The sequence below is a fragment of the Mesocricetus auratus genome, unplaced genomic scaffold (genome assembly GCF_017639785.1).
Source record: "Mesocricetus auratus isolate SY011 unplaced genomic scaffold, BCM_Maur_2.0 Super-Scaffold_100009, whole genome shotgun sequence".
Taxonomy (NCBI): Eukaryota; Metazoa; Chordata; class Mammalia; order Rodentia; family Cricetidae; genus Mesocricetus; species Mesocricetus auratus.
The window spans coordinates 23,705,137-23,777,225 of NW_024429193.1; the positions used below are offsets into that span (position 1 = coordinate 23,705,137).

At 41.6% G+C, this 72,089-nt stretch overlaps 1 protein-coding gene across 1 annotated transcript; it reads right to left on the reverse strand.

The window, feature by feature from the left end:
- Positions 1 to 1,047: 1,047 nt before the first annotated feature.
- Cenpe (centromere protein E) lies at positions 1,048 to 54,517 on the reverse strand. The gene is made up of 47 exons (XM_021233980.2): positions 54,385 to 54,517; positions 52,641 to 52,732; positions 51,386 to 51,475; positions 51,112 to 51,230; positions 50,112 to 50,231; positions 49,200 to 49,281; positions 48,971 to 49,038; positions 48,824 to 48,889; positions 46,731 to 46,782; positions 44,438 to 44,525; positions 43,241 to 43,370; positions 41,726 to 41,845; positions 40,481 to 40,639; positions 38,861 to 39,029; positions 37,846 to 37,934; positions 36,243 to 36,410; positions 35,977 to 36,051; positions 35,652 to 35,771; positions 34,708 to 34,830; positions 34,470 to 34,626; positions 34,025 to 34,179; positions 33,045 to 33,359; positions 30,892 to 31,164; positions 30,630 to 30,785; positions 28,971 to 29,174; positions 27,887 to 28,045; positions 25,273 to 25,545; positions 24,999 to 25,154; positions 23,676 to 23,957; positions 22,613 to 22,771; positions 22,131 to 22,415; positions 21,444 to 21,731; positions 20,869 to 21,027; positions 20,412 to 20,693; positions 19,412 to 19,570; positions 17,961 to 18,221; positions 15,429 to 15,533; positions 14,079 to 14,297; positions 12,367 to 12,564; positions 11,579 to 11,782; positions 10,865 to 11,092; positions 9,487 to 9,672; positions 8,516 to 8,628; positions 6,591 to 6,688; positions 5,208 to 5,388; positions 3,120 to 3,391; positions 1,048 to 1,388 (listed from the first exon to the last, which is right to left on the reverse strand). Exons 1-47 carry the CDS (start codon positions 54,438 to 54,440, stop codon positions 1,294 to 1,296), a joined length of 7,608 nt encoding a protein of 2,535 aa, XP_021089639.1. The 5' UTR covers positions 54,441 to 54,517; the 3' UTR covers positions 1,048 to 1,293.
- Positions 54,518 to 72,089: the final 17,572 nt, after the last annotated feature.

Consider the following 72,089-nt stretch of genomic DNA (forward strand, 5'->3'; position numbering starts at 1 on the left):
AGAACAGGTGACAACACTTTCAGAGTGCTTCACCATTTGTAATTTGTCCTATTTGCTGTGGGATGGTGGTTTGGGGGCGTGGTCTTACCTGGCCCATCTTCTGAAAAGGGTGTGGTTACCTGTGTTTGGAAAGCCATTGGAGAGACAAGACGGTGTGTTTATCTACATTCCAACCCTACTGGGACTGGGAACATTGAAAGGAAAGAAAATCCAAAAGGCTCCTTCCCTAATTGGTGGAAAAGAACACCCCTCGCCATACGGTGACTGAATGAAAACCCCAGTGCCAGGGGTGGGCGACCTCCTTGTGAACTGCTGGCTAGGGAAGCCCTCTAGGCCTCACAAACCATAAAGGCTTATTGCTACTGAGGTATGTCAAAACTGGACAGGAAGAGACACTGCATAAACATGCTGTGACTGGAAGACATGGAGAAACTAAGCTGGGACTGAACTGGAAACGCTTTCACAGGGCCAGAGGGGCAGTGTAGGTTGCTAGTGAACTGTCATCAACATTCTAATGGACCATGTGTGCTAAAACACCAACATACCAGATTTGGTGAACCTGCTTGTGCAACAGTGGCTTGGCTGTCATGGGGGAGATCAGCAGGCTCCTGGTTAAGGTCTGCTCCATGGGAGGGGGTTCATGGAGCAGTGTAAAAACTCGTGGCTGGGGGGAGATCAGCAGGCTCCTGGTTAAGGTCTGCTCCATGGGAGGGAGTTCATGGAGCACTGTAAAAACTCGTGGCTGGGGGGGGAGATCAGCAGGCTCCTGGTTAAGGTCTGCTCCATGGGAGGGGGTTCATGGAGCAGTGTAAAAACTCGTGGCTGGGGGGAGATCAGCAGGCTCGTGGTTAAGGTCTGCTCCATGGGAGGAGTTCATGGAGCACTGTAAAGACTCGCGGCTGGGGAGATCATGGGTGGTATTCGTACTTTGGCCTGTTGTGGGCTATCTATGTGGGGTGAGTCGACAATTGTGTTTTGACATATAACAAAGCCTTATATTAATTTATGTCATATATACACATTATACCCATATGGAAAGACCAAAGATTTCCTTTAAGAACTTTATTCTTTGCAATATATAAAAATAAATAAAAGAGTCCAACTTTTGGGAGTGTCACAAATACAAGAAGAAGGTACTGCTATCATCATCCTAAACTGGAATAAATTAGTTTCTTGTTCCCCCATCTTCTAATTATAATGGCAAAGTGAAATCAGACTGAAATTGAGTTGGACGGCACCATCAGGGTAGAAACACGAAGAAAGTCATTCCAAAGGATGCTGTGGCTGGCACATCTACTGCATTTTGCACTCGGGCCCATCTTTTCTTGAGGGGGGCTGACAAAGGTCTGTCTTAGGATTCACATTCTCCGCTTCTGCAGCTGGTTCCTCTGACAAAGAAAATAAAACCCAGTTAACCCTACTCAAATACGCACAGAAGCAGATACACCAGGAAGCAGGCACATTAGAGAGGAAGGGAGACTGGCTCCTGTGTTGGGTGAAGTAGGTGCACCTTCCCATCAGAGCTCTATGCTTGCTTCTGTCAGAAGGTGAACTGTTAGGAAATAATACTCTGCATAAAACTAAGGAGTGGTAAGGTATATTCACAGTCAATGAACTTGAGATTCAGTGTGAACCAAATATGAACTAAGTTTGCTTTTCCTTCATTCTACTTTTAGGGAAAGAAAGTGTGTTGGCTTCATTCCATAGGAGTGGCTCTCATAGTATTAGAAGCTGCGCTTCAAGCTTTCAAGAGAGAGGCATATTTAATGGTAGTCGTACCTAGCTCGAAGCCTAAGGACCTCAATGACTGCATCTGCAATACGGCCACAGTGACTAAATAACGGCACTTTTATCTTGGGGCTAACAACAGCTTTCTAGTTGGATTTAAGGCCTGCTGAACTGAGGAGAAATCATTCTTGGTATTGTAAACCTAGATTAGCTATTCACAGCTGGAGAGATGAGAGACCGAAGAGGAGAACCCACCACTTTCCTGTATTCTGAATACTTACTCTTCACCCACAGGTAAGGGAAGGTCTCACCCCTCACCAAAGAAACTTGTTTTTTACACTAGAATGAGACCGTTACAGAACGCTATACCTGATCAAAATGCAGAGTGCTGACCATGGGTGCCCAGCCTCAGCTGATACATCTATAACACAACTCCCACACCTAAGGCTCAGGCAGAAGTGGGGCGGAGAGATTCTAAGATCAAAGGACCAGACGGTCTGCTGTGAGGCTAGGCCTTTTAGCTATGACAGGTTAGTTGCACCCATGAAATCTCAACACAGCTCCCTCACCACGGCCTGAACAACTCCAACAATCGTAACATTCCAAAGTAATGTGTGTGTGTGTGTGTGTGTGTGTGTGTGTGTGTGTGTGTCTCACAGGGTCCTATCCCTAGATGAAGAGCTACAAACCAAGTATCATCCCTCAACAACAAAACAAGCAACAACAACAAAATGTTATCCTGTGTGCTGCTTGGAGTAGTGGGAATCTCACTCCGTCCATCCTACCTTTAGTCCACTGTGGACACTACCTGTCCACAAAGTGAGCGGACCACTATTCTATAGCAGACAAGGAACTTCTATTTTACTTAACAGTCCATGATCATAGAACACTAGTGATGCTGGCAGTTCGAACATGCTAATGTAGAGACATAAATTCCTTTAAGTGAAAGGGGAGTTTAACTATAATCTGTGTGCATAACAACACAACACAACAGTACACAGGATCTTATGCTATCCAGGATTTCAGAGTCCCCTGGAGGCCGCAGACTGAGTCTCCCACAGATAACGGTAGAATACAAGAGTATGCATTTCACAGAACATGCAGTTGTCTTTGACTCTGAGCTGAGCAGACCTGAGTGGGTGAGGTCAGATGTGGTGTTTTTGTAATTGTGGCAAAGACAGCAAGTGGCAAGAAAACATAGTGAGCGGTGAGTCTGGGAAGCACCATGCAATTGTGAAGTAACTGAGGCAACAGGACATGAGTCCTGACTGCCAAGTTCTGGAACTGACTCCCAGGCTCAGCAGATGCAGCCGGCGCACGGGCTTGCTGAGCCGAACACACGGGAGCCATCAGTTCTTCCAGTGACACTCAGCACCTGCACATCTACCTACCCGGGCACAGTCCTAAAGCGGAGTTATCAAAATAGCACACTGGGTAAGGCGCTGGTAGAGACTTTGGCCGGTTATCAGAAAACCAAGATTTTGGTGACTCTTGGAAGTTCCGCTCCCTGCACCGAGAAGGTGTGTTCTGTCTCCTTTTAGAATCTGCCCCAGTCACTTTGGGAGACTTTGGAGAGTCCTCACACGCTGCTTCTCTGTAAGTGTCTCTTTTAAGGGTTCTTCCCTTCATCGTTTCAAGCTTCTTGGAGAGCTGAGATTTATCACTTAAATGGAAGCAGAAAGATCAGACAACTCAATTATTAAATGTGAGCATGGGAAAAATTTAAAAAGAACCCCATCCTACTAAAACACGTAACATGAAACTTAATTTCACCCTAACACTTTGTTTGGACTACTTCCATGATTCAGAAATGAGAAGGTGCTATATAAATTGAATAATTAAAGTAAATTTTTTTTTTTGAGACAGGGTTTCTCTGGCTGTCCTGGAACTCACTGTGTAGACCAGGATGGCTTAGAACTCACAGAGATTTATTTGCCTCTGCCTCCCGAATGTTGGAATTAAAGGTGTGTGCCACCACGGCCCAGCATAAAGTAAAAAACGAATTGAATGTGGAGTTTGGCGGTTTTGATGATGAGGTTTTTTGAAGGAGCCCACAACATCCAGAGTGGCTGATGTACTCGGTTATAGAATGCTTATGAACTTTTACAGAAGTACATCTTTTCATCTGTCTTAATGTTCTTTCACTGTCTTGGTCGACACTTCTCCACCTCCTGAATCTATGTATACACGATCAGATTCCTCCTTCAAATGTAATTGTTTGAGTTACTCACAGCCTGCTTTTTGTCTTACTGGGACAGGGTCTCAGTAAGTTCTAATGGCCTTGACCTCATGGCTTTCCCATCTTTGCCTCCTGAGTTACAACCATACACCGCCTGGCCCTTTGTTTTATACTAATGTTATTCTATGTAACAGATTATTGAATTGTTAAGTCATCTGGCACGGGATATTTTCTTCACTTGTTCATTTCTGCAGTGCTGAGAATGGAAGCTAGGGCCTTGTGCATGCCGGGCAAGCATCCTGCCATTGAGCTACACTGTTAGCCCTCTACACTCACATAATGTGCAATTCCTCCCCCTGTACCACTAGGAGTGCGAGGCACAAAGGTTCTACTATTCTATGTTAGGAGAAGCCGATAACCCAATGTCGTAAGTCTGCAAATGGGGCACTAATGGACTCTGCGTCCTCTGTGCAATACAGCGTCACTGACTGTGGTAGCTGTCTTCTCAATGCCTTTCATTTCCTGGTCCCTGACCTAGTTACAAATAGTTCAGAACAGCTGGGAGGATGGTTTAGTACTCAGGCTTCATTCCTAGACTCTGAGTTTAAAAAGGCTGGGTGCACTGTACAGGCCTGTATCCAGTGCTGGGGAGTGGAGGCACGAAGCTCTCTGGGGTTTGCTGAATCAGTGAGAGACCTGGTCTCAAAACACACTGGAGAAGTGCCCGAGGAAGACACTCACCCTGACCTCTAACCCCCCCACACCAGCGTGTGCAGTTAATGAACAGCAAATGTGAAGCGGAGACAGTGTATGCCATTATTCGTCTCTTGACGGGTTCTCTGCATAACCCTGGCTGTCCTGGAACTCCTTCTGTACACCAGGCTGACCTCAAACTCAGAGACCTGCTGTCTCTGCCTCCCGAGTGCTGGGATTGAAGGTGTATGCCACCACCGCTCGGCTATTCACATTTAAAAAAATCAACATTTGTTACACAATCTCTAAAAATTGCCTTCTCCTAAGTTAGCAAAAGGTTACAACTGCAGAAAATATATGCAAATAATTCCAACATATGCAGTCATAAATAGGATATGTCACGGCAACAAAACTTGCCCTTTTTGTTTGGCTTCCTTTTTGTTTGTTTTTGTGTTTTTTGAGACAGGTTCTCTCTCTTGCATGGCCCTGGCTGTCCAGGAACTCACTATGTAGACTGGGCTGGCCTTGAACTCGATGATCTGCTTGCCTCTGCCTTCAGAGAGCTGGAATTAAATGTATCGCCACCACGCCTGGGCTTAGAACTTACCTTACTAGTTGATTATTTCGCTTTACTAGCTGTTCGTTTTGCTGCTTTAATTTAGAAATTTCATTTTCCATCCTTATATATTCACTTTTCAGGATAAGGGCTTTTGTGCTTTGCACAATGCCACTGCCGCCTCCACAGGTTAAAGGTTTACTCAAAGTCTGACAGTCAGGCTCTGATATCACTGCAAGAGGCAAACATACACATAGGTTAGCAAAACAAAACAACAGCAGGATGTTTCTGGGTTGCCCAGGCTGGCTCTGAACTGGTATTGATCTTCCTGTGTCAACTTCCTGAGTGAGTGCTGGAATTATATAGGCACTGTGCCACCATGTCCAGCAAGGCAGATAATCTCAATTAGCTCTGGTGTTCAAAAAGAAATATTAAAAACTGCAACAGGCTGCTATAGAAACCATTTCCTGGAAGTCATCTTTGATTTTGTTTCTCCCTCATCTCCCCCGTCTACTTGACTATCAGACTTCACTTCCCTCCAGTCTGCCTCCACTAGGTACATTACCGCATCTTCCGCCCCAAGAGTAGCAACAGCAATCTTTTGTAAGCAGAGCCATTCTGAGCCGGCCCATGCTCTAATCACCTGTGGGGCCTGTCACCTGCTACCTTGCTGCAGGCCACGCAGAGACTCAGCACATTGCATGGACTCAACATATATTTCTTAGCAAAATACACTCTGATGAGAGTAAAATTGTCAGCATTGTGAACAAAACTGTATAAAAATGGAGATGCTATTTATCTGAATAACCCATTAGGTCACCAGCAGTTCATTATAGAGACAAAGAGGACGGAGAGGACATGTGAGGAGATCAGTGACATACATTCTTATTATTCAGGTATAACACAGGCAGCCATCTCTGAACTCACTGCTCTAACATCCCAGTAGATTAATGACGAGCATCTCATTAGATGCACAACAGCCCTTGACAAAATCCAACTTCCCTTCACGCTAAAAGTTCTGGAGAGACTAGGATAGGAGGGACACATCTCAAAATAATGAAGAAAACCTACAATATCCCCACAGAGAGAAAAACTCCAGGGATTGTTACTGAAATCAGGAACAAGACAAGGATGTCCATTCTCCCCCCTCCTGTTCCATACAAGACGTTTTCCTGCTCTCGGGAAAACTCTTTTTCTCCTATTGGATTGCCTCACCCAGCTCTGATATGAGGGGTTGTACCTAGCCAGTATTATTGTATACTGTTATGTCATATTTGGTTGATAACCCTTAGAGGCTTTCTATCTTCTGAATGGAAATGGAGGAAGAATGGATCTGGGGGAGAGGGTGGTGGTGAAGAACTCAGAGGGGTGGCGGGAGGGCAAACTGCAGTTGGATGCATTGTATGAGGAAAAAGTCTGTGTTCTTTAACTTACTTGAGGTATCCTGGGCCTGTTGATTTCTTCTAAGATTTTCTCTCAGCATCCTTATCACTTCTTTTTGATGTGTAACAGTGGCTTTTGTAGAAAGAATTCTAACAAGAATAAAATAACAAAAACATGTAAATGTCCAAGTGATTTTATAGGGAAGAGTAGACAGGACTGTCTCAGAGGGCTTTCTAATTGGATATGCCACATTGACACGACACCCCTAAGCCATAGATCAGCCTCTGGAATATAGCTCAGCTCTCATGGCTACACCCATATACAACTATTCTGTTCAGCTGTAGGAACAGTCTAGCTTTATTACTGAGAAACTAACTTATTTAAAACTTCTAGAAACATAATAGGCATTAGGAATATACTGAACAAAATTATTTTTGGAGATACTATGAATTATGTATGATATAAATAGAAAATCGCCAGAGAATGAAAAGGAACAGAACAACAGATCCAAACCTAAACCCTAACTTTTATCCTGTCAGGTAAGCAAACCCTTTCGCTGCTCTGATTAAGGGCAGGAGTCAAAGGTCAAGTTCTGCACTGCTCCCAGAGGAAAGAGATACTTTACCAACTGTCCATCAGCAATTCAAGAATTAATTAGAAATGATGAGTTATAAGCCTGGTCTTAAAAATTATACAGTTCTTGGGCCGGAGAGAAGGCTCAGTAGTTAAGAACACTGGCTGTTCTTCCAGAAGTCCTGAGTTCAATTCCCAGCAACCCCAAGGTGGTTCATAACTATCTATGAGACCTGGTGCCCTCTTCTGGCATGCAGCTACCATACATGCAGGTAGAACACTGTATGTATAATAAATAAATACATCTTAAAAAATTATACTGTTAACTATTTTTTTTAAGTTATGGCATAGGCCTTCAGTCATACTACAAAGGTGACCTCTGAGTTTGAGGTCAGTCTGGTCTACAAAGTGAGTTCTAGGACAGAGGAACCCTGTCTCAAAAAAACAAAAAACAAATATATGCTAACTACATTTTATAGGTAAAGCTGCCCTTTCTAATTAAGAACATGATACTGGCTTCACCGAAACCATAGGCTCTTATGAATGGAAAGCTGGTTCCACAGCTTGAAGACTCATGGGGAGCTACTTTCCAGGCGGAGCTAAATGTCATTCATGACGAGGAAGAAAACCTTTATAAAGAGCTAGATTACCTCTTGGGACATTATAAAATAATGCCATTTTATATGAGTATATATAATCTCTCATATAAGCCTTCCTTTTATTCAAATGCAAGGGCCAGATGAGCTCAACAGTTTGTTTAAGGTGATGGGTAGACTTTGAATTCAGTTGCTCTGACTGTTCAATGTTCTTTCCATTGTGCTCTATGCAGAAGTAACTTTTGGTATGTCAGTATGCGTAACAGAACACACAGGTAAGTTGGTAAGAAGAGGATATGCTGCTGGGTTCCAAGTACCAACAGAAAACAATCTTTACACAAAAATACACTAGGGAGAAGAAAGGGAACTCAGAGGACCAAGAGGAACCCGAGTCAAACACCCAAGCACACACAGAAAGGTCCTCAGTGCTCAGCCTGAAGGGTGACCACTTCAAGTTTTTCTTCAGACACCACTGCCATCAAAGCCACCTGCTGACTGATGAGACCCATGCGCACCTTTTTCAGTACTGGGGGGGTTTCAAACCAGGGCCTTGTGCATGTTAGGTAAACACCTTACCACGAGCTCTACACAGCAGCCACAACCGAGCCTAATTTTTAATCATTTGTATATGCAATCACAATCTAATAAGCTTAAAAGCTATGGGTGCGTACAGAGTTTTTCAAAAGTAAAGACATATTTTTACAAATTACTTTCCAAAAAGTAAACAAATGCAAAGATATCTGTGAAGTTTATAAAGAAATGTTATGTGACTAAAGACATCTTCAATAAAGGCAAAGACAGACATACTCCTTTTCAAATTCTTTGGCATTTTCCTTCTTTTCTAGGTCAATTTTCACCAGCTGCATTTTGAGATCCTCAATTTCTTCTTTATAGGGCACAGCTCCTAAGGCAACTTTGTCCTGTCAAGAACAGAAAAACAAAAGAAGGTCCATGGGCGTATTCCGCTGTGTCTATACAATGCTACTGCACTATTAAGAAGTAATGGGAGGTCTAAGGGTGAAGAGCAGTGTGCAGTGTGCGTTCCTGGCTTGCTGGGAGCCCGGGTCCCATCCCAGCATCTCATGAGGTACGCTCAGTGACACAAGTCTACTTCTCTGTGGGCTTGCACACATGTGCCATGGCTTGCAGGTGAAGGACAGGCAACACCTGGCAAAGTCAGCTCTCTCCCTCCCATGTGGGTTCTGGGGACGAGCCTCAGGCTTGGAGGCAAGTATCCTCAGCACTGAGCCATTTTGCAGGCTCTAAATCAGTTAATAAATGCTGTTTTATGCTAGACGGCTTTATGCACAGGATAAAATTAATACCTTTGGGGGTAAATTTTGAAGTAGGCACTTTTGTAATCTACAGATTTAAAAATAGGATACATAGAACCAATTTAAAAAAGTCAAACTACGAAAGAGTTTATGGATCTCTCTTCAGGATGGAACAAAGCCATACATCCTAGTACATCATCCAGGGTAATTGTGCTGGCCTAAAGTATCCCTGATGCTTGAGGCAGTCTACACTGAGTTTTGACAAAATGTTTGCTTATCCTATTTTGAAATTCCTTTTTCCAGCATAATAAAAATAACCATATTATTTTTATATGCCACAAATATACCACAGCATTTCATCTAGTCACTTCTGTGGGATGAACCTGAGCCCTTACACAGGGGCTGTGGTAAGGCTGTAGTTAAGAGGGAAGAACAGAGCATCCAATTATTTGTGAAATCTAGCATGTTACCCATGTTTTTATTTGTGAGACTGGCCTAACATACCTGAAGCATTTGTACTGTCGCTTTTGTGTTTTCAAGGCATTTGTTTGATTCGTGGACTTCACTCTGGAGCTTTGCTACCAAGGCCTTAGACATTGCTAGTTCTTTCTGCATCTTTGCAATCTGGCCTTCCTTATGCATGGCACTTTCTTTTGCTTCTTGTAAGGAGGTTTCCAGTTCCTGAATTTTCTGTTAGAAGCACAAATACATGGCAAATCCACAGTATGTTCAATAGGACAAAAATGATCATCTGTAGTTAGTTATTAAGTTTTCACAGACTGAATCAACAAATACAAATCCTTTTACTTAGAAAAACAACATTTTACATGTTAAAAGAATGCCAAAATTTCACATTATAACCTGCCAGCAAATTCTCTAAGTCACGCAAAATGAGAACACAGAAGTTACATGACATACCAGTTTGCAAAGCTCTAAGTACATTTAATAGTCACCTTTTAAATTAGCACTATTCATAAAAGGGCACTTGGACTTTCTAAAGCAATTTAAAGGTGAGAATATATGGAAAAAACCTTAAAACCATAAGATGAAAATAAAGTCTCCCCAGATCCTAACAAGGACTATGGAACCTTTTTGGGTATCTCCCCACCTCCAGGAAATTTCTGAGCAAGAATAAACAAGTATAAAATTTATAAAAGTGGCCAACCATATGCAATAAACATACAGTTATACTTGAGGGAATCTTCCCCCCCCCAAAAAAATTTGTGATCTTCTAGTTCCTAATGGCAATTTTTAAGCTAATGGTTGATGTTTTATATTAAGTATTTATTTTTGTAAAAATGATAAATTATAATTGGCTTTTTGGTTTCCCACTAAGACATTTTGCATACTAGCTACATACAGTAGCATACTTATTGTTGTTATAAATTCCCATGCAAAGGCTTCAAATAGTCTAGCTGGTTATTCAAATGATATTGATTCTTATACTTTTTTTTTAAATAGGGGAGAACGCAAACACACATTTCAATTTGCCTAACAATTATGCTATTTATTGAGCCTCTTAGCTTTTTACGATTAATCAGTATTCAAGAGAATAGCTAAAGATAAGCTAAATTGCTATTATTTTCTAAATTAACTACTTTTCCATGAACGTCACAGTTTAGATGAAATTCATACCTTTTAAGAAAGGTATGGCATAGTGTAAAAGTACCAAATATGGCAATGATCTACCCTGTAAATAGTATTTAAACTATCACTTACTTCTGTTTCTTAACTCATAAGAAATGATAACAGGTTTCAGAATTAGTTGGATGGTAACTACAGTACAACCATATATAAAAATCCAACTCATCACACACATGTACAATAGTATGTTCATATTTAGTGACTATATTAAAGCTCTAAACTCCAGGAAGTTTCATACCTCTGGCGTTAGTTGTTCACCCACTGGTGCAATGTGAGGGTTTTTACTGCCCTGTGTAGAAGGATGTGCGGCGGGATGAACACAGGCAGCAGATGGGGAGACAGTCAAAGTCTGGTAGTCTTTAGATAGTTGTTTAGTTTTTTCCTTCAGTGATTTCAGGTAATGTTCCAACTCTTTGCATCTGGCAGCATTTCCTTCCTCAAACTCTGATGATTCATTTATCATGGCCTGTGAACAGTAAGAGACCGCTACAGCTTTAAAATAATTGATGCAGTAAAGTTATAGTAGGAAAACCTAGAATTCTAGGATAGTGTGCATGCTGAAATTCATTATTTAGGATGTCTAAGAACAGTACTCAAGACAATGAATGCACACTTCTCTTTCAACATGCTGGATGTTAATAATTATGTGTCTAAAAAGAGGCCACTGGGGCAAAGGCTCAGCCCTCACAAGCACTGAGAGGAGAATGGGAAGAGAACAGTTCCAACTGGGAACTCAGTATCACATGCAAACAGCCTGCTCCCTTCCCAAGCACAAACTGGTCTAAGTATCGTGAAGCAGCATATACAAGAAAAAAATTTATATAATCAAAATTTTCATAGAGCTCCTATGTATAAATTAAAGAAAATATATAGCAGTCTAATCCTTTTATGAATGAGTAGAACAATAAAAGCAAAGAATAAAAGAGCCTGAGTGATGAATAATTATACTCACAATTATTTTGCTATTATAGAAGTTATTCACTTGGCAAATGCTATTATTTTCTTTTTGGATGCCACTTTTAAGTTTTTCTGTATCAAAAGGAGTATTCAGCCATTTTCTCAAAAACTGAGTCATTTCTTTCCTATTGCTTAGTACTTGTTGGAATTCAGTTTTTATGGTGGGGAATCCATTTTCTGAAAAATCTTTGGCAATTTCCTGTGTGAAAAATAGGTATCAAACTACATGAACATCAGCAAAGATTTCACCCAAATAACATATAAGCTATAAAAATATCATAAGGGGGAGAAATACCTACTGTACTCTACTTATTAGGACATTAAAGTAAATGAATTCTAATTTAAATCTTTATTCCAATTACTTGCATAGGAGAACGTTGGTACTATATTCTACACGACAGAGGTAGTCTACCTATAGGTTCTGGTGGCTGCTTCTCTATGTACATGGCAGGCCTCATATGTGTGCTGGGAACTGCAGCCAGCTTTACATTGTTGGGAGAACAAGAAAGTCTTTGTGGAGTTGATACAGGGAAAGAATCCCGACTTTCAGTCACGGGTGCAAGAAGGCACCGGGAAACCCGAAATTCTCTGAATTCTCACTGATGTCCAATCTGTTTTCTGTGTCTATGCAGGTCTGATAGAATCCAAACGGTCCTTCAGTCAGCTCTCATTCTGTGAATTACTAGTAATTTCTGGTAAATGAAAACGACTTCAAACACATACAAAGGTATCTATTTATAAAAGGCCTAAAATTGTATTAAAGGCATGAGACACACAGTATACCTCCAGATGGAGATCCATATCCCGGCTCAGCTGGAGGTTCCCTAAGTCTCTGGATGGAGCATCACAAGCCTGTTGAAAGCTCTGTATCTTAACCTGCAGTTCAGCCTGCTTTTCCACTTCCTGGATAAAAGCCATTTCGAATTTGTTGATGACCTCATGTTGCTCTTCCTTTAGCCTGGCAATGTGGCTCAACACATACTTAAGGAGAGGATAAATTGAAAAAAATGAGACATTGTATTTAGAGGACATTTTCAGTGTCTGAGATGGGGAGGCCTCTCTTTGTTATCTATACCATGGTAGAGGATGGAGGAAGCAGCTACTGTTTACCCCACATTTCCCCTCTCAGCCCTGGAAAGCAGCCCTCCAGACTGCTGCTTCATGTTTGCTCCCTGAGGGACGTCTCCATTGAGTGGTTCTATCAGCTCCTTTTCTTATTATCACATTAGATTTTAATTATTTTATGTGTATGAATAAACACGACGTATGGCATATACCACAGATCCCCTAGAACTGGAGTTCCAGATGTCTGAGTCACAGGGTGGTGCTGAGAGCCAACTCCGAGCCCCCTGGAAGGGCAGCTAGGGCCTTCTGAGACTTCTCTCCAGCCTCATCACACAATTTTTGGTTAAACTACCAAATCCCCTACTGTCAGAATTTGAGATTAAAAGAAATATTTCATTTTATATAAGATAAGATGCACATGTGTGGGTATGTGCACGTGAGTTTAGGTGTCCACGGGGCCCAGAAGAGCTTCAGAACCCCTGGAGCCAGAGTTACAGGTAGTGTGAGGGGCTTTGGCCTAGTATTATAAAGGGGTGAGTGTGGGTTCTATGTAGAAACAGTACATGCTCTTAACTGCAGAGCTATCTCTCCAGCCCCGTTTTTGGATTTTCAAAATACTCTAACAATCTTGTCTGATTACCCCCACTACCAGTCACATGCTTCAAGATTTCTTTGTCAGGCATACTTAGACGTCTGACTTTAAGGCAAAGGTAATTATAATGCTATAATGTTCCCAACCTCATACGTTTTGGGTATCCGACTGTCGAATCTATTAGAGGATTATCAAATAAAGAAACTATATGCCCTGCACAATTTCAAGATTCCTAAGGAGCTTCCCCAGGGTTCTAGAAGCAGTAAGTTACTGCTGGAGGAGGAGACTCTGGCCAGCCAAATTGCTGAGGGAGACCTGCCCCCATGTTGAGTATGGGGCCCCTGAGATACAGCTTTCCCAAGGCATCACCCCATGGGCGTGGGCTTTTAGCCAATGCAGCTGTTTCGAGTCATCCCCCCCACCCAGGAGCCCCTTATAAACTCATTGGTTCACTAAGTTGGACTTGGGTACAATTGTTATTTTGGTCTGTCATGGATTCCCTTTTTGGGGTGAATAGACATGTGCTACATACCCCCAGGAAAAATCTGTCCCATAAGAAGCCTGTCCATACCTCTAGAATTGCACTCATAATGGTCACAAGCCTGCCTCAGCAGGTCTTTGGGATCTGACTCTGAGTACACTCACATGGTGTCTAGGCTTACAGCAGAGCTCAGGTTTTGTTGGATAAATTCTATCTTCAGACCCATACAATCTTTAATTTGGTGGTTAATATATAAACAGTATATATGGTAACTCCCAAAAGACTTAAATACATTGAAACGTACATTTGAAATTATAATTACATCAGTACAAGGCCGATACTAAAAAAAGTTGATACCTTAAGTTTCTTCAGAATTCTGTGGAATTCCATGGAACATCTGTGGTTTGTAGTAAGCAGCTTTTCAAGCTCTTTGATTTGTGGGTGTGGAAGTGAGAGCTTTGCTTTTACAGCAATTGCCAGCTCTTTTTGGGTTTTAGTTTCCTTCTCTAAGTCAACAGAGAACCGATTCAAGCACTCATACTCATTATCCATTTCTGAGTATCTTCTCAGGAGCTCCTAAAGGAAATCAGGATTCGTTAGATCAAATACCACAATTGTAACAAAACAACACCACAACACCTTCTATTGGAAAAAAGAAATTAAGACCTTTGTGTTTAAAAGACATAATTAGTTATTTCTAGATTATAGAAGCAATGTATAATATTGTGAAATTAACCAGAGGAAACACAGTAAGAAAACCAACTTTTCCTCTGGTCTTTTGAATTAATTAATTTAGTGTACACCACACACAAGACTGGGAGCTGGCTCATTTATAAAAGCAGTGAGTGGATGGAGACGAATCAATGAGCATGACTCAAGCTGGCCCTCCCCACCGCGGTGTCACACTCCACCCATTTCTATCATCGGCTCACACTGCTTGACTTCTGCCTCTCTGTGAGCTTGTCTACACTACTAAACTTCTCTCTCACTGGGAGGTGGTGGCACATGCCTTTAATTCCAGCGTTTAGGAGGCAGAGGCAGAGGCAGGTGGATCTCTGTGAGTTTGAGGGCAGCCTGGTCTACAGAGCGAGTTCCAGGACGGCCAGGGCTGTACAGAGAAACCCTGTGTTGAGGACTAAAAGAAAGGCAGTCTGCTTATACCCAACTCTCAATGCTCAGGTCTCCCTCTCCAACGGTAGCTCACACTGTGTCTCCCTCTCCAACTGTAGCTCACACTGTGTCTGTCTCCCATGGCAGAACTCGCCCGTGGACCTCCTCCTCCTCCTCAGAGCAAACCCCCAAGTCCTTTCGTGACTGCACAGCCCACTCCTCCATTAGCTCCGACTTTACTTACTTCTCACTAGCTTTGTCTCCTGAAACTCCTTGAACATGGGGCAGCCTTCTGCACCAGGAGCTATGCTCTGACAGTTCCCCATCTCCAGTACTCTTCCCCCAGAGTACATCGAGCCCTTACTGCTTTTAGAGATTTGCTCAGGATCACTTCCCACCGGCCTTAAAAACAAGTCACAAACTCCCACTATGTTAATTGTGCATATATGTGCACGTGTATATGCGTGCATAACTGTACTAGACTATAAGGCTTAGGGAAACATGGGCACGACCTATTCACTATTCAGTTTCCTTTAATTCCACCTTAGGCTGGAACAGTAGTAACAATGCTGTTACTACTCCTACAGGGGCTCTTACTTTTATCCTGAGGCACTTTTCTCGAAGGCTTTCTGTACTGTGTTGTTCTCCATCACATACTGACCCCTTTGCAGGTTTTACGATTTCTTCATGGTTTTGATGGTCCTGGTACCAAGAAATACATAGCAATAGCCACATTTACATAGCATGTCTAATCATACACACTTACACCTTACATCATGTTTCAATAATGGAATTAAATATTTCATTATAATATAACAGCAGTATTAAAATAGACAAAAAAAGGAAGTAATAATTACTGTCAAGCTACATAGTGAATTTGAATGACTTCAACTCACTTGAGGGATACGTGTGAGAAGCACATGATATCTAGAAAAGGATTTGTTCCTCATTAGGTCTTAGATTCCTAGTTTGTAACCTCTCAAATGGCTACATTAGAATTACTGCCACCAACTAAATACACCCAAGCCTTGTATAGTTGTTCACCTGGGGGTGAGAAGTCTTAATTTCATTCATGTTCTTTCTGCATCTGATTAAAAAGCACAGAGCAGACCTGCCCTCCCTCATTAAACCACGTCAGTGTAACCTGGCCACTGCAATGCCTAGGAGAATATCTGCTCGATACAGACTTGTCAAACAAATTAGGTTTGTTTGTAAATTTAGACAGGCCCCACATATCACACATTGGTGTGACAATATCGTACACGAGGCTTTCTATACCCTCCAAACATCAACATAGCAAGTTATAGATTTACCTTACATACTCATTTGCCTACATTTTCTGCTACTTTTTAGAGGAATGAATTAAACTTTGAAAGATTATTTTGAAACAAAGTCAAGACATTTCCCTTTTAATCTTTCCTTCTAACTTCAGTAATGACAATCCCTTCATTTCTAGAGGTCTATTAGTAGAGGAAATGAAGACATTTAATCTTCTGAAAATGTAATCTTTGAAATACTTTTCCATTTATAATAATGCTAGTTTCTTTTTGTGGCTGTTGTTTCAGAATTTAGAATGAAAATACTGTGCCTAATACATCTTTTCTTAGAGATGAAGAATTCAATTTTCTGAAAAGCATCGAGGCTTTTATGCTTCCTTCTTGTATTATAATTATGGTACATTTCCCACCACATTTTACTATCTACAGAAGTTTAAAAAAATCAGGAGGGAAAAAAAACAAAAACCACAACACCCAAATCCAGACAACACATGCACACTGGTAATTGCCCTAAAGCTTTGGTCTTAGAACTACTCAGAGGAAGGTTCTGAACTCACGCTCATTCTCACGTGTCTTACGGTTTCTTGGAATTGTTCTCTTTCCACTTTGAGAGACTCTTTTATCTTGGTTAGCTCACTGTTTTCCTTGGCTATAATTCTTATTGCGTCAAGGTTTTGGTTAACTTTCTCAATCAAGCGCAAGTTATTTTTACCCACACTTTGCACATAGGAATTCTGGGCCTCAAACTCCATTTTTTTATAAACTTTACTGACATCTTCCTCTTTAAGAAGCTGAAACTCCTTTTCTTGAATCTTCAGATAATTATAAAATAGAACAGAATAAAGAATTTCTTCACGGAAGGGCAATGTCAATTGCTGTGCATGTACATATACATAAATGGAGTGCCCCTATCAGAAAACTGGAAATCGATTTCAGATTTTACAGCGTTTGCAGTCTGAAATCTTCCCAAATTCAAGTTTTTGAGCTTCACACTGGCACTCAAAATCTTTCTAAAACCCAGCACTTCTGATACTAGACCAGGAATCCTTAGCCCATATTTATATATTTTATTACTGTGTCTAAGTGACTAATTACTTTTGATACACTCAAAGAAAAATTTATGCTCAGTTAGAAACAAGCTCTACAGCATCTCTCTACAAGAGGGCCAGAGGAGCTGGGGCTTTAATCCTAGTACTCAGGAGGCAGAGGCAAGAGATCTCTGTGAGTTTGAGGCCAGCCTGGTCTACAGAGTGAGTTTCAGGACACCCAGGGCTATAAAGAGAGACCCTGTCTCAAAAACACCCCTCCCCCCCACCCCAGGACAAGCTCTGACTCTACCTTCCCCTTGGCAGTGCTCCCCACTGAATTCCTTGACTTGTTTTTCTCTTTCACTATCTTTTAAGGTCAGACTCACATAAATAATAAGCGGTTTAGAATTCTATCATACAGATGAGTCCCATGTAGCCAGTGCCCTGCTTATGTCTAGATTTTTGCCAACACAAATCACTCTACACAGAACAATGGAGTTTTGTGAAATCAGTGAATATATTGGCTGGGCAAATTCCTAGACGTGACAATGCTAAACCAAATGTACTATATGCACTGGTAAGTTTTCAAAGAGGCATTGTCTGGAAAGACACTGCTTAGCAGTTAAGAGCACTTGGCTGTCTTTTCAGTTCCAGGAGCTCCAACATTCTCTTCCAGGCATTGCAGGTACCAGACACACAGGCTTCCAGGCAACACACATGCACGCGCACACACACGGGGTGGGAGAGTGTTCATCGTTCATCTATGGATCCTGCACTTTCAAGCAGAGTGGCGTTTCTAGACGGGAAGAAGGCACACAACTCACCTTCCTCCTGGTGTCCCTTAGGTTTTCCCTGAGTTGGTCTCTCTCCATCTTGAGCATTTCCTCCGCTCTCTTTAGATTATCTCTTTCTTTTATTACACACTGCATTTCTTCAAGGTTTTCGTGAAGCTTCTGAACCAGATTTAAATTCTCCATCTCTATCTTATTCAGAGTTAACCCTTGCTCCTTGAGTTGCTTTTGTGTCTCAATGGCAGCTCCTTTTAACTTAAGAAGTTGAAGTTCGTTTGCCTTAAGTTCTTGAATCTGTCAAGACATGAAATCACATTAGGATACAGACTCTGGAGAGAAAGCTTTAGACTTAATTTTTTAGACTTTGTTTTATTTTATGGTTATGGGTGTTTCGCCAACGTGTATGTCTATGCACCATAATGTATGCTTGGTGCCCAGGGAAGTCAGAAGAGGGTGCTGGATCTCCTGGAACTGGGAATAAAAGACGGTTGTGACCCACCAGGTATGCTGTGGGAATCAAACCTACGTCCTCTAGGAGAGGACTGCTTAGCCATGTCTCCAGCTCTAGAAAGCTGAATTCACTTTGCATCGTGTGAGTGAGGTGCTTGTGAAGGTCAGAGGTACTACAGCCTCTGGAGCTGGAGGACCAGGCTTTGAGCCACCTGACATGGATGCTGGAAACTGAACTCAGGTCCTCTTAACTGCTGAGCCATCTCTGTTTTAAAAGACTGTTTTAAAAGAAGAATGAAGACTAGTTTTTTCTGGGAGTAGCCATGCTTACCTTTAATCTTGTACTCTGCGGGGAGGGTAAACAGAGCTGCTTTTAAATTGACTAAAATAGTAGTAATCTTTTCATGTTATTTCTACAAATGTTTGATAAAGGCACCAGTTTTCTCTTGAGGCATAACACATATAAACTATACTAATCTTAAATGCAGAGTTTGGTGATTTTTTTTTTTTTTGGAGCGGGGAGGCATGATCTCTCTGTGTATCCTTGGCTGTCCTGGACCCCTGGAATTCATAGAGCTCCTCCTGCCTCTGCCTCCCAAGGGCTAGGATTAAAGGCGTGCAAAATCACTGCCTGGCTCAGTTATTCTTGATATATACATGCATCTATAAAACAATAACCCAGACTGAACTATACAGTATTTCCAGCACCCAACATATGTGTCCTCTCCCTGAGGTAAATATTATTCTGACCTATAACATCCTGGATCAGTTTTGTTTCCTTTTGAACTTAAGATGACAATGTAGTCATCTACTCAGTTGCTATTTTCATTTTCCCACACTATTTAGAATAAAACTTCTATGAGTATTCTTGTAGCCTGTATAGAAGAAAGATCCTTGTCTTTTTCAGTACACACCCAAGGAAGAAAATGCTAGGTCTTACAGTGAATACGGCCAACTGTTTCCCAGTATGGCTGAACCTTTATATTCCCAAAGGCTACTATCAAGCATGAACAAATGAAATGCCCAACCAATACCTTTTCTTGTAATTTGATATTTGCGTTTTCTAATTCCATTTCCATTTTTGATACTTCATCTGTCTTCTTTGACACAACCCCTCTGAGTTTGTCAATAGTTTCTTGGTGCTCTTTCAGATCCAGGTGAGCAATTCTTAGTTTCTCTTGCTTTTCCAGATCCTTTTAAAACAGGAATATATCTTACCATTAAGGAGTATTTTTAACACTAAGTGATATATATTCTTAGTAAAAAAAAAAACCAATATCTTTACTTCTCTTTTGTTGTGAACTAGGAGTTGAACTCAAGACTGTGTACAAGCAAGCAGATGTACTGTTTCTAAGTGGGACAGTCTGCTTTATGTCTTTTAAAAACATTCACCTTAAATTACCACTATTATTCTATGTGGGAGCTTCACATGAAGTCAGTGGACGGTTGTGTGGTGTCTGTTTGCCCCGTTCCTTATTACAGGTTCTGGAGAATGAACTCAGATCATCATCAGGCTGGTGTGGCAAATGGTCTACTGGGTAGAGAACCACACTATAGGGTCTGCTTTTACTACTTACTATTCTTTCTTGTTAGAAATCCAGACCTTTTTTTTCCATTTCATCTCCCCATACTCCATTTCAAGAGGCCAACACTGCACATTTCACTTAACAAACTGTCCCCCTCTGAATGTCCCGCTGAGCTGCCGAGCAGGACAGAGACCAGTATGCACACAATTTTGGCATACTGCTTCTATTTACCAAATTCTTCCTAAGACACATGGTTGTTTAGCATTTTATCACAAACTGCTATAACCAAGCAACTTTGGCATCTATTTGAATATATGTTTATGTATATTCATTTGCATATACATTTCTTTAACAAATAAACTAGTGTATATCTATGTTAAAACTCCATAAAGAAATGGTGAATTCAAAAAGTTCAAGAATACCTAACTGCCTTTTCCATTCCTGTTGTCACGAAGGACACTCCCCGCTCAGTGATTCGGAAACCTACTAGGGTAGGATGGGAACTTACGTTCGCTTCCATTTGTTGAAGACTTTTTCTCAGTTGGTCTTGCTCCACTCTGAGGGTTTCCTCCATAACTTTTAGGTCATCGTTTTCCTTATTGACAAGTCTCATTTCTGCAAGGTTTTCATACACTTGTTGAGTCAATTTTAAGTTCTCTATTTCCATATTCTCCAGAGTTGAATTCTGGACTTCTAGCTGCTTCTTCAATCGCTCCATTTCATCCACAGTTTCCTTGAGCTCAGCTTTCACTTGAGAAAGCTGATGTGCTTTTTCCTGGAGTTCTTGGCTCTTAAGACAACCGTATAATAAGTTAGAGCATTGACCATACGAACAAAACCCCAAAACAGTCTTAAAATTGAATCAGCAAATCTTATGATTCAATTTAGACAGGTTTACAGCCTGTTTCCTGTCTCCCTACCAGATAACCTGAGTCCATCTCCCGACTATGCAGACTGAAATATACCTGCTCTTCTAGGGCAGCACGTGTGCCTGCTAAGTCCCCTTGAATACGTGACATCTCATCTGCCTTATCAGACACGCTCTCTCTGAGAGTGATGACAGTCTCCTGGTGCTCTTGCAGATGCTCACGAGCAACTTTCAGCTCCTCCTCTTTTTCCAGACCCTTAATTATCAGGAAAAGAAAGAAGACACCAAAGAAATACATTTCAAACAGAAGCTATACAAAAGGAAGTAGAAGCCCTCTTGTCCTCTCTTGAGCTGCTTTGGGATGTGACCACATATTCTAGATGAACCACTGACAGTTTATCTTTCCCCAGGACAGGACACTATAAACTCAGTGTCAGCTTACTTTGTTAGCTAAGGCACAGAATTTCATGATCCAAAAACACTATTTATTTTACCAGTCCCCTATTATTGGACAGTGTGCATGTGCTACATACATCTTTGCAGGACTGTGCAATGTGTACAGTGTAAAAAGCTACAACTAGACTCTCATGACCAATTTTATACTTGGCCACCCCCAAGTCTAGTGGTCATTAGGACATTAAGCTGCATGATCGCAGAAAGATGGCAACTCACTCTGGTTACTGAGTCTTTAAGGCTCTCCTTCAGCTGATCTATCTCTACTGTGAGGCGTTCTTCCATACTCCTAAGCTCATCTCTTTCTTTTGCTACAGATTCCATTTCTTCAAGGGCTTCATGAAGCCTTTGAGTCAAGTCAGCATTCTGCATTTCCACCCTCTGCAGAGTTGACTTCTGGGCCTCCAACTGCTGAGTCAAGCTTTCCATTTCACACGCATCTCCTTGAGTCTCGTTAGTCATCTTCTCCACAAGACATGCGCGCTCTTTGTCCTGAAGTTCTTGGAGCTGAGAAAGAAATGGGTTTTGTTTGTTTTTAAGAGCAAGGAAGATGTATCCCTAATCCAAAGCAGAAACGTGTACATTTGGTCTGAGGGATGCTGTGCACTCTGTGAGGAGGTGTGAGGGAGAGAAGGAGTAAGCACGTGTCCTTTCCCGCTTAACCAGGAAGGTCTTCTTCCTGTAATTCAGCACTTGTCACCCCGAAGTTCCCCCAGTACCTGCTGCTTGATCTGCCTTTCCTGAAACATTTCATGAATGAGTAATTTCTATGCAGTCATTCAGATGAATATGAAGTTACTAGTTCCCCTTTCCTTACCATTACAGAAAAATCAATAAACTTAATAGGTGGCACCACAATCATCTTAGTCTTATTTTTTAGTCCCAAATTAGCAGACAGAGACTTACCTTAGCACCAATTTCTTTAATGTTTTCTTTCTGCTGTTCATTCTCCACATCAAGAGCCTCTCGGATTCTTTTCAGTTCATCTCTTTCCTCACTTAGAATTCTCATTTCCTCCTGACTTTCTTCTAGCTGTCTAGTCAGCTGGAGTCTGTCACTTTCTACCCTTTGTAGTGTTGACTCCTTGGCTAGGAGAAGTGCCTTAACTTGGTCTAGTTCATTCATTTTCTCTTGAGCCTCGCTAGTTTCCTTTATATTTAGTTGTTCTTGTTTCTCATTGAGTTCTTGAACCTTCAAACAAAGATAAAATAAGTCACCAGCACAATACACAGGGGCCGCTCTCTCTGTTTCTCTCCCTTCCTCCTCCCCTTTCCATTTTAAGGAAAAAATACAAAACAGGTTCCAAAATAATTCAGTATGTAAACAGTAGTCTTCAGGTAGGCAGTCTCCTCCAAGTTTCCACCCACTGCCTCTCACCGTCAATTTACCTTTCTCTCTAGTTCATCAGTGGCCAACTCCAGCTGTACACGAACACTTGACAACTCAGTTTCCTTCTGGGAGAGGCTCACTCTCAGGGCGTCAATTTTTTTCTCTTGCTCTTTCAGGCAACAATGAGCAATGTTAAGTTCCTCTTCAGTTTCTTGATGCTTTAGTATTAGAGAAAAATTCCAAAACATTTATGGAAATATAACCATATACAGTATAACTAACTCCTTTTTGAAAAGATTCAGACATAAGGAAAAGCTTTGCTTATAAGGCTCTCCAGAAATACAGAGCAAAGAGGAAACTATTTGAGTTGTAGCATCTCTTGAGATGCTGCGACTGCTTATACTCTTTCTGGAGAAGCTGCTACAGGCTGTAGTTGACCTTTCTCCTATGACCAGTACAGCACACTGTCCCCACGGGGTAGGGGCATGCATACACTGGTGGTAACCAGCAGCTCTCTAATTAAGACTTAAGACCTGCTCTACCAGAGGGAAATCATACCTGACACTGGAAACCCAGGCAACTATTCAGGGCTAGTGAAGTCATGGATCTTGGAGGAAAATCTATAAACATCTTTTTACTAAGGCAGCACCATCCCTAGCTACCTTCTAATCCCTAGTTATGTTTGTCCTTTTCCTGACTTGAGTGTTTCTATTTCTTCTCAGAGCTTGATGCTGACTCTGCCTTTGCACTGCTCATCATTGGTACACCTCACTCATCACTTTAGATGTTCAGTTTCAATTCGTTTTTTTTTTTTTTTTTTTACATGCAGGAGCAATTTTAAATTATTCTGCTTCTGTCACTACATGATTAAGAAACGCCTGCAAAAAGTTAGTAATAAGATTTTCAAATGTGACACAAGCAACGCTTTCTAAGGACTGAGTTCTGATAAAACCTAGTGAAGAAGGAAGAAAGAGACTCACTTTACCCAAACTGCGTCCTAACTAGGGAAGGGGAGGATGGAGTGCACACGCCTGCGTCCTAACTGGGGAAGTGGAGGCGGAAGTGTGAGTTCAAGGCCACGTCTGGCTACACGAGACTATCTCACAACAAACTAACACTCACTTTAGTCAAAGCTGTCTTCGCATCTTCCTTCAGCTGGGCACATTCGACATGAATCGCTTCTAGTGTCGCTTTCAGGTCATCCCTCTCTTCAGAGAGACGTCTCATCTCTCTCTGACTTTCTTCAAGTTTCTCCGTCAGCCCAAGCCTTTCCACGTCCTCTGGTGGCTCTGAATCCACTGTTGTGGAGTGTTCCTCCAACAGCTCCAGCTCACTCGCTTTTTCTGGAATCTCCCCCATGTCTTTCACGCTAGGAAGTAGCTCTCCTTCTTGTAGCACTGGGATCTTGTGACATTCAGAAAGCACAAGGTTACTATCTAGAGATTACATTTATTTTTTTAATGGAAAAGGTCAGAAAATTTTACCCAGCAATGAACATGACTTTGAACCTTAAGATTCTATTGGACTGATATGCCTCTATTATGCACTCACTGCCAATCCCTTTTGATTCTATGATGTCTATGTTCACTCTGCAATGCTTTCCTTTCTTCTTAGACCCAATCTTTATATATTATCACTATATATTATATATTATCATTAAAAGATTATAACCAATCTTTATATATTATCATCACCCTATTAACTCAGTCAGCTACAGGCTTAATTTCTAGACTGGTTCTCAAATTATAAGAAAAAGAGGAAACTGCCTTAGGTGTTTATGAATATTCCAATAAATGTATATAGTCCCGATCTTTGTTGAATCCAAATGCTATCTCCCAAGTCTTCTGTTTGTGCACACTTATTCCCTGTTCACTCTAGTTCCTAGTGGAATGCTGTAACTGTGTATATCATATTTCTACAGGTACACAATTAGAATCAAGGAATTGTTTAAAGCATGTGTGCACATTTGAGAAGACCTGTTCTATTATACTGTAGTTTCAATGCTTGGCAAAGAGTCGTTTGCCCAGTTATCCCATTGTCATCTTTTCCAAAGCATTTACAATTACCTGATGGTATCTTATCCACTTGACTGCTCATTTATCAGCTATTTCCTTCTACTACATGTCAATGAGGATTTTGTCCCTCTAGTTTTTGGTTTTTTTTGGTAGCAGTCTTACATAGTTCAGCAGGCCATCCTTAAACTCTCTGTGGAATCCAGGAAGGCCTTGAACTCTTGATTATGCCGCTCCACCCCCCAAATTCCGAGGCTATAGGTTTGCACACAAACATACCTGACTTTCCCATTATATCTGTAACCCAGACTATGTATGCCACAGTAGACAGTCAACACATTCTTATTCACTAAATACACCATAACTAATTACTTATTTTCCTTCAAAAGAGGAAGAAAGAAGCAGTCAAGGGCATGAGCTAAAAATGACATACCTTTTCTTGCGACTGGGTACGGGACTTTTCTGTGTCCTTAGTGCTTGCTATTTGAGCTTCTTTCTCAGCAAGGCTGCTTCTTAGCTCCTTGATGATTTCTTGGTGCTCTTCCAGATGTGTGCGAGCAACATTTAGTTCTTTTTCTGTCCGGAGGCCCTTAGTAAGTAAAATTGAAAGAATTAGAATTCTTTGCTCAACCCTGCCTCCCTCTCTCCAGTTGACTAGGTTTCTAAAGAAACATGTAACAGATAGAGAAAAGGCCAGTCATACTTACCATAGCTTCGATTTCTCTCGCAGATTCTTTAAGTTGCCTTCTTTCTATTTCAAATGACTCCTGTAATAACTTTAGATCATTCCTTTCTTTCATTAGAGACTTCATCTCCTCACAATTTTCATGAAGTTTCTGAGCCAGCTCCAGTCTCTCTGCGTCCATGCTTTCCAGTGCCAGTTGCTGGTTCTTCTCCATGTCGGTCATCACTTTCTGCATCTCACTCATATCTTCTTGTGCACTAAGAAGTTGCTGCTGCTTTTCTTGCAGTTTCTGGTTCTTAGGAGGGACAATTTTTTATAACTATCTTGTTGCTGATATTTTGCCAAATTTTTACATAGTACCATTAGCAGAGAATTGTCTATATCAGGCAGCATTAAAAGTAAAAGTAAACTAGCCTTTAGACAGAATGTTTATGGGGAGGTTAAACAATTCAGGACTATCTAGAAACTCAGAATGTGAATTTGATGGGAAATGGGACTTTTACAGATATAACTCTAAGTGTTGAGACTAGATGCTTTTGGATTACAATAGTCTCTCAAGTCAATGACAGAGAAGAATAAGGAGAAATCTGGAAAATTGGGTTATGAGAAAATAGCATCAGAGACTGGAGTGGTGCAGTTCCAGGGCAGCTGGAATGCATTTTTGATTTGGTAAGCCACTAACTTTGTGGTAATTCTGATCTTCCCTTGGAAACTTACACAGGTTAATCAAGAAATCAAAGTGAAATGAGAAAATAACTAAAAAGCCAAGAGACTAAAATATACAAACACAGATTCCAAATAATCACATCCCCTATGATATAAACTAACAATATACATATCATTGTAGTGATGTACTATTTATGATTTAATAAAGCCAATGGAGATCGAGATGCAAAGCTAGCCACAGTCATAGAGCCAGGCACTGGTAACACACACCTTTAACTCCACCAGCCACACTAGCTAGCCATAGAAGCTAGGCAGTGGTGGCACACACCTTTAGTCCCAGGACTCAGGAGACAAAGGTACATGGATCTCTGTGAGTTCAAGGTCACATTAGAGTGAATCAGTCTAAAAGAGAAACAGCTCACACAAAGGAGCTACACCTTTAATCCCAGTTCTAGAGAGCTATATAAGATATGATCGGGGCCACTCAGTATTCAGTCTCAGAGATTTATTTTCCAGTTACACTTAGGACAGTACAGTGTTTTCAGCTTGAGGTAGAGGTAAGAGCTAGTGGCCAGCTTCTTTGCTTTTCTGATTTTCAGCTTGAACCCCAATGTCTGCCTCTGGGTTTGTATTATTTGTGTTACTTATCATTTGTTTATTTAGAGATGGAGTCTCATTGTGTAGCCCAGGCTGACTTAGAACGTACTATGAAGCCAAAGCTGGTGGAAATTTACAGTGATTCCTTTGTCCCACTCAAGACTCCAAACTATAGGGATTACAGGTATCAGTGACCATGCCTAGCTTCCCATCATCTTTCACTTTTTACAAGATGTTTATGGGATGGCCCAAATAAACTCAGAAGTATCAGCTATTATCATGTTGATTTACTTCTTAGAGGAGTATGAAAAATATGCAAGGCTGTAAAGTGAATTCAATTATATAAAAGGCGTCAGGGTTAAAAAAAATAGATATTAAGAATGCTACCCAGGACAATGACACAAACTACAGCATGTCATCTAGCAATGGTGCTGCTCTTATTCTAAACAGAAGGAAGTCTGTGTGTACTTTAGAGTTACTTGGTTGCTGGACAGTCTCATGTTTCACATATCTTACAACAGCACTTCTTTTACCAATGATTCAGAAACCTGTCAGCATCCAAGATGGTGATGGTGAGCAGTCTTACGTTTCAAAGAGACTCCAACACAAGTCCATATGGGAAGAATCTTCACTGGTTGACATATATATATATATATATATACATACATATATGTCTTTATCTTAAGCGCTTAGCAGAGTGTCTAACCCATGGTATATATATATATATATATATATACATACATATATGTCTTTATCTTAAGTGCTTAGCAGAGTGTCTAACCCATGGTGTATATATATATATATATATATATATATATATATATATATATACATACATATATGTCTTTATCTTAAGTGCTTAGCAGAGTGTCTAACCCATGGTATGTATGTATATATATATATATATATATATATATATATGTCTTTATCTTAAGCGCTTAGCAGAGTGTCTAACCCATGGTATATATATATATACATACATATATGTCTTTATCTTAAGTGCTTAGCAGAGTGTCTAACCCATGGTATATATACATACATATATGTATTTATCTTAAGTGCTTAGCAGAGTGTCTAACCCATGGCATGGCAGTACTCAACACATTTTGATGAATGACTGCATTACATGACTAATTTAGACCACATAAGACTGCTTGCCTCTCACCTAAAGATGTTGTAATTATATAATCTTAAGTAATGTTAACTAAGAACTCAGTGCAAATTGAAACTTTAAGCTGTTAGCATTGATACTTCTCCATTCTGTAGATATTCACTATTCCTTGATTTAAGACTAGAGAAAAAGAATTTATTAGCAAAACGTGTGTGTGGTTGGGACAAACAGTCAAGAAGACAGCCTGGGACGTTCACCTTACCTTTTCCTTTAACTCTTCTTCTACTTCTGCCAATCTCTCACTCGCTCTGGAGAGCTCTTCGCTCTTCTTCGTGGCTATGTCTTTTTCCTGGACAGCTATCTCTTGCTGTTTTTTGAGTTCATCTCTAAGAATTCTTAATTCCTCCTGGTTTTCAATCGTCTAAAGTTACAAAAAAGGTAGCAGGTCTCAGAAATTACTTTAGATTCAAAATGAGGAAATCAAAGTGAGGCGACACAGAAACAGGCAACTGGAAAGACATGTCAGTCTGCTTTCGATGGCCGAAAAGAGACATTTTTCCTTTATGCTTTTATGGCTTTGGATTCAAGCACTGATCAATGGCTACTCAACTTGAAATGGTTCCCATTTGCTGGCACTATGAAGATCACATAGCAACAGGCTTGTATATGAATGCCACCAAAACATAACAAGTCAGAGAAAAAAAAGACACATTTTGTGTTTGCATGCTAATTTTCATTCATTCAGTTTGTTGATAAACAGAAAAATTAAAACATCACAAAATGTCAGGTTCTACTGCATCCACAGTGATCTTCCTAAATTATTAATTTCAACCCACACAGATTATAGAGACTTATAAGAGACTAAAAGAGAACCATTTAGGAACCAATTTAACAAAAATATGTATAATATACGTAAACTATAATATAACATTAAGAGAATAAATCATTAAGGATATGCAATGGCTAATTACCTTATGAAAAATGTTCAACATCTTTTGTTGTTAGGGAAAGGCAAAGTAAAACATGTACATTAGCAAAAGAATGGCTAAAATCGAAAGCACTAATAGACATAAAGTATTGGTAACAGAAATACGGAGCCACCAGAATCCTATTTATTTGTTGACTGGAATGTAAAATGGTAGAGGTAGTTTGAAAATCAATCTGGCAAATTATCACCAAATTAACACATAATACCCAGTGGCTCTATTTAGGCAGACATTTGTCAAAAGTCATTCACCCTTCCACTTCCATGGCATAGTCACTGCATATAGATTAAACACGAATAAGGTTAATACAATCTAAAATAAAGTTAAAATTGTAGCTAACCGTAGAGAGCTAGGTCTTACCATCTCAATGTTTTCCTGCAGGTCCATCTTTAATTGTTCCTTTTCTGCTACAATACTTTCCAGTGTTTGTTGGAGTTCATTATTCTCCTGCATTAAAGAGTGTATTTTCCTCTTTTCTTCAGGTATCTCATTATCGTTACCACCTGCAATCAATGTTTGGGCATTTCCAGCAAGCAGATTCTGTTCTTCATCTACATCAGCCATCTAAAATATGAATACATTAAGGAAGAATTTAAATAGTTAACAACTACTTTAATATTAGTAAAGTATCCATCACCTATATTCTGTATCAAGCACTAGCCTCATATCAACATACTAACTCTCCTGTATAACCTCAGGAGCTAGGCATTATTTCTGCCTTTATTGCTAAGCAGAGAACTTAAATTCTAGGGAGGCAAATTCATTTTTGCAAGATCATGCAGAGAGCACACAGCTAGCTTTGGACACATGTGGTCTGGCTCCAGTACTGGTATTCCTAGACCTGTTCACTGAGAAGAGCTGCCTTGGTAGCTGGACACATTGCAATTTTCATGTACACTAGGTTGAGCTGACTCTGTGGACATTCATTTATTCAAACTGATTAGATAATCAAGACACATGCCTTTCCTGTCTACACATCTCCCTTAAATCATTTCTAAGTTATACAATGGTAGTAATTTGGTTATTTTCTTTTTTGCTACAAAAAGAAGGTTAAGGGCTGTATTTGCTTCCTTGAGCACTGCTGGTTACAGTTGGAATAAGAGAGTAAGACTTTGTTCTGAAGTGGGAGGTATGTGGGCAGCAGTCCATGGGCTGGGCCTGGCCTGAGCGGCAGCTTTCACCCTCTGCTTCCTGACTGATATAGGATGTGACCAGTGCCTCACACTTCTGCTGCCTCAAGTTCCCTTTCACGGTGGTTCATAACTTTTATAATGTGAGGCAAATAAATATTCCCCTATACGTTTTTGTTAGATATTTGTCACAGTAACAAGAAAGCCATGTAAAATAATTTGGTAAAATAACGATTCCTCAGGTAGATGATGAGCCAATGGTGAGAAACAGCACATTTTGTTATGCTCCGTGACTCAGGGAGGACTGGCCTGGCACCGTCTTGGAGGAGAATCTACTGTAAGAAACAGACTTCTGTAAAAAGTCTAAGCGTCTAGAAGTTTTACCAGACACTTCATGATCTTGTCTCTGTTCAATGCATGTGTCAGTGTCAAATTCTGGGTTCCTAGCCATTAGGAGGTTTCAAAAATACCTTTAAAGCTTGCTGTTACCCTCAGGACTTTCATATCCGTCATACCTTTTCTTTGAATTATTTACTACCCTTCAGTTGTGTAATATCCTAGTTGTGTTTCTGCTGCTGTCCTGGAATGCTGATTAGGGCACTTGGAAAGGAAAGAGTTGGTTTCATCTCACAGGTTAATGTCCATCATTGCAGGAAACCAAGGCAGCGATGTTTTTTTTTGTTTGTTTGTTTGTTTTTGGTTTTCACGAGACAGGGTTTCTCTGTATTGTTTTGGAGGCTATCGGTCCAGCCCGGAACTCACAGAGATCCGCCTGCCTCTGCCTCCCAAGTGCTGGGATTAAAGGCATGCGCCACCACCGCCCAGCGGCAGTGATGTTGTTAAAGACAGCTTGGAGAAGTACAGGGAAAGTCATCCATCATTCTTTTACCTTCTGCTGAACTTCACCTCCAGGTCCCTCGCTGTCCTTTGTATGCAGACTCCTGGATGTTTCCTCAGCAGCTTTCATCTTCAGCAGGTTAATTGTTTCTTGGTGTTGTTTCAAAGATTCGAGAGCATTTAGTAATTGTTCTTGAGTATCAACATTCTTTGTAAGAGAAAAAGAAAACAATTTCCATTAGGATGTGAAGCACTCTGATCTTACTATTGATCATATGACGTGACTTCTGCAGCTCTAACCGGCTGACCCATACCATATTTACAGTGTCCTGAATGTCCCTTCTGAGTTGGTCCCTCTCAGTCTGCAGGCTTGCTTGGAGTTGCTTTAGCTCTTCCTTTTCTTGGGTTAAGATTCTTACTTCCTCCGTGGTTTGCTGAAGCCTCTCAGTGAGCACTGCTCTCTCCTTCTCTGCAGACTGCAGGCTAGACTCCCTGCTTTCTAGCTGCTCTCGGAGCTCCTCCATTTGATTCGACCTCTCTTGACCCTCGCTTGTTTTCTGCTGAAGCTCCTGAGTCTTGTGAGAGAGCTTTAAAGAGAAAGTGCGACTCAGTAAAAGCGGGATGTTGCACTGCGCACAGAGACAGACACTCGAGTGTGCGGTGACACTGAATGCTGCACTGCAGAGACAGACACTCGTGTATGCGGTGACACTGAATGCTGCACTGCAGAGACAGACACTCATGTGTGCGGTGACACTGAATGCGGCACTGCACAGAGACAGACACTCGTGTGTGCGGTGACACTGAATGCTGCACTGCACAGAGACAGACACTCGTGTATGCGGTGACACTGAATGCTGCACTGCAGAGACAGACACTCGTGTATGCAGTGACACTGAATACTGCACTGCACAGAGACAGACACTCGTGTGTGCGGTGACACTGAATGCTGCACTGCACAGAGACAGACACTCGTGTATGCGGTGACACTGAATGCTGCACTGCACAGAGACAGACACTCGTGTATGCGGTGACACTGAATACTGCACTGCACAGACACTCGTGTATGCGGTGACACTGAATGCTGCACTGCACAGAGACAGACACTCGAGTATGCGGTGACACTGAATACTGCACTGCACAGACAGACACTCGTGTATGCGGTGACACTGAATGCTGCACTGCAGAGACAGACACTCGTGTATGCGGTGACACTGAATGCTGCACTGCAGAGACAGACACTTGTGTATGCGGTGACACTGAATGCTGCACTGCACAGAGACAGACACTCGAGTATGCGGTGACACTGAATGCTGCACTGCAGAGACAGACACTCGTGTATGCGGTGACACTGAATGCTGCACTGCACAGAGACAGACACTCGTGTATGCGATGACACTGAATGCTGCACTGCACAGAGACAGACACTCGTGTATGCGGTGACACTGAATGCTGCACTGCACAGAGACAGACACTCGTGTATGCGGTGACACTGAATGCTGCACTGCACAGAGACAGACACTCGTGTATGCGGTGACACTGAATGCTGCACTGCACAGAGACAGACACTCGTGTATGCGGTGACACTGAATGCTGCACTGCACAGAGACAGACACTCGTGTATGCGGTGACACTGAATGCTGCACTGCAGAGACAGACACTCGTGTATGCGGTGACACTGAATGCTGCACTGCACAGAGACAGACACTCGTGTATGCGATGACACTGAATGCTGCACTGCACAGAGACAGACACTCGTGTATGCGGTGACACTGAATGCTGCACTGCACAGAGACAGACACTCGTGTATGCGATGACACTGAATGCTGCACTGCACAGAGACAGACACTCGTGTATGCGGTGACACTGAATGCTGCACTGCACAGAGACAGACACTCGTGTATGCGGTGACACTGAATGCTGCACTGCACAGAGACAGACACTCGTGTATGCGGTGACACTGAATGCTGCACTGCACAGAGACAGACACTCGTGTATGCGGTGACACTGAATGCTGCACACAGAGACAGACACTCATGTATGCGGTGACACTGAATGCTGCACTGCAGAGACAGACACTCGTGTATGCGGTGACACTGAATGCTGCACTGCACAGAGACAGACACTCGTGTATGCGGTGACACTGAATGCTGCACTGCACAGACAGACACTCGTGTATGCGGTGACACTGAATGCTGCACTGCACAGAGACAGACACTCGTGTATGCGGTGACACTGAATGCTGCACTGCACAGAGACAGACACTCGTGTATGCGGTGACACTGAATGCTGCACTGCACAGAGACAGACACTCGTGTATGCGGTGACACTGAATGCTGCACTGCACAGAGACAGACACTCGTGTATGCGGTGACACTGAATGCTGCACTGCACAGACACTCGTGTATGCGGTGACACTCAGGAAAACAGAAGCCGCTCGCTTCTACTGTTGACAGTTTGTACCAACCTCGGCCTTCAAGGAATCTAGACTTAAACTAAGGCTTTCTGCTTCCTTAGAGAGATTTCCTATTTCATGCTTCATCCTCTCACTCTCCTCCAAGACCACTTGGTGTTTTTGCTCAAGTTCCTCGTGAAGGGTTTTCAAGGCTTGGCATGCTTCATCTTGGCTTTTGTAATTCAGCTGGGAAGCTGCAAGGGCATCTCTAGCATTTCCGATTTCTTCAAGCAAACCTTGAATTCTACTGTCTTTATGAGCTACTTCAGAAAATAAGTTTTCTCTTTCTGAGGTTATTAAACAGAGCTCTTCAGATTTCTCATGCAGCTACGGAAAAGAAGAAATTTAGAGATGATGTTAGTGAAGTATGGTAGATACTCTGAAGCAACTTTCTGAAAACTTCTAATGGTTGCACAGATTTGCCTAAGGAATGATGCGGTATTCTCATCTGCAGCTCTGAGGTCGGAACTCAGAGCACAGTGGACAGTAGGCAAGTACGCAGCCAATCAGCTGTCTACAGTAGAGGGCAATGCTCTTGCCATTAACTCTTCACTTAGCCTGTTTAAATCCAGCTTAGATGTTCTCCATGATGTCTTTGGGTTCTAGTTAAAGAATACATGGAGAAAGAGTCAGTAGAAACAGCCAGCTGAGATTTATCTATTTCCTTCGCTACCATTTGAAAGTGTTTTCTAATATGACCGAGTGACAGGCACTCTAGGTCTTCCTCAAAATTTGAAATACCTCCCTAAAGTCATCAACTGCAATTCAAATTTCTAAACATTTAATCTATGGATAAACTATGCCTTTAAGTAAGGACCATTTTAAATAAATAATCCACAATACACTTATGGACAGTTTAATCATTGTGAAAGGGAACGATGAGAGAAACGCGGTTCTCTGTCACATTAGTAAGAGACAGTGAGAGCATGCGTTGGCTCTTCCCGTCGTCCCATTCCCGCTGAGTCAGACATTCACAGACTTCCCTGTCTTACCTCTTTCCTCAGCATTTCTACCTCAGAGGGTAAAGATTTCAACTCCGAGAGCAAGCTAAGCTCTTTTTGCAAAACTTCTTTGTCTTCAACTTCTTTATTCAGTTCTCTTTGGAGATCAGTAATCCTTTTCTCCAATTCCAAATTTGACAGCAAACCTGCAAGATTTTGACAGATTAGTTTATATTGACAAGAAAGTGACCCAATTTTTAATATATTTTAAACCACCTCTCAAGTATTATCTACTACATTTGAAAAATAATTTTAAGCCCCTATTATTGTGCCCACAGAAATATTTATGAACACGGACAACAAAGATATTTCAATTGAATATTAAATTCTTTTTAAAAAATAAGAACTTGGCAGGCACTTAGTTTTGGGGATGTACTCAATCCCTTTAGAAAAGTTCCCAGGAGTCAGTGTGCAGATATCTCAATTTGTATGGTACCTTTGCCTTCTACCAGGGCAGTGAGTTTTGATATTTCTTGAAAAGCAAACTGTAATTCCTTATCTAGATCAACTTGCATTTTCTTTTTTGCCTCCAGTTGGCGTTGATACGCCTGAATGTCATTTTCCATTTGCTTACAAGAATCTGAAAGTTCATTCTGTTGGAAAAACATCGAAAATTGATGACACCATAGTGATCACTACAACTATGACATTATAAATTCTGAAAAATTACTTACAATTTTCTCCTGCAGCCTCAGATTTTCACTTCTAAGAAAGGCTGCCTCTCTCTTGGCATCAAGGGCCACGGTGTCCATATCAGACAGTGTTTGCATCACCTGCTTTAGGTCTTCAGTGGATTCCTAGACAGATGACAAAAGGGATCCAGGAGAGCCAGGTTAGGCAGATTTGGAAAATATACTAAAGAACATATATACATGTACGCTATTCCTAGCTGATCAACAAGCGTGAAGGTAGGATAAAAATTCTGGCCACACTTTTCTACCTCATAACAGCTACTCTGGAAGTACATTTAAGAAATTGGTTAAGTGTTTCACGGGGGAGGGCCTGGGCCCTGCCCGGTATGATATGACAGACTTTGGGGATCCCCCATGGAATGCCTCACCCTCCCTGGGGAGCCAAGGGAAAATGGGATGGAGGGCTGGTGGGAGTTGGGGGAGGAAGGGAGGGAGAGGGAGCTGCAATTGACATATGAAGCAGGCTTGTTTCTAATTGAAAAAAATAAATAAATTGGTTAGTGTTTAATAAAAAACTTAAACCAGGTATGTTGGCACACACCTTTAAATCCCAGAACTGGAGACAGAGGAAGGTGGATCTCTTGAGTTAAGAGGCCAACCTATCCAACCTATAGAATTTCGAGTCAGCCAGAGCTGACAGCAAGACACTGTTTCAAACCAACCAACCAACCCACCCACCCACTAGCACTGAGGAAAAAAAAATCTAAAACTATTGAAGCAGTTACTTCAAATCTCTATTGGTAAAATATTGATAACACTAATAGTTCATTAATCAAAGAGATTTATGTCACATTAAATATATATGTAAATTGATTATAACCAAGCCTGGCACACAGTTGGCTCAGTAAAACCATCTACTAGGATGACTATGATTATATACTAAAAATGCCAAGTCAATCACACAACAAAAGAAAAGCCAACTTTACCGATGAGTACGATAAGTCTATTTTCATCTTTTCTGACTTCTGGGCATCTATGATTTTCTGCAGATCCTTAATTTGATCCTCTTTTTCTTTAAGAAGCTCCACTTTTGAACTGATCTCATTCTAAAAGAATCAAGAAACAATGAAACTGAATTTAATAAGTGATTTGAACTTAAAATGACAAAAGAACACATTTAAAAATTTGAATTGGTTAAAACCACTAATATTTAAAATAAAGCTCCTCTATTTTCTGCAGTCATGTTTAATTACAGGACACACATTTTAAGTTGCAGCTACTTATCAAAGAAATACTAAGGTAAATGCTTACCTCAAGATCTTGATTATATTCTTCTGCATGTTTAACTAAATTCTTTAAGTTGGAAATTTCATGAATCAGTTGCATCTGTAAGAGCATGTGAATAGGAGACAGCAAACTAATTGTTAATAAAGCAAAAAAGAAAGAAAATCATACATTTTCTAAGTGTGTACACATATGAATAACAGCAAAACCTCAATCTTAGAAATAAATGTCTTCATGAGAATGACAATGTTGTCAAAGGTGTTTTCATTTTAAGTTATCTCTATTTCTCTTACCTCTTGATCTTTCTCTGCTTTTCTTTCTAGAGCTTCAAATTCCTCTAAGTCATTTTTTTCTTTTAATTTCACTTTCAGGTCTTCATTTTCTTTTCTTAGCTGCTCATAGTCCAATACGAGATCATCGTATTGAGCATGAAGTGAGCTTAACTCACTTTCTAAGTTTTCCTATTAGAAACAAAACACATTTTCTAATCAGACAAAGTTCAGATCCATTTGTTAATTGCTTAGCTAACTAATATGGAGATTAAATGAATAACCAATTCAACTCTGAGCCACTTGACACAGGCAGTTCTCTTCTTTAGCATTTGCATAATCTTGCTAACTTGAAAGAGGAATAGGTTAGCTGAAGATCATAAGTAATATACCTGCCTGTCCATGACAGGGAAAGACCAACTGTGCAAACAGCAAACACTGAAGCCCGCCTGACCACATCACTGACTCAGTGACAACACTGCTCATTTAGCACCTCCTCCGACTCATTCCTGAGCGGGGTTGGAAAGGAAACAGAAACAGGACAACTGGCTTTTAAGCTGCCAATGGCTTCCATGTTTTACGATACCATACCATCCTGGGAGAAGCAAAGTTCTATTTTCTGTGCTACTTTGAGAAAAACTATGATGGACAGGAAAAAAAAAACGTTATTTTTAGCTACTTATTTTTGTTGTTTTATTATTTTTGAGAGTCATTTAAATTTTTTTAAACTAAAAGCGTCTGAGTGTTTTTCCAGCTGTCTGTGGACGTCAGAAAGGGAGTTGTATCCATTGAAACTGGAATTACAGACAGGTGGGAGCTGCCATGTGGGTGCTGGGACTCGAACCCAGGTTCTCTGAAGAGCAGCCAGTGCTCTTGACTGCCAGCCTCTCTGCACACCTCTCTTTATTTTTAAGTAACAAATTCTAGAATATGTGCAGAACACAAAAACAGTTTGCCTGACAGTCACCAACTAGTAGTGGCCAGAATTATAGGAAGCACTGCAGATGTTTCCAAAATAAAAACAAAAATTTCCTTTCTATACATTTAGATAACTTTACTATATACCCAAGACTTGTCATTTTTAAATCAGTCATTTACCCTCAAGGAATTTCTCAAATGAAAATACAAAATTTAAAACTATCACAAATTCTAAGGTTTGTTATTAAAGCTGGAAGCCAGCTTCTATTATATTAGCATATATGCACTTTCAGAATAGTTAGTCCAGCTCTAGATATCTCACAGCTGTCAGAGATACAAAATGAGAACAGTCTTCCCTATAATCAGGCTTGCGTCTGATTTCAGGCAGGCAGGGTTAACAATGTAGTATAATAGTAAATCCAGCAAGAAATCAAAAAACAGCAGGAGAGATGGCTCAGCACTAAGAATACTTGCTACTTACTCTTCCAGCAACTCTGGGTTCTGTTCCCAACCCCCCCTATGGCAGGGATCTAACTGATGTCCTCTGCTGACTTTGCAGGCACCAGATATGCAGTGGTATACACACGCACGTAAACAGGCACGCACAGGCAAAACATGAACACACGTAAAATAAAAATCTTTAAGAAAAACAAAACAAAATGAAAAGCAAAGCATAAAGACAGATGCCCTAATGAATACTTAAAGTTACCTCGCTTAGTAGCTTTGTTGCTGAACTCCATTCTACCTCAGATAATGGTTCAAGAGTGTTATTGAACATATCAGATTCAAAAGGGAGTGCTATAAGAAAAAAAAAGATGCATGTCATGAACATATTTTGTGTAAGTTTTGCTAAAAATAAAAATGAGGTTAATAAAGAATTCCGAGTAGATGTAAGCTCAAATTAATTTATACTCAGGTATGATGCCCACAGTAGAGAGATTACTGACCATATTACTGTATGAAGTAAGAAAGCTGGCTGGAACTTTTGATAAAATAAAGATCCTTGACATAGTACAGATAAAAATGACAAATCCTGCATCTGAGATTTGACCAGTGTCATAGAGTAAAATGTCCCTAAAGATGATAATAATGCTGGAGACGTATTTTTGAGACACAGTCCTATAGAAATGATACACTCTGAAAACTAGAGTAAGTTTAGCTGGATGTTATGTGAAGATGGTACCATTTTAACTGAACATCAGAGTTCAGTTAGATTAAATTAATTCCAGCAAGCACCTGACTTACACGCTGCAGCTTTACTATATTGTTTGGTTTTGCAGGGTGATACATAATCTAGTGTAGCTTGGAATTCCTGGCAATCCTCCTGCCTTAGTCTCTCAAGTGCTGGTACCATAAACACAAGTCATTACACTTGATTTCTTAAGAGTGCATGTTCACTATTGTAATCATATCTGAACTAAACATACTTTATTTAACCATATTTCTCATATTAGCCAAGTTAGTGTCTATGGAGACACATTTATTTTTATTTTATTTTTTTAAATATTTCATTTATTTATGTATTGTATATACAGTCTTCTGCCTGCATGCCAGCAGAAGGCATCAGATCTCATTCAAGGTGGTTGTGAGCTACCATGTGGTCACTGGGAATTGAACTCAGGACCTCTGGAAAAACAGCCAGTGCTCTTAACCGCTGAGCCATCTCTCCAGCCCCTGGAGACACATTTATAATGCAGTGTAGTTTCACTTGAGAAAGTACTCACATTCATCATTCTCTCCCAATCTCAGAGAATTTTCTTCCAAAAGAGTCAATGAAGTTTTATGTGCTCTTGTTGTTACATTTGTTGGGACTTTAAATTCATTTACATAGTTTGAATCCTTCATTTTGTTAATTTTGCCATAGCACCAAGTAACTCTTCGTTTCTTTTTAACCTTAAAAAACAAGAACAAAAGGAATCAAAATTATTTCACATGACCCAAACTTAGACAAAGGAAAACTACCTATTTATTTATTTAACTACCATGGCAGGATCTTAGGTCTGGTTTGTTTTAGGACTTGAGAAACCACACAGAGCTCTGTGGTAGAGCACATGCTTACTGTGCACAATGCCGTGGGTAATCCTACCAGCCAAAAAGGAAAGTTAAGTGCTGACTAAAAGTACATGTATCTCTTTCCTCCCACCCAAGCAGCCCCTCACTCCCCATTATATCCAACAGTCTACCCTGACTCACTCAACATTGCTCTTGCAAATAAGCCACAGCCAGGGAACAAAACCCAAAATATCAAATGCTGTTCAGTTTAGCCCTCAAACTTTCCCCCTAATTTGTCCAATTTGCTCCCTTTCCAGAGCCATAATTCTCCTAGAGGGGCAACTTAAAGATGCAGACAGTAGCTATACCTTTCTAAACCTCAATGTTGATGTCACACACAAGGTTCAGTCAACTGTTTACTATCTGGGAACCCTCACCAACTAGAGCTACATGCATAGGTCAGTGTAACATTCCTAGCCTGAGAGAAGCTACATGACGTGTGAGAATAGGTTGGGCCCTGAAAATGTAAATTATAATCATCCACAGTTTGGCTGTGGGAGAAGCAGCAGTGATGCAGGGAGAGAGAGAGGCAGCAATGGTGTGGAGAGAGGTGGCTGTGTAGAGCTATGTGAGAGCTGTTGCAGGATGTGAAGTGTGTGTGCGTGCACGCGCATGTGCGCTAAGTGCGAGGAGATGAAGTGTGAAAGAGTGAGTGAATGGTATACAAGAATGGATGAGTGTGAGAATGGATGTGAGCGTGTATGCAAAAAGAAATGTGTAACACATGCAAAGAGATGTTGTAACTGAATACAGAACTGAGTGGGAGAGAGATATATGTACGTAAGAGAGATTGTCAAGAAAGAGCGACTATTTTAAGTTGACAAAGGAGAAGGCTACCATCAGGTAAGCGTGTGCTTGTTCATTTTCTTCTTAGGTTACCAGCAGAAAGCATGTTCCCCTTAGATAGGAAAGTCTAGCAACCCTATGGTAAGAATCCTTTCTAGCCCCCACTGCCTTCGTGGATTTTTACATTCCCTGGTGCTGACTGGGGACTGCCCTCCCCACCAAGTCAGTTACAGAACTTGGTTCCTAATCATCTTATAAATTTCATTAGACTTTACTACAAATCATAGTTCAGACAGTCTTTACCAACTCCCTAGACTTTTTGAATTCGTATCTCTTCACGTGAGAACTGGGGAGAGGTAATTATAACTTGCTTCTTAGGTAGAGATGATGTATGACAAATACAAAGCGCTCTAGGTTTCTTAAAGATGCCTTAGCAACGGGTGAAAGGACTAAGTCTTAAGTACACATAAAGGCTTGCTCTGCTTTCTGCCAGCTTGCTGCTCTACCTTTAGCTCCTGCTGAAATGCAATAGAAGACGACGTCACCAGCATCCTCTTCAGGTTCTGAATTTTCTCATCCTGTACCTTCTGAAGCAAGTCTTTTTCATCCAGAAGCTGGGCCAGTTGATCCTTTTCCATTTCCTGTGCCCGAGTCTTTGTATTTACCTAGGTAATAGTAGGTTATGTTAATCATAAACATAGCAAAATTGAGACCTTGAAAGTAGCTTCAACAATAGAAAGTGACATTTGTATGTAATCTATGAGAACTTTAATTTTATTGAAGTAAGAAACTGTCTTGATGCAGGAACCCAACATGTAGCGATCATAACCAATAGTTACTCAAACTTAAGAGACAAAATATATACATTTCTTCTCATTAGGATACTACATCTCATGTTATGATAATGTTAATTCTATTAATTGCCTATAAAGATATAAATAGGTAGGGAAGTCAAAAAAGCTAAAATTTGAAAACTGTAACAGAGATATTATCATGCCACTTGACATTTTAGCTCACTAAAAAATACTACTAAAATGAAAGTTTTTTATAAGATATGGGAGCATGATTACAAAAAGAAATGAAATAGGATGACAGGCTTATTAGTCTACACTTAGAGGGGTAGCTACTCAGGGAAGAGGAGGCATTTAGGAAAATGTTAAAATACAGAAGGTTGCTTTAGGTCACGATATAATCTATGCAAAGGTACATGGTCTCCCAACAGAGCTCAATAATTTCAAGAAATGCCTCCTCCTTCCATTTTTGTTTTTGAGACAGATGTAGTCTAGGCTGGTCTAGAAATGGTTATACAGCAAAGGATGATTCTGAATTACTGAATGTCCCAGCCTCCAACTCCAAGGTACTAATATTACAGGCATCCACCACCAGGTTTGGTTTTCTGAGGTGCTGGGGACTAAGCTCAGGCCTTTGCACACACCAGACAATCATCCTATTGACTTAATGACAACTCCAACAGTCAAGAAGCAAGATATTTTAGCTTATAGTAAATTTCTTTTGTTGTTGCTGGAGACAGACCCAGGCCCTTGTATATTCCAGGTAACATTCTACCACTGAGTTCCATTCTAATTCCTAAAGTTAAATTTTTATGAATTGAATTATTTTAAGTTAAAATCTGTTTGCTTTAAAATTAAGTTGAAGCAATTCAGATATTAATAAATTTATAGTCTTTCAGGCAGATCTCCATTATTCTCTATTGGCTCTTAGTCCCTTACCCAAATAAAAACCATACATACCTCCTCTAACTGTTTTTTAAGGTCCACTATTTCTCTTCTGTACCTTTTCAAGAGAGCCTCATCATTTGACACCTCATTAACATAAGGAGTATTCTTCATATATTTAGCAGTACTGGCAAACTGGGACAAAACATCAAAGTATAAGACTTTCAATATTAAAAGAATTCCAACAATCAATAATAACACTTGCAATCAACTTCCTTTGGAAAAAACAGTACTTCTGGCTGAATGTATTTTCCTTTTGTTTTATCTCTGCTTTAATCTTCTCTGAGGAGGGTGATGTATGTGGTGTGTTCATGAGTGCAGGAACATATGTGTGCATATGTGTGTGCACACAGAGCACAAGGGTTATCATTAGATATCTTCATCAATTGCCTTCTGTACAGAGGCAGGCTTTCTTACTGAACCGGGAGCTTGCTGATTTGGCTAGTCTAGCCAGTCAGCATGTCCTGAGATCCCTTGTCTTTGTTTCCTGAGCGCAGGGATTGCAGGAGAGGTACTGTGCCTGCCCAGCTTAGATGCTGGGCATCTAAACTCTGGTCCTCACACTAGTGAATGAAGGGTTTTGTCAGATGAGCCATTTCTCCTGCTCCCAGCAGCCATTCCTATTAGCCAGTTTACTAATTCCAGGTAATCATTTTGGAAGCCCAGTCTCATGTACTTCATAAACGCCATGAGGCCAGCAGTACCTTGACCTAGTACTCAACGGCTAAAATTCTTTTCTTTTCTAGTTAGGATCTTGTTACATGGCTCAGATTGGCCTGAGATTGATAGGTGACCAAGCTAACCTCAAACTCAGAGGAACCACCTTGTTCCCGCTTCCAAGAGATGGAATTAAAGGCATATGTCACTACACCTGGCTTAATCTGTTTTCTATTTTAGAGCGTGTTTTATATTACCCAGGCTTCGCAAACACTGGGATTCGGGGCATGTGCCACCACGCTCAGCTTTAATGCGTTAAGGTGCTTTTCCCACAATGGGGAAACCTCAAGGTCTGTGTATGCTCTGCAAGCATCCTGCCAGAGCTACATCCCCACCCGTGCCACAGCTAAGCAATGCTAACCGCTGCTTAAGGTAACCATTAACAACACTGACCCCTCATGGAGAAAGTTGCGATGCAGGCCAGCAACTCTTGTGTGCTATTAGCAGAAATTGACTAAATGTTTGGTCACATACATTATTTGTTTTTATATTACTATTTGTGCCAAGCAACACTAGTTTTTCATTTATGAATCTAACATAAAGCTTTTAGTTACTATGTATCGAGGGGAAAAATGAGTTATTTAAAGAAAATATCAAATCACTTCAGTTAAAAGTATTGGGTGTTTCCAAAACTATAGAGGTGGGATGCAAATACTAAAGTCTAGAAATTAAATTAAATTAAGAATGATTTATTTGCTAGACTGTATTTCAATTTTATAGCAGGTCTTACTTACATCAATGGGAGAAAAATGTCTTGTCATTTTGGTAGGTAAGTCATTCCCTACAGCACAATGAGATAAAAACTAAACTCACCTGGAGAGTGGTAAGGGTCTCATCGAATGACACCGGAGTAATTGTGCAGATGATACGAGTTTTTGCATTTCCTCCCAAGGAATTCTGAAGGATTCGTGTTAATTTGCTGTCTCGGTAATTTATGAAACCACTTAACAAGAAACAAGTGTGGGAAGAAAAAAGTTGAGAATCTATATATAAAAATGTTTTCCTTTAAGAAAATGCACACTTAGTAATAACTTAATAAATTAAGTTTTTATAGGTTGTATAAGGCAGATTAAACTGCTAATTAAGAATACTTAAGGTAAGAAATAAACTCATTAGTTACAGTTATATGTATAAGAAGCCATGCTCATGAACTATGCATATGTTCAAATGTCACAATGAATTATTATGTATAATTAATATGTGCCAATAAAAAACAAAAAATTTAAAGCTGAGTATGGTGGCACCCGCCTTTAATCCCAGCAGGTGGATCTGTGAGTTCGAGGCCAATCTGGTCTACAAAGTAAGTTCTGGACAGCCAGAGCTGTTACACAGAGAAACCCTGTCTCAAACACCAAACAAACAAAAAGTAAAAGGACTCTTCAGACTGGCAAGATGGCTCAGTGGGTAGAGGCTCTTGTGCAAAGGTCTGAAGAACTAAATCAGATTTGGGTTCTACAAGGTGACAGGAGAGACATGATTCCTAAGAGCTGTCCTCTGACCATCAGTTAAGTTTGCAAAATCAAAAAATAAAACAGAAATTTAAGAAAAGAGTTCTCTAGGCAAACAGCTCAGGTAAAGACAGACAAAATGTAGTTGGCAGACAATGCTGGAGGCGGGGATGGAAATCCTGTGGGCTCTAACACCCGCAGTATGTATTGTGTCAGCCACAGAGGGGAGGGGGAAGGTGTCAGAGGTAGCAGGCCAAATCACCTTGGGCTCCTGCACTATTGGAGCAAATAAAACTGCTGGACTGTACAACCAGAGCATCACAGATTCTTAGGTGACAAAGCATTCATTACCTTGCATGCCACGTGTGCACTGAAATGTGACACTGTACTCTGTAAATAGGTCCAATTATCACATCTCAGATAGACACACATGCTTAAAAAAAGCCAGTTCACAGAAACTCAAAACCTTTCTAACAGTGTAGAAGAAATCAACATACTTGACTATCACTACAGTAGTATTACAATTTTCCATATAATAAAAAAACCATAAGAAATAACTTACCCAAATTGTTCATCACTAAGTTTTTTAATCACTTGTCCCAAAATAAATAAACTCCGATTTATATTACAGCCTTCTTTGAGTCGCACACCTGAGTTAAACAGATGTAAAAATTAAATCTGTACTGGACAAGGCACTAGCTTCTAAGTTGTAATTCAGACGTGAAGGGTCAGATGCTAAAATCCATGCTGTGGTTCAACCTGAGCTCACTTACAATACTAAGAGTTCTTTCTAGTCTGCATACCTATGAAGTCAAGCAGAAATGTCATCACCCAAGGGAAAACACCACCAGGAAAATTGTCTAAGATGGGGAAAATGCCTGTTTTCCAAGGTCCTCTAATTTCAGTGAAATATTTTTATAAACCTTTAAATAACAGTGATCATGGACTTCCAACCAAATGTCAGTAGTTTATTTTTAAACTGCTAATATGCTTACACGATTCAAAAATTTAAAATGCAAACCTTGAAAGAACACAGGCCCACTTTCCCCTATTCAGACAGTTCTATTCCTCACCAGAAAACAACTATCGATCCTTTGGTTTTCCTGAGACTCATCTTGTCCCTTGCTATCCAGACAGAGATCTACCTACCTCTGCCTCTTGAGTGCTGGGATTAAAGGTGTGAGCCACCACCACCTGGCTAACATATTACCTTGTACTTTGCCTTTTCCTTTGAAAATGTATTTCAGAAAAAAATTCCCAATGGGTCAAGAGTGACCTGCTTCATTTTATACCACATAATTCCATTGTTTTGATACCACTTTAATTTTGCCCTACTGAAAGACACAAGTGTCCAATCAATCTTCTGCTCTTACTAAAAATACTGACAAGTAATTTTAGGCCAGTATTTCTACTCCACTAGTTACCAGCTAGTACTGCTGGCCAGCCAGTCCGTTTAAAAGCCGCCGTATTTCTTTGTGCTCACACCTGAGGACACACCGGTTTTACGCCGGTTTTACGCCGGTTTGGCACACACAGACCAAGCTGCTGGGTGGCTCCAGTCAGGCCGTGGGGTGCACTGGGCCTCCTCCATTCTCATTCTTCAGTCAGCTCTTACTTGTTAGGAGTGCCAGCACGAGTATGCCATGCATTATAAATGCCCCATTTACACCTTTCTATCAGAGTCTATTGGTTATCAGTCCTTTTCTTCAGTTTCTAGACTTAGTGTAGTAGACAGACACTGTAGACTGACTTAACACTTACAGGCTCTCCCTGTGGGTCCCAGGCTAGCCTTGAACTTACAGTCCTCCCAGGTCAGCCTCCTGAAGTCCTAGGGAATTACAGGTGTGGACCTCCAGCTCCCACACTTGCGATTCTGGTCTAGTAGGCTGACCCATGTTTAATTATGGTAGCTCCACGTTTTACCAGCTTGTGGGGCTGCATTTCCACTCACTGATGTCTTCAGATTTCTCAGATAGTCATGTCTGTTTTCAATTTTCCATATACATTTGAAATCATTGTATCTAGTTTAAACACAAAAATGCACTTTTGATTTTATTAGGAATGTTTTAAATCTAGAATATATATATATGCTTGACATCTTTATAATTTTGAGTCTTCACATATAAGTGCACTTTTTCATTAAGTCTTTACAACCTTTCAGTTTAAAAACTTTACATTAGTTTTATGCCACCTTTGAGTATCTTCCTAGATACCACATTTTATTGGTCTAGTCTTTTTTTTTGTCCACTAAAATATTCAAGCTGTTTTTTTTGCTTATGAGAGTTATTTTTATCGATTTATGTAAACCCTACCACCTTTTATTTGAATTTTCTTATGTTTTATTTCTCATATAAGGAGAATGAGAAAAATAAAGTGGTCAATCTTGTCATGAAAAAATTAGAAGTATCCAGTTAAATCTGGCCTCAATGTTGCAACTCTTCCTGTATGGCCACATTTGAGAGCTCTGCAGTACAGATACCAGGAAAAGACTTCTTTGAATGATTTTGTTTATTGTTCTTTTTCTTCTCAGCACGAGTGATGGCCACTGTGTTCTTTAATGGAGGGAAAGTTTTCTGAAATATAGTGTCAAGGGAAACAGCAAAGTATAGAACCAGTACATTAGTACTAGAAGGATGTCTCCCACTACCTTTCTTAATTTTCTAATTACGATACCTTAGATGGTTTTCATAGAAATCCCTGGGTTTCCCAGCTACACAGCTCTAGCAACTACAAACCTCAACTTTTAAGTTGGTTCTGTAGTAGGTCAAAGTAATTAAGTTTGATTTCTATAATAAAGACTTTCATCTGGAAATCCTTACATTATGAGCACTTTTAACAAAATGGTCAGTCATTACCTTCAGCTCCTGTTTGAGCAGCTCTTTCACTGCCTGCAAGGTCTACCAAATTCTGTAAGACAGATGAAAATGCGTGTTTGGGTGGTGTAACTAGAACTTGGTGAAGAAACAGTTTAAAGACATGATATACTGGAATATCCCCTTGAATTCTTGCCTCCCAGCTGACTACTTAGGCCCCTGCTGTGGCTTTGGCTACTCCTTCTTTTTACTTCTAATGTTTTAGTCCATGCTGCTCTGCATTCAAGAACCAAGGCCAGCAGTCTTCGCAGAGGAGCTCTGTCACGGCTACCTTTCCCGCACACCTACAACGAATGCATCTTCTCAGGGGTCAGACCTATCCACACAGCACTTAGTCTGTTGGGCTGGCCATGTGTGTCCCACAACACTGTTTTAAAAACGCTGGCCTCTCTTTCATTTTATAAGTAACACGGGGAAAAGGTGAGTATGTATCCACCATGGGCAGTGTATTAGGTGCTTGAGAGCAACAGCGAGAGGGTAAGAGAAGAGACGATGCAGACAATGCAGAGCTGAGGGAAGCCGGAGACTAACACCCCTTCAGGGCCAGGAGACAGGCAGAAACCAGCCACCCAGGGAGCCAGGAGATGACTCCAAAGGGAACCTTTCTTTCCCAGAAGAGTTTCCAGGAGGTAGACAGGCTGGCAGGCTGGCCCAGGTAGTATCCTGAGACCCACACACAACAAATCAGTAAAGGAACGAATAAAATAAACATGCTAAGAGTATTAAAACAAGAGAATGCTAAAATTATACTGAAGTATCACAAGTCAGACTTGGAAAACAAAACACAGGTTAGATAGAGGGTTTTGTTTTAAGTTAATACATTAAAATCTATTAAAATAAGCCACAGATGTTTTCAGCAAAATAAGAGAGATTTGGACTAGATGTTAACATTTGCTTTATCAGAGCTTGGTAGTGCCTGCCTAGGGTGAGACAGAATTATGATTTTAAGGCCTTCTTGGTGGTATCTGATAATAAAAAAGGAAGTAAATGGGAGGATTACTTAGTGGTAAAAGCAATATTTACATAATGCTCGTATTCAACAAATGTGTAATAAGTACAGACCGCGCAGCATGTTAGTACTAAAAGACATCCCTCTTCTGTTTAAGAGATTTATAGTGAAAAATACTGTTCATAGTCCAGAAGGTGGGGATGGGGCAGGTGGTCAATGGTAAACCATTGCCCAGTGTACACAAGGGCCTAAGGCTGGTCACTAGAGTAGAACAAATAAACATGCTTTCTTATTGTTATTAAAAATGTTTTAACCATTCTACCTAGTTTTCTTTGTTGTTTTGTTAATCATATACTTCTAAGTTACACTGGCTAGGATTTAAAACAAACAAGCAAACAAACAAACATACATATCCAAATTCCAAGATTCAACTCTCAGGCAAGAGATACTGTTGGGGTCCATTAAAATGGCTTCACTTCATCTTGACTTAAAGTCAGAGAATTCAAAACTATCCTTACTCTTCCATGGTTAAAGTCATAAGACCGAAAGGTCTAAGGCAAAGATGTCTTATCTAAATAACCAGAGATTTAGTCTAAGGTATGGTTACTAAATGTTTGGAGAATTAAGGAAGAAAGTCTGTTTGTTCCTTGTATCATGATAAAGAATCTTTTGCCATTTTCTCCTTTTTGGTATATAAGAAAGTTGAAGAATAAACTTTGGGGACTATCCTCCTGACTCTATTCCGTGTCCCTATCTTTTCCTTAGTATCTTTATCTGCCATTTCCTCAATCCAGACTCCCCCTCTCAGGTACGAATTGAGCAAGTCGGCTGATTCCGACTGAAGCCCCTAGAGACGGGCTACTCCAAGACACAAAGCTCTGACTTGGTTGGTGGCTGGAGAGGACTCAGCTCCTGCAATTCCGCAGTCATCACACACAGGAACAAAGATGCACCTGCTAACCATTACACAGCATCTCAGCCAGTCCCTGAGGCTACTCCCATGATCACGTATGCTGGCAACTACTGACCCTTTGTTCCTACTTAGCAAACAGTTCCTATTCAAGCAACCACCCAATAACCTGCCTTTTTGGGTCCACGTGGAAACCTATGGTTTATAACCACTCACCAAGTGCGACACCTTGATAGACCCGTCACAATTGGAAGAATCTCCTTTTTCTCTGCTTTCCAAAATCTAGACAGAAAAGGCAACTTGTCAAAACGAGTAAACTCTCCTTTGGAAAGACCAAATGTAGGGAGAAACATGAGTACCCACCATCCTAAAAATCGTATGCGAACGACTACTTCTTTCATTCATTTTGGTTATTCCATAATGTCTGTTCTCTGTAAAAAAAAAAAAGTTATATGTCAACTGTGTTTATTAATTTAAAGCCCAAGAAAGATACCAGGCTTTACGTTAGCTCAATGTAACAAGTCAAATGGAAGCCCATCCTATTTTAGTTCAATAAAAAATGGGATATGCATTTAAAATCCAGCAGTCTTACTTTCTCCCATTGTGATCCATTTCAAAGCCATTTCTGCTGTATTAACCACTTCTTCTGTAAGATCAGCAACATACACATTCCTCTGAAAAGATTAGAAAAACAAAGTTTGCTTTCAAAGTTATAATCTACTGTAGAATTTGGGAAAGTTAAAATTCTGCAGAAAAGCTGGGTGGTGGTGGCGCACGCCTTTAATCCCAGCACTCGGGAGGCAGAGGCAGGCAGATCTCTGTGAGTTCGAGGCCAGGCTGGATCGACAGCCTCCAAAACAATACAGAGAAACCTTGTCTCGTAAAAAAACAAAAAACAAAAAATTCTGCAGAAAAAAGTAACTTATTCACTATTTACTGTGTACACTGAACACACAAAATTCTTTTTTATTTTATAAACTTCATTATAAAAACCTTGCAAATAAATATATTACACACTAAAATTATCCAGACCGAAAACAGGTACAACTCAGTGAGAGAATGTTTATATACTTAAAAGAACAAGCAATTGGAACAGAACCTATTTTAAAGTCTAACCTTTCTGCATCAAATACGTTTTATGCCCTTAGTCATTAAGGGTTAAACAAACTCACACCATTGCTATGTGACGATTTAATACATATAACTAGAGTACTCTCCACCCTGCCTTAGCTCCCTCACATTCCTACCAACCCCCATCAGTAGTACCAGTGCTGTTCCCAGCTCGAGTTTTAGTTTGGTGACTCATTTAGTTAGTTAGGGGCATCTATGTGGCTACTGAATGCAAACTGAATCCACTCAAGCAAGGTTCCAAAGTGAAGGCAATTACTCCTCTCCCTGTAGAAACAGTTGGGCAGTGTGTGTAGGGCCCGCTGAATGCCACCTCCCTCCCTGACAGGCCCATTCTTGTGTTGACCCAGTGACACCATCTGGTTTTTGTACTCACATTGATGTCTTCCCGGATTATCAAAGGTTTCGTTTTTTGAGCATTACAGAGTAAGTCTGTAATGGTTTCATTGTAGATCTCCATGTAAGACACCCGTAAGAGAAATTCTCTCTCAGGAAACTAGAAGAGAAACAATGCATGAAACATCAGAAAGCACCCAATTATAAACAAGTGTCATACATTCATGCACTGAGAGTAAAGAGCCCAAGAGAGTTATCTGTGAAGCCAATAGAATCCACAGCTGTATGCTGATACTAAAAAACACAAAAGCAGTATTTCAGAAATAAATTCTCTAGGCGCAAAGAAAGTCCTGACAATAGGTGCTTTGACTTCCATGCTCACTTAAAACTAACCTACACCAATCAGCTTGCATACACTGTCAGCTGCCTTCCTTCTCTTTAACTCACAACTACTTTTTATTGCTCCTTAAGAATCACTAGTAGCTGAAGAGAGAGATGGCTCAGAGGTTAAGAGCACTGGCTGGTCTTCCAGAGGTCCTCAGTTCAATTCCCAGCAACCACATGGTGGCTCACAATCAATAAATAAATCTTTGCTGGGTAGTGGTGGTGTACGCCTTTAATCCCAGCATTCATGAGACAGAGACAGGCTCCAAAGCTACAGAGAAACCCTGTCTCCAAAAAACAAAACAACAACAACAACAACAAACCCCAAACAAACAAACAAACAAACCAAAACAAAAGAATCACTAGTAATTGAACAAAGCTAACATGGAATTAACTGTTATGATAGGATCTCCTACTGCTTAATTTAGTCTACTTTTTGTTGGGAATAATACTGTTCTGGGACTCAATGGAAAAATAAATCCGAGAACTTTAGACTTCTATGAAGTGTGTGAATCAATGCTGTGCTCTTCTCTTCCCATGAGAATAGGGAGATGAGTGGAAATGTCCTTTTCTCTTAAATTGTTTCAAGAGGAAAACACCAAATGCCACTTAGTTACCACTACTTTTATGTGTGCTAGGAAGTCTGAGGTGGCTACCTTCTTAATCTTTTGGAAAATGTCATGAATTGCCCTGGGTATGACTCCCAAACAGTCTTCAGAACCCATCATAGTATGCGTTTTTCCTGATGCAGTTTGTCCATAAGCAAATATGGTACCTGTAAAAAACAAGTCAAATAAATAAACAGACAAGTAAACAAATACATATACACAAAGATTCAAAACAACCTCATAGTGAAGAAAACTATCAATCCTCAGTGGAATGGACCCTAGGAAGACTTAAGATGCTGTGTAAAATGAAGTAAATACAAACCATTGTAGCCTTGTATGGCAGAATTGATGATTGGTACTGCGATTTCTTCATACACATTTTTAGTGGTTTCATTACTATGAAACACACGATCTAGAAAGAACACAGAAATTCAATCAAACATGTCAACTGCATTTTCAAAGACTTAGTAATTACCCAAAGAAATAAACTGTCAGGTTCTAAAATGGTGACATTTTTATCTAGGACATTATTTATTTATTTATTTTTTCAGGAAATGCCCTTCTCAAAGGAAAATGCCCTGGTCTTCATGTAGAAAAAGCATACAAGTCAACAACCCTTGTATTTTCAAAGGTGGCCTAGCACAGAGGCTCAGATAGATCTAGAGTTTGATAAGTAGAATCCTGATTAGGTCTTCTAAATGTTGGGCCTTGACTTCTAACTTATAAAACAGGCACATTACCATCTTTATGGAATTAATGCAAACATATTAGTACTTAGGAAATATGGGCAATTATTAATTTTTGAGAAGTTTTGTTTTATAACATATCTTGCTAAAAGCCTAGCTCAAGCTAAATCAAGAACACACTGAACAAAAAATGGGACAGGAAACAATGATCTGTGTGCTAAATTTAGGCCTTTATATGTTAAGTTTGCCATTCTAGGATCTGAATCTTTGTTTTTGTTAGTAAACTATATAAAATGTGACACTTTTCCATGGTAAAAGAGTTCACAGAGAACAGATTTTTAAAATAGGGAGATGTGCTGTCAACAAGAAACCCAGCAATAGGTGCGCTTCTATCATAACAGTTGTCCTCTAGGCAGAAGTAACGGGGAAAACAAGCACCCTCTAGAGGCTGTTTAAAGTCAGAATTTCACATCAATGGGAGGCGGCAGACATTTGTATTTCAACACTGCCAGTCTTAGGCAGTTGACAAGTTCAAATCTTCTATATGTGTATTGGACCACCAAAGCCTATTTAGTACCAGAATCTGAATTCTTGGGGAATGTGTAATCTTGGTTTTATAATCTCTTAAACATACAGTTTTATCTTAAAAAAAAAAACTATATTATAAATGGCTGTTTACCAGGAATCATTTTATTTCCTATACTTCTCTGATCAAAAGGTTGTCATTTTAGTTTTAACAATGAGATGACAACCCAGGGTCTGGGAAAATAGCTCAGTTTAGAGCACTTATTTTATTTTGTAGTTCTGGCTGGCCTTGAACTCCTGATCCTTCTCTCTTCAGAGTACTACTACACCCGGCACATGATAACTTTTGATGCATTATAAGCTTACCAAAATTGAAGGATTTTCCCCCATCACTCTGATAAATAGCGTTATTGTCAGTTTTCCAGTAAACATGGGCATCTTCTCCAAGTTCCTCTTCTCTGGAAGAACAGAACACTACACTTTAGATCACAAAGGTCACAGCACAGGAGGGGTCATTTCAAACATTTCACATTCTGAAGAATACTTTAGAGGTCGGCCTTGGGAGGGTCAGGACTCAATTCTCTTAAGTGAAGCTTAGTGATCTGCTTCTCTTCACTCCCTAGTGAAGCCCTTCACTCCAAACACCAGCCAGGGAAGAGAGTAGTGCAAAGTGCTACCTGATTATGTTTCTTTTCTAGAGATGTCTCACTTCTCATGTTTGACATGATGCTTGTCTGTCATGTACAAAGTTCACACCTGAGATCCTTACAATAGAAAGTTACAAAAACAAAACAAAAAAGAACCCTCTTGCAAAGTCAAGTTTTACAGTTTCAAGGATGATTTTATGTTGATCTATATTCATGGTTATCTTTGGCTGCATGGGGTCTACTGCATGTCTAAAACCCTTAAAAGAAAAAAAAACTTTGGAAACTTCTAGAAAACTTAATAAGCTGTAAATCACTTGAACCATGTTACTTAACCTCCCTCCCCCATTTTGAGACAGTGTCTCACTATGAAGCTCTGGTTGGCCTAGAACTCACTAGGTAGCCCAGGCTGGTCTACAACTCAAGAGATCCCTTGCCTCTGCCTCCAGAGTGCTGGGATTACAGCTGTGAGCTACCACAGGCACCACTAATCTCTTCAGGGACACCTTCCTCTACATTCTTATACCAAGCACCACATCAGTCAAATCCCTGCGACCCATCCATTAGTAACCGCCTGTCCTTTCACTCATGAAAAGGGTCTGGATTTTCCTGATACCAGATGCCCCCACCAATCTGTCGCCTCTAAAGGTCCGCGGTCTCTTCCTCCACACTCACTTTCCACAGGGTATCGCAATGGCCGTTCTAGTTTGCTTTCTGTTTCTGTGATAAAAATGTTCGGATCAAAAGCAACTTGGAGGGGAACAGGTTTATTTCATCTTATGCTTCCGGCACTGAGGGAAACTGAGGCAGGGTTTCAAGCAGGAGCCGAGGCAGAATCCATGGAAGAAGTTTCCTGTCTTGCTCTCTCCGGCTTCTGCGCAACTAGCTTTCTTCCACAGCCTCGGATCCCACGAGTGAGGCGGGTGCCACCCACACTGGCCTGAGCCCTCCTGTACCACAGTGACCAGGAAAACACGCCACAAGCACATGCCCACAGGCCAGTCTCATCGAGGTGGCCCTCCAACTGAGACTCCCTCAGATAAAGCTGGGCTGTCAAGCTGACAGCTACAGCTGACTGGGAGACAACGTTTCCCAGATCAGGGAAGGAACTTAAGTACAACAAATCCCCAGTTTTTGGAGAATCTCAACCCGTTCAACACCAAATTCGCGGACACCGAAAGCTTTAGCATCGTTAGCTGAAGGCCAGAGGCTAGCAAACCCAGGAGACTGCAGGTCCCACTTCCTGCCTTTTCTTTCCAGCATTTTCGGCCCCCGTCCATCAGGCGATGACCGCAGTGTCGGCTGCAGAGCTGCAGCCTGAACTTGTCTTTGGGGAAACTGAGTCCTGCCCCGGGGTGGGGGTGGGGGTGAGTGCGAGCCGGGGGCAGCGCGGGCCGGGGCGCAGGTCCCCAGCCGGGATGGCAGCGCAGTCGCCCCGCCGCAGCCGTCCGCCCCACGCCGCCTACCTTTTGTTGAGCGGCCGCACCCGCACGCACACCGCCACTGCAGCCTCCTCCGCCATCCCTCCCGCAGCAAAGCCAGCAAAACGCAGACCAACGGCGCCCACTAAGCTCCCCGCACCGTGCGCCCCGCCTTTAAGTTTAAAATGTCTTCAACGTCGCAGCGGATTGGGCCGCGCAGCGTCATGACGTCACGGGACGGTCCACGTGCGGCGCGGAGGAGGGGGGTGCGGGAGAGGCGGGGGGCGTGGCCGTAGATCCCGAGTAGGCTGGAGGTGGGGATCAGCGATCGCCTAGTGGAGATCTCGACCGAGCTGGAGATGGTCCTGTAATAGATGATCAGTCAGCAGTCATCGAACACCAGCCTCCTCCCTACGCCACCCGCAGAGAGCGGGCAGTTTGCAGAACAAAAGAATTATCACCTTAAAAAAAATAAACCAAACCAGGCAAACCTTTGCTTTGTTTTAAAGCCTCCAATGGGAAGAGTTGGAATTGACTGTCCCGTCAGGAAAGGAAGTTGTTTTTTTTTTTTTTCATTCGTTCGGAACTGCATTGAGGCGTTTCCCGTTTTCTTTCTTTAACTTTCCCTTCCCTTGACTGGGAAGAGAATCGCTGGAAACTGGAAACATTTTGTGGGACGCTGACAATAGATCCGCACCACAGCCGCAGGCGGCTGAATTAAAAACCTTAGGCATGAGACATGAGAAACTTCATTTCCTGTCGTTGGTCTCGGTAGTCCAAGAGACTCCCGAAACGATAACGCTAGACCTCAGCGGGGAGGTCTCCAGGTCAGAACCAGCTCGGCTTTTCCTAGTCCTGACAGTTCCCAAGGATGGGTTGTGTTCAGCAACAAGGACTTCAACCTCAGGGAGAACTTCGGGGAAGTCAGTGCTCTCCTGCCACATGGATCCCAGGGATGCAATCCAGGTGGTCAGGGCAGCAGCGAGTGGCTTTACTATCTTCCCTGTCCTGTTTTATTTTTTTTTAAAGCGGGCAAATATGACGTATATTTAACCGCAGGGAGTGAGGCTCAGAAGTGAGGAAGGGGTGTTGAGAGCAGAAGTATTGAACTGTCATAGCTGCGCTTACGACTGTTGTCATACTGTCATTGCTATCGCTTTGTAGTAGGCAGCATCGTTGAAGGCTGACTGTATCCCATTATGTGCTCTGTACCCTTGCATTATCTCATCTGTCAAAGCGGTCCATCAAGAGATTCTTAGAAGGAAAAACACGGGACTGAGAGGGTAACAGTTGAATTTGATAAAAGGACATAGTATATTATTTGTATTAAAACGCAATATCATATGCAGGTATAGAAATATCATAACAAAGTGAATTGTCTTGTACAACTAATGTACAGTAATGAAAAAGATGCTGCCTGATGGAACTCAGCAATCTGAGGCACCAGGATAGCCACATTCAAAACCTGTCTGGGTTGTGGACTGAGTTCAAGGCCAACATGGGCAGTTCAGTCAGTCTCAAAAACAAAGACTAAAAAGGGGGCTGAGGCTGAGGGTCCTGCCTCATATGTTTAATCTCTAGCAGTGCAGACAGAGAGAGAGAGAGAGAGAGAGAGAGAGAGAGAGAGAGAGAGAGAGAGAGAGAGAAGCAGAGGCAGAGGCAGAGAGTCAGAGACAGAGAGACAGAGAGAGAGACACACACACAGACAGAGTGACAGACAGAGAAATATTCATTGGGAAACTAGTTAATGTTGGATATTTTTCTAGGTTTAGAAAACACAAGAATGAGTAGACAGAGTATGTGTGGGCTTAGGGCTACTGTTCTCTTAGGAGATTTAGTAATGAACACAAAATCTGTCTCTCCCAGAGTACAGAGAACAAAAACAAAGCCGGAGAGAGAGAGACAGAGAACAAGAGAAGCTAATAAGTGTTCAAGCTTGTCACAAAATACATTCTTGTGGAAAAATACATTCTTGTGGGAAAGGTAAAAAGTACATAATAATAACCCAGCCTGATCTATAGAGCAAGTTCCAGGACAGTCAAGACAACACAGAGAAACCCTGCCTCAAAAAAAAAAAAAGCCCAAAACAATAAAACCACAAATAAACACACAAGAATACCTTGCCATGTGTTGTTGGTGGCACATGTCTTTAATCCTGGCACTCAGGAGGCAGAGGCTGTCCGATCTGTGTGAGTTCAAGGGCCAGCCTGGTCTACAGAAGTACACAGAGAAACTGTCTCAGAAAAAAAATCATCAAAGAAAACATTCTAGTGTTTGTATTAATCATTAATCTATATTTCTGCATTTTGAAATAAAATTTACAGTTTTCATTATTATAACTGTTCTTACAACATAACCATTTCTTTTTAAAGCTCACCTTGCATGCCGGTGCGGTGGCACTGGGCAGAACTCTGGGAGTCTAGCTGATAAGATGGAAGAAGGATTATGTGAGCAAGGCAGGGTATGGGGGTGGGTGGTGGTGAGCGGGGGCAAGATCATGACAGGGAAACCCACAGAAACAGCTGACCTGAGCTAATGGGAGCTCATGGACTCTGGACCGACGGCCAGGGAGCCTACATGGGATGCACGTAGGCCCTCTGCATGTAGATGACAGTTTTGTAGCTTGGTCTGCTTGTGGGGCCCCTAGCAGTGGGATCAGGACCTGTCCCTGCATGTGAGCTAGCTTTTGGAAACGTATTTCCCACACAGGGATGCCTCTCCGAGCCTTGATGCAGAAGGAAGAGCTTGTTCCGCATCAGCTTGATATGATGTGCTTTGTTGACTCCCATGGGGAGCCTGCCCCTTTCTGAATGGAGGAGTGGATGGGAGCAGGGTTAGGGAAGAGAGGTGGGATGGGAAACTGTAGTTCATATGTAAAAATAAATGAAAAAAACTTAATAGAAAAAAGAAAAAATGATAGGTGTATTAAAAAAACAAACAAACAAAAAATAAAGTTCCTTTTGTGTGCCAGTGTGGCGATTTGAAAGAAAATGGCCCCCAAATGGTGTGGCGCTCTTAGGAGGTGGGCCTTGTTGGAGGAAGTGTGTCCCTGTGGGGGTGGACTTTGAGGTCTCTTTTTCTCAAGCTTCCCTCAGCATGACAGTCAACTTCCTGTTGCCTGCAAGATGTAGCACTCTCAGCTCCAACTCCACGTCTGCCTGTACGATGCCATGCTCCCCTTCATGATCATGGTGGACTGAACCTCTGAAACTGTAAGCGAGCCATCCCAATTAAATGTTTCCTTTATAAGGGTTTCCATGGTCATGGTTGTTAATATCCAGGCATCTATACTGGCTTGACCTAGGGGTTTTGACGGGATATACTGTCAGCTGTAGCCACTAAGAGCACCACCTGTGAACATTTACTGTATTCCTCTTTAAAAGGGCGTTGTCTGCCTCCCATCTCTGTCTGTCTGTCTGTCTGTCTGTCTGTCTGTCTGTCTGTCTCTCTCTCTCTCTCTCTCTCTCTCTCTCTCTCCTCTATCTCTCTCTTCTCTTCTGCGGCTCCTGGCCCCAGAGGCCAGTCTCCCTTCTCTCTTCCCCCCTTTCCCATTCACTCCCCCCCCCCAACAAAAAAAACCTCCACCCAAGCTCTGTCACACGGTGTCTTTCTCTTGAAGGCCACTTTTTAAAAAGTTACACACACAACAATGGTGTGTCTTCACTGCAATGAAAACCCTAAGACAGCCAGTAGCAGATTATCACTATTCTCCACAAACACCAAACTCTACAAACTGTTTATGTAGCTGTCCGCTCACTTTCAGTCTCTGGTTTGGACCGTTGCTGGCTGCTGAAATCTCTTGTTGAGTGAGGTTAGCTAGTTTTTCTTCCTGTTCTTCCTATTTCTGCAAACCCAGGGCTCGCTGCAGCAGCTCGCTGTTTTTGCTCTTCTAGTGTTTACCAAATTTGCTCAATTTTCTGGGCACTGACTTTGAAGGAGGCTTTGGTATACTTGTCTGTTCTTTTTCTCTTGGCAAGAAGAACTTTGTGAATGCCAGCCCCATCCCCCTTTTCCAGAATGTTCTGTACTTTACCTCGTATATTGCCAGTAATTCTTGCAGAAGGTCTTTTCTTTCCACATTTATCAATTTCTGGAGTCTTTTCCCTCCCTCAATACCCTCTTCCAGAGCACCTAGATCTTTATCTTCTTTCTCAAACTTTCCTCAGGCTGATCCTCTAAGGAAGGCTTCCCACATTTCCCAGAATGCCTTCTTCCACCAGACACAATCTTTAGATGTTTCCACTCCATCTTCTTCATCTCAGCTGCTTAGGTGAGAAGTCTTCCTTGCAGCCATGAAACCTCTGCCAAGATTCTCAACCTCTGGGTCATGACCCCTTTGGCAACCCATTATCTCCAAAAATATTTACAGTATAATACATAACAGTAGCAAAATCACAGTTGTGAAGTAGCAACGAAATAATGCTGTGGTGGTGGTGGGGTCAACCATAATGAGGAACTGTATTAAAGAGTCATGGCGTTAGGAAGGATGAGAACCACTGCTCTGGAGGGAGTGCATTTCAGATGACTGTTTAAGAAAGGGAGGAGACAGGCTTTTAACAGCTTTTCTAATTAAGATGTCCATGTGTGGACAAGCTGATTCGGCAGCTGGAAAATGCACATTCCTACATCAGAAATCCCCAAAACACACAGAAAAACCCTATTCTGGGCTGGAGAGATGGCTCAGGTGTTGGGAGCACTGACTGCTCTTCCAGAGGTCCTTCGTTCAATTCCCAGAAACCACATGGTGGCTCACAGCCTTTTGTAATGAGATCTGGTGCCGTTTTCTGGTGTGCAAGCATACATTACACATAATAAATAAATAAATAAATCTTTAAAGAAAGAGAAAGATTTAGGGAGGCTGCCTGGGACTGTGAACTTTGTGGGAGGGAGAGGGACAGAGGTTTCCAGTTGGAGAGATAAGTACGTCAAAACATAATGGCTAGCTAGTGCTTGCTATGTGCCTGTAGCATCCTTGGGGCTTAGTAATTTGGGGTAATGGAGAACGGAGGTCTTAGGGGTTTTCTAGACTGTAATAAAACAGGAGGATCTCATTCTCAGAAGTTTTATGGGAGAGAGTAAGAGTAAAAGGACTCATGTATTTCTTGGACTTTCTGTACCATTTTACTAAGAAAATCGAAGCTCGTGGAGGAGGCTTTGTACTAGTTCCTGACACAGTCTGCTCACCTGCTTGTCCTGTGTGCACATACCTTCCTTCTAGGCTGTGAGGAGATGGCAACTGTTCACTCCAGAAACCTCTCCCTCTGTGCAGAAACCCTGTCTTTCCTGTCTTGCTCCTGTATGTCCTGTGTCATTATTTTCACCTGTAATAAGCCACATCTCACCTGTAATGCCCTCCTCATGGTCTACAACCCGCTTCAGTTACCTAGTAGACATTGCAAGTATACAACACTTAATACTGAACTCACAATTGTCTTAGGTGTTTTTTTCTTCTTCTCCTGGCTTTAAGTTTATTCAACACGAAACAGTCTCTTCCAACTTTGCTGACATGGCCGACCATATCCACGACCACATCTATGCCCACATCTACCTCTGAACTGGGGTCAGTCGCTAAACCAGCCCTAGACTCTGCTTCCTTGCCAGCATGAGGGTAGCACAGTGCTTCACGTAGGTGTCTCTCTGTAGGGTTCCTTCCTATGAATCTTGCAGGTCTCCCTGTTGTCATTTTTGGGGTCCCAGGGCCATCCAGACCCCTGGAGAACACCCCTCATCTTGTGACCTCCTCCCTCAGTTACCCAAGATCTAAGGAAAAATTTTCTAAACTTCATCTTCTGCCTCTCCAGCATCTTGTCAGGTCCAAGTGGCGTCGGACAATTCCATAGCTCAAACAGGAAAGACAACCAGCCACCTCAGGACAAGCCCCCTAGGGATGACTGATGCCCACCAAGTCAGCTTGAAGCAGTTTCGAGAGATCTGGCACCATCATCCCTTCCCATCTGCTACCCTTAATACCTCACTTTTTATAATAAAGAAAAGGGTGGAATGATGTCATTTCCGGGGTCCCACGGTCACCCACGGGGCCATCAGCATTCAGGCAAATGCTCAGTCATCACAGGTGTTAGCATTTCTGGGTTTGGCTGCGCATGTGGTATCAGCATTCAGGCCTTATGCGCTTAAGCAGTGTGGCTGCGTAATCCCTGCATATGCATGGCATGGGTAAGCATGAGCCCCCATACATTAAATGACCTTTAAAAGCAGACACTCCCGACCCACTCTTTCTCGCCTTGTTTCTTTCAGACAGGCCTGTGCAGACCTCCTCTTCCTACTCTTTACTAACGGTTTTTGTTGTATATCTTGTGGCCTGTTCTCGTGCGTGGTAAATAACACCCCCACCGAGCCTGGCAGTCTCAGGAGGACTGAGGTGCAGGGTGTCAGGTACGGTCTCCAGAGGCAGGTGGAGGTGTACCTGGAGATCCAGCTTGGTTTGTAAGGTAGTGGCTGGAAATGCACTCAGGCAAAGTGTCCTTTCACCCAGCCTCGAGGCTGAAGAACTGTATGGCCTTTATGACACGAAGACTCTGCTTATCCTTGTCTGCCAACTTCTGATGTTTGGACATGTGGACATCCTTCTTGGCTAGTCACTTCCTGCTTAAAAAGAAGTTCAAGAGGATAACACGGTTCTTTCTGGGCACCGACATCACAGGGGCGGTAGAGTCCAAGCCCAAGGTAGGGAAGCTTGGTTTCTTTTATGCTGCAGGAACAGTTTGTGGTAAGATAGATTTATTTTGGCCCATATGTCCAGAGTGTCTTAGTCCGTCATTGGGTAGGACGAGCAAGACAGATCACACAGAGGGAGACTGCGGCAGGGGCTTCTCACATATCAACAGACCACATAGCAGGGAGGGAGACTAGACCCAGGTGGGTATAGCCATTAGAGGCCCCATTCACAGACCTTGCTTCTGACATTTGGGCAAAGCTCCTCCAGGTTACACAGCTTCTCAAAACAGTGACTCCAGTCAGATTCCAGGTAGTCAAATCCTGAGCTTGTAAGGGAGTTTAGATCCAAACCGTAGAACAATTTTCTCTTTAAAACCTGATTACTCAATCAAGGTATCTTTCATTGCTCCCTCTCCCGTCCCTCCCCCATCTCCAGCCCTCATGTTCCCATCCCTTCGGAGTCCCCTCCCAGTTTACTCGGGAGATCTTGAATATTTCCCTTTCCTGGGGCCCTCCATTTGTGTCCTTCATGGGGTCCTCCTTTTTGCCTAGCTTCACTGCGGCTGTGGACAGTAGCCTGGTTATCCTTCGATTTACATCTAATAGCCACTTGGGAGTGAGCACATACCATGCTTGTCTTTCTGGGTCTGGGTAGCCTCACTCAGGATGGCTTTTCTAGTTCCATCCATTTGCCTGCAAATTTCAAACTGTCATTGTGGGTTTTTTTCTTTTCTTTTTACCTCTGAGTAGAACTCCATTGTGTAAATGTACCACATTTTCTTTATCCATTCTTTGGTTGAAGGGCATCCAGGTTGCTTCCAGGTCCTGGCTATTACGAATAATGCTGCTATGAACATAGTTGAACAAATGTCTGTGTGGTATCCTTTGGGTATATGCCTAAGAGTGGTATTATTGGATCTTGGGGTAGACAGAAACCAGGTGCTAGGGAAATTCCTAGGGTGACCCCAGCTTAGACCTCTAGTAATAGTGGAGAGGGGACCTGAACTGACCTTCCCCTGTAATCAGATTAGTGACTATCCTAATTGTCATCACAGAACCTACATCCAGTAACTGATGGAAGCAGATGCAGTGTTCCATAGCCAAGCACTGGACTGAGCTCCTGGAGCTTAATTGAAGAGAAGGAGAAATCATATGGGGGGGATGTCAAGATCATGATCGCAAAAATCACAGAGAGTTGACTCAAACTCATGGGAGCTCAGGGACTCTGGACTGACAGCTGGGAATCCTGCATGGGACTGAACTAAGCCCTTTGAATCTGGATGACAGTTATGTGGCTTGATCTATGGGGGGAGGCTGGCAATGGGATCGGGACCTATCCTGGGGGCATGAACTGGCTTTTTGGAGCCCATTCCCTATAGTGGGATAGCTTACTCAACCTGGATGCAGCCCAAAGGGGCTTGGTCCTGCCTCAACTGGTATGCCAGACTTTGTTGACTCCCAAGGGAGGCGTGGTTATGGGATGGGATGGGGGAAGGTGGAGTGAAGGGAGGGGGAGCTTTGGCAAGTATGTAAAATGAAAAAAAATTCAATTGAAGAAGAAACCTGATTGCTCAATGGTTTTCTGCCTCCCAGTTGATGGCAAGCTCATTCTTCCAGGTAGGAACTATGGTGTGTGCTGCCCACCCTCTCCTATGCTCTCCAGTCTGTGGTCAACACTCCTAGATATCCTTTTAGGGCTGCCTCAAATATTCCAGAGCATAGCGTCTGTGATCAACACTCCCATATATCCTTTTAGGGCTGCCTCAGATATTCCAGAGCATAGCGTCTGTGATCAACACTCCTAGATATCTTTTTAGGGCTGCCTTAGATATTCCAGAGCATAGCCATTTCTGACAACTTCTCCCGACAATCCAGTCCTTGAGCATCTGTGTGTCTGCTCTTACTCGTCATTCTATTCTCAGTGAAGCTCCAGAAGTCCTTTGAAAACATGTCAGTCATGTCACTGTCTCAGGGTTCCCAGAGTCATCCCTGTACTCTCATTTCCTTGCTCAGACTCTTCGAGTTGTCCCCCAAAGTCCTGATCATTTTCATCCTCCTCCTCCTCTTCTTTCTCTTTTTTGGGGTGTATGTGTGTGTAGGCTCTGAACCCTGGACCTCATACCATGATAAACACGTGCCGTATGTCTAAGCACAATTGCAGTCCATGGTTTTGTCCTGGGCTATCCTCTGGCCTCACTTCTTGCTACTAACTCCTTGCTGCCCATGCTTGCGCACAGGTGCCCTACCAAAGCAGCATTTCTGCTCTCTGTGGCCATTTGATCATCGAGCTTCCCTGTGATGCTGGGATCTCTGGGAACGTCCCCTTCTCAGAACTTATTATCTGCACAAAATAACAACCCTGCTCATCTGTCACTTCTGATTTTCTGCTCTTTTTGAACTATAATTTCTGCTTTTAACTTTCAGAAATAGCATTTAAATGAATCCATCTGTATAAAAATGGTATCCTCATGCGGTGATATAGAGCCTCAAGCTATAGAGATCAGGCAGTGGTAGTATACACCTTTAATCCCAGGACTCAGGATTAAGAGGTAGACAAATCTGAGTCCAAGACCACCCTGGGCTACTGGAGAGTGAATCAGAGCTCATGCCCTTAATCCCAGGTTTTGAGAAGTATAAAAGGTAGAGGCATTCAGTCCGAGAGTTAGTCTCTAGCCACATTGAGGAGGGCATAGCAGTTAAGAGTGAATCTGAGGAGCAGTGAAGTTGGAGCAGTCTGAGGATTCCCCCTTTGGTCTGAGCTGAGGTAGAGGTAAGAATTAGTGGCCAGCTGCTTTGCTTTTCTGATCTTCAGCTTGAAGCTTGAACCCCAATATCATGTGAATATTAGTTTTCCATAAGATAAGGATCCTAGTTAATGGGTAGAAATAGTATATAAAGGAGCTTATTAATTGGAGATTTATTTTGGTTCTCATATTGTGAGCTTATATGCACTCTTCCTTTTTCATAGCTAAACTGTAAAACAGGGGAGGCATAGAGATTAACTATGAAACTAAAAACCCACAGGTTTTATTTTTCACTTTTATTAAAAATTGATTCTTTTCTCATACAATATATCCTGATTACAATCCCCCCATTCCTCCCAGTTCCTACTCACCTTCCCTCTTCTCCGGATCCACCCCCTTTCTGGAAGGAGACCCTTAAAGTGTGCATGCATGGTATTTTCTTAATAGGTAGCTGCTATTAACTTTTTGTCATAAGATTAATGATGTCTATACTTAAAATTCAAATAATGAAAGAGTCAAAGTGAAAAATATTCCTGAATTTGATTCCTAAAGGTACTAGCTTGCCTAGTTGTACCTCTGCTTTAATGTGGGATCTTATATAGCTATTTTCACCTCATCTAAGAAGGGAAAGTGAATTTCTGAGACACATTGATGCTTTAATTAATTCATTTCCCCCTACAAACTGTTTTCTTTTGCTGAAACTGCAGAGGGCACTGCAATCCTTCCCATTACCCGTGGGCAATGAAGCTCTTGTGTGGTACAAATTTAAGGATGTGGGGAAGCTCACTGTATCAATTAAAATGATTTGTGCTTATGTATTTCATACAGTTTATATAATCAGGAGACACCCATTTGTTATGACCACAAGCATGATTAAATATGATTCTGTTGCTTTTGAGAGGATCGTGGAAGGTTTTTGGAACCTTAGACTAGAAAAGCCATTGAGTGTTGAGAGCCTGGAAGATGAGAAAGATGAGAGTGAAGACAGGGACCTTGGAGCACACAGATCTGAACAAGGTCATCAAATCCATACCCCCTCCCCTTAGAGTTCAGGGAAGAGGAGGCAGAAGGAGTAGGGCAGACAGGGGATGGAGGACGTCAGGAGAACAAGGACCTCTAAAACCTGCGGGCAAAGCTCATATGAATTTCTACGGACTGAAACAGCAATCATAGGGCCAGGTCGCCAACATATGTGCTATACCGCCCAGTGAATGTGTGAATGAGTGGCTCTCTGGTTCTTGCGGCTGCTTTTGTGGCTTTTTAAGTTGAGAGCGGTGCAGATGATGGAGGCCTGACTTGTGAAGTTTCAGAGGGAAGTAAAGACTTCACTGGGCAGTGTGCGTGAGGAGGCTGTGGCGTCTGGTCAGCTGTTGCTGAAGAACAGGTTGTGAAAAGTGAAAAGTTTGATTTGCTGGGGCAATGGATGCTGATCAACTAGGGCTGAAGGGATGAAGAAGAGACCTGCATCACTGAGGTGAAAGGTGAAGTCTTCTGGGAAGTGCTTCCTCAGGGTCAGCACACAGAAGCTGTGTTCCAGAGGTGGCCAACTTTGTATCTCCTGCTGGCGGCCAAACTTAGTAGTGTGAGAATCACCCGTGTGGTACTAGTTTTGAAGGTTAAGGGGTCATGGAGAACAACTAAAGCTTGGCTCTGTGTGGCGGTTCTGGAGTCCCTGAGGAGAGCCCAGGAGAGGCTACTGGTGAAAGCGCAGCTCAGTTGCTTCAAGAAACCCCAGCATTTTGGATATACCAATACTACAGATGAACACCAAGAAGAGCAGCAGCTGGGGAGTAGAGCCAGCTGGAGCCTGAAAGAGAAGCTATGTGTGCTGCAGAGGTCAGAGAAGTGACCCAAACCCTTTGCAGGAGCTCAGAAAATCAGGACCCCACACATTGGACATTGAGATATTTACACAGTTGGAGTTTGGTTCCGTCGATGCCCTGGTTCTTACTTATTTATTTTTGTTTTTTAAAAAAGATTTATTATGTATACAGTGTTTTGTCTATATGTATGCAGGCCAAAAGAGGGCACAAGATCTCATTACAGATGGTTGTGAGCCACCATGTGATTGCTGGGAATTGAACTCGGGACCTCTGGAAGAACAATCAGTGCTCTTAACTTCCCAGCCATCTCTCCAGCCCCTATTTTTTATGTTTTAGGAGCCCATAGTTGAGAGACTTTCAATTTCAAAGGAGACTTTGTATTTTAAAAGAGGTTTTGGATTTTTTTAAAGAGCTAAACTCCCCCCCCTTTAATTTAAATTAGAAACAAACTTTTTTCCGTGTCAATCCCAGTTCCTTTTCCCTCCTATCCTCCCTGCCCCTCAACAACCCCCTATCCTATCCCCTTTCTGCTCCCCAGGGAGGGTGAGGCCTTTCTTGGGGGACCTTCAAAATCTGTCATCTCATTTGGAGCAGGGCCTAGACCCTCCCACGTGTGTCTAGACTGACAGAGTATTCCTCTATGTGGATTGGGTTACCAAAGTACATTCATATACTAGGGATAAATACTGATCCACTTCCAGAGGCTCCATAGATTAACCAGATCTCCAAACTGACATTCTCGTTCAGGGGGTCTGGAACAGGCCTATGCTGGTTTTAACCTTTAGTTCTACATATATTCTCTCTCTCTCTCTCTCTCTCTCTCTCTCTCTCTCTCTCTCTCTCTCTCTCTCTCTCTCTCTCTCTGTGTGTGTGTGTGTGTGTACATGTGTATATACAAAGTCAGAGGCCAACCTTAAGTGTCCTTTCCTAAGAACCAACCACCTTATTTTTTTAAGACAGGCTCTGTCCTGGGGTTCATCAAGTAGTCCAAGGTTTGTTGGTTAGCAAACCCAATAGATACATCTATCTTCATCTCACCTGGCTTTAAAAATATGTCCCGGGGATTGAACTCATGTCCTGTTGCTTACGTTGCAACAGTTTTACCAACTGAGTAGTCCATTTTTTAAAAGAACCATTTCAAACATCATTTCCAAAAGCCTTCAATTATGTATGCCCTGAGTACTCACAGCCCTATATTTTGTTATTTTTATGACTTCAAGCAGTGAATATCTTCTGTTTTGGGCAGTGAGCTCTTTGAAAGTAGGACTCTCATCTGTCTTAAATCACAGTTTATGGAGTTCTCAGAATGTTCAGTGTATATCTTTTAAAGCATCAGTACACAGCAGTGATCTTGCCCTCAGTATACTGATGCCATAACAAGAAATAGAACAAATGAAATACTTGTACATCAGATTTTTTTGATGCTTGTTTCCCATTGAAGTTGTTTCTATACAGACAAAAGTAGCTCAAAATATCCACCAAGTCACTTCCTAAAAATGAAGTGGCTCTAATACATTAGAAATCTAAAAGGCTTGTGATATGTGTGATAGCCACTGTGTGCTTGACAGGATTGAGCAATGTGTAAGAAGTGAGGGAAGCAATCTACATGTACCTGTGGTATCATTTTCAGAGATGACTAGGTCTTGGGTGCTGTGGCCTAACAAATCACCTAATCCATTGATGGAATCAGAATCTGAATACATTTTTGGGAGGTTGTGGAAGCTGGGGTATGAATGGAGGAAGTAAGCCATTTGGGTTGAGTCCTTGGAGCGTACGTCTTTCTGTTACTGCTCCTGTGCAGGATTCCTGTCTGACAGGGTGAAGAAACTCCACCACAGGTTCCCAGTCTGACAGGGTGAAGAAACTCCACCACAGGTTCCCACTGCCATGTGTTCTGCAAAAGCAATTAGCAGAAGTGAGCAATCTGAAATCTCTGAAATGCATGTATTAATTATTGGGCTTATATTGAGAGCCATGTAGTTTTAGTTTTAGGACCCATGAAGGGTCTTTTATGTGTAATTGGCAGAGCAAATTGAAATTGACAATGTATTCCATTGTCCATGGTGGGCAAGAATGATTATGATGTTTCTCGTTTTTTGTTCTTTTTTTGTGTGTTATGTATTAATATATAACAAATGCAAGGCTAGTCCAGGCTACTTAGTGATATCCTGTCTTCTTCCTTTTTTTGGGAGGAGGGGTTTTTGAGACAGAGTTTCTCTGTGGCTTTGGAGGCTGTCCTGGAACTCACTCTGTAGACCAGGCTGATCTCAAACTCAGAGATCCACCTGCCTCTGCCTCCTGCGTGCTGGGATTAAAGGCGTGCGACACTACTGCCGAGCAGTGACACCCTTTCTTAAGAAACAAAGTTGGCAGTAGGGGAGGTGGGGGAGGGAGTATGAGTATGATTAAAACACATTTTATGAAATTCTCAAAGAATTAATACAAGTATTATTTTAAAAAGTTATAAGGAGGCTGGGGAGATAGACCTCTTGGCTAATGTGAGTCAAACTCCATGTTCACCAAGTTCATTTCCCACTATTGCATAAAAGAAAAGAATCATTTTTTCCTTTCTTACATTTAGTAGCAGCACACACACACACACACACACACACACGCACACACACATGCACACACACACACACACTTTAAATTTGGATTATGTAATGTTGAAATAGAAATGTTTGATTGTTTTCTACTTTTCTTTCTAATAAGGGCCGTGTTGTAAATTGTTTCATTTTTATTTTGTTTTGTTTTGTTTTGTTTTGTTTTGTTTTGTTTTGTTTTTGAGACACAGTTTCTCTCTGTAGCCCTGACTGTCCTGGAACTTGTTTTGTAGGCCAGGCTGACCTCGAACTTACAGAGATCTTCCTGCCTCTGCCTTTCAAGTGCTGGGTTAAAGGTGTGTGCCACCACTGCTAGGTGTAAATTGCTTATCCTCCTTGGGGAATGGAGTGGGAATTGGGTGGGGGGCTGGAGGGCTGGGGGGAGGGAATGGGCATAGAGGGTAGGGAGAGGGAGCTGGGACTGACATGGGAAACAAGCTTGTTTCTAATTTAAATATATAATAAAAAGTGTAAAAATAAAATACAAAAAAATCCTTACTCTGCTTGCTTATCATTTCTCCTAAGACGTTAGACTCTAGGTGATGCTTAGAACTACGAGGTGGCAAGAGGTGAGTAATCTCTTACAAGTTTTCGATTTTATGCCTCACAGCCACTCTCTGGTGTTCTTGAATCATTATTTGCATTGTTTCATTTCTTACACCATGGATCAATAAAATTAAATTTTGTCATAATAATGACCATAATTTCCTTATTCTCTAAGGGACAATTAGTTGACAATAAACGATCATAGAACAGTGTAAGTAAGAACTTAGGATAATAATATTAATAAGTATAAGAAGGTGCAATCTATGGTCCTAAAAGAAGTAATAAAGATTATTTAGCTATTACTAATTTCTATGTGCTGGAAATATAGACTAGAAATATAGAAAACAGACACTGGTAGAATTTTAAGTAAGAAAGACTAATTCTCTGAAAAATTTTACTAATACTGTAAAGAGTTAAATACTACAAGCAACAGGCTTATTTCTTAGTGAAAGGTTCAGGTATTACACTGGCTTGCCCTATTACCTGACAGAATGCACTCAGGCAGCACTCTGGCCAGCCCAGAGTTCCATGAGAACCAGTCTACAGGCAGGTGCAAAGGACCCCTTTAAAGGACAGACCCCTGCCCACTTTACTCTCTCATCCTCCTCTCTCTATGTTACTTTATCTCTCTCTCAGCTCTGCACGGGTTGGTTATCTCTCCCACCCCCTTTCCTTTCCTGTCTACCAATAAAACTCCACGTGGGACCGTGGGACCGTTGACCACGGTGTCTCATTACTGGGTAAACTTAGATATTTTAACAACACTTAGAGATTTTTATTTTTCAGGTACACATTTTCCACATTTGTAAGGCATTAGCTATTAACTTTTACCCCACAAGGCCTCTCCAGGACGGAGGATATGAGTCCTAGTGATTACTACGCACTGGTAGTGCGTGTTAATTCAGCACTTCCTGTGTATAAAGCATGTACACGACCATATATCTATATCTACATGTGGATATGGACATATGTTGCTGAGGAAAACAATACATTTTTGTATAGGAGCTCTTTGTGAAATGTCAGCTGTAGTATTGGAGTCAATTAAATGCTTATCAGTCGTAGAATGTGAAAATGATGTCTTCATTGAAATACAGTAGAATTGACGCTGCACACAGTCAGAAGAACAACACACCCCAAGCAGTGCTGAGCAGAAGCCAGTCACAAACTATTGTCATGTTATTTAAATGAGTTTAAGATATAAAGCACATCAACAGAGCTGGAAAGTCGCACAGTTGTTTCTTACTGAAGTTGGATGGGGACTTGCAGGGGACTCGTGGGGCATTGCTAATCTTCTCGTCTTTGATAGTCTTGGAGTTACAGTTTGCTCCCTTTGTGAATGCCCACTCAGCTATATCCATGTGCTCTGTCCTATGCTATGCTTCGGTGAAACTGTTTATTCTTAAAGAGATGGGTCATGCTTGCATCTTTGTTTTGCAGTTAAGCAAACCAAGCTGTGAAGACATTTGGCATAAAGTCATCCATGGCACATGAGTCAAGGGCTGGTACCATTGGCGCTGCTTTCAAAGGGAAATATTTATCTTCTATTTGATGATTAAACTGTTTCTTAAAGAAATATTTATTTATTATGTGTACAGTGCTCTGTCTGCATGTATGCCTACACCCCAGAGGAGGGCACCAGATCTCATTATAGAGGGAACTGAGTTAAGGACCTCTGGAAGAGCAGCCAGTGCTATTAGCGCCTGAGCCATCTCTCCAGTCCTGATTAAACTGTTTTGGCACTCTTTACATTTACTTCTTTAAAAGATCATATAGTAATTGGCTTAGGTTTCCATTATTAATTGATTATTAATTTAACAGTTTTTGAGGTTGAGTGTTGTTTTGTAATAGAGCCCAGTTTGTCATCAGGCTCTCAATCTTGCTGCCCATCTTCCCAAGAGTTGGGATACAGGCACCTGGATGTGGCCATAATCTAGGTGTGGTGGACCATATGGCCTTTTTTGGGTGACACCAGACTGCTCTTAAAGACCAGAATGAGATAATGATAAACAAATAGTCTTGATACTGTCCCAATAAAACTTTAGTAAAACAAGACTTAAATTGTCTATTGTTTTTACATATCAACAATATTATTGTACTTTTGATTTTTTTGAAGCATTCAGCAATGTAATCAAAATTTACCAGTTTCTGAGCTAAAAAAAAGTGGGTAGTAGGCTGGATTTGGCACATAGATCTTCATTTGCCAAACAATTCAGAAAGTCCAATTGCATTTTATGTCAATTATTTGTGTACTTCTACCCTACCCTCATCTTGTTAGCTTTTTAAATTCTAGATTTTTCAGCTTATGAGCACACTACTAGTTTCATGACCCATAGACTAGAAAACCCTTTGAAGAATAATTTTATGCAGTGTTTTTCTCTTGCATTTTCTCTTATCCTTTCTCTTTGCATTCAATACACAAATGGTCTAGAATAAGGACAGATGATTCACCAAATGACAACAGCTGTTGAGCCACCTGTTATAGAAAAGGAGTTCAACCAGCCGCCCCCCCCCAGACAATCAAGCCTTTTCAGCTGTGGTTGTGTTAGTGGAAGAAGAGCTGGAAGGCAGAACTGGTCGGTAGGTGCCACAGTTGATGAGACAACACTCTTTTGTAGAAGGCTGCAGATGACAACAACAACAACAATGCAGAAGCTAACATAAGGCTCCTGGGTAATGATCCTACTGAAGAGCATCCCTGTTCATTTGGTAAAGTTATTAAAGGAAGTCATAGCGTGTGAAAATGAAGAGGTGGGAATGGCATCTGCAAGCTTGCAAAACCCAAACCCAACAGTGTTCCACGCCATCGATTCTCAGTCGGGGTTCCCTAGATTATGCACACTGTGGATCCCTTACCAATGTGGTAAAGAAGAGATCTGGGTCATTGAGCCTTGGCCACAACCGGGAAGTGAAACTTTTTTGGGAGGTGTCTGGCACACAGATCCTGCGGTGTCACAGGACGTGGTGAGGCTAAACATGTCTGAAGTAAAGTGCTGGTGGGTGGGGAAGAGACACGCTCGACAGCGGAACACTGCAGACTGCAAGGAACACACGAGAGGTGGCGAGCGTCAGTAAACTGTGGCTGAAGACATGCTCCTATGTGCTCGGGAAGGTGACAACCTGGGCTGATGAGTTCATGAGGTGGAAGTCAAGACCGTGAAGGCTCAAACAGTGAACTCGTGCTGAGGGCTACGAAAGCGGACACTGCGTCAATACGTAGCTATTACTACATTTCTTTGAACGTGAAAATATTCCAGTGTTTGAAATGTGCCATGAGCACATCCGTGGTCCCAACGAGTGTTTTGCAACACATTCTCTACTCAGGTGCTGGGCAGGGAGATACGTTGTTATAGGTGCAGCTT

What these genes read in the sequence shown, in the direction of transcription:
- Cenpe (XM_021233980.2), bottom strand. Translation starts at nt 54,440, where the DNA reads ATGGCGGAGGAGGCTGCAGTGGCGGTGTGCGTGCGGGTGCGGCCGCTC. An exon ending in TTAAAGACTCAGTAACCAGA is followed by an intron (nt 21,028 to 21,443) that starts GTGAGTTGCCAT and finishes CTGATAATTAAG; the next exon opens with GGTCTGGAAAAAGAGGAGGA. An exon ending in CGACAGTACAAATGCTTCAG is followed by an intron (nt 8,629 to 9,486) that starts GTATGTTAGGCC and finishes TGTTCTTGACAG; the next exon opens with GACAAAGTTGCCTTAGGAGC.